Genomic DNA, 72,089 nt, shown 5'->3' with positions numbered 1-72,089 from the left:
AGTTCAGCAGATTCGAAGTTTCTATTTGCAAAACAACTCCCTGCATATTGAAAGTTAGTAACTATATAAATAGGTTCTGGAAAGTCTAATAGAACCAAGAGAATAGTATATAGTTCAGATTTCTGGACTGAAGTATGTGGATTTTGTATTATTTTACTTATGCTTTCTGACATATAACCTGCAATTCCTGGTTCATTGGTATCTGGATTAAATGAGGATCTTTAGGCATTGATGTTTCTCTTACTATATGAGGAAGAATCCAATTAGTTCTTTTGATCAACTGAAGTTGCTTGCCTTTGGGGTATTTGACGTTAATCCCCTCCCCCAAGTCACTTCAAATACTTTGCCAATCATCACTGATTACTCATAATGAGGTAATTATTGAGCACGAGTATATGGCATTGCAATCTCTGCTGGGTCTATTCCTGCTAATTGATGAAGTATTATCCTCCCTTTCACAATCAAATCAGAAAACCTTTCTGGATATTTTTTATTCTGTTTACATGCTAAGACTATCTATTCTAAGGTACTAACTTCTTTCTTCATAATAATTCCTGGGGTAAAGTATGTAGAAGGCAAAATAAATAAGATACAATTCTGCTTTCCAAACAAATGGTTCATATATGCATCTTTTATTCTTTTCTACCAGACACAATTCTTTTTAGCTTCAGCTCATTTATTTCCTGAACTATTTAAGACAAAATCACCTGATAAGATAAAAACAAATATTACAGTAATTAAATTACTTAGGTCTTGAGTAGTCAATCCAAATTCAGATATGGGTCTCAGCCAATTAATATCTCCTAACAATTTTTAAAAAAAAAATCATTAAAGATTTCTAATTTTTTGGAGACCTATCTTATATCCTATATAATTAGTAGAACCTCTGTGTTGTATATTTCAACAGCAATTTGTAATCCCAAACAAGACAAAATTCTCTTTACTTCATTAAACATTTTTTTTCCATTTTTTTTTAGGTATTTAACTCATTTACATTTCCAATGCTATACCAAACGTCCCCCATATCCACCCACCCCCACTCCCCTGCCCACCCACTCCCCCTTTTTGGCCCTGGTGTTCCCCTGTACTGGGGCATATAAAGTTTGCAAGTCCAATGGGCCTCTCTTCCCAGTGATGGCCGACTAGGCCATCTTTTGATATATATGCAGCTAGAGTCAAGAGCTCCGGGGTACTGGTTAGTTCATAATGTTGTTCCACCTATAGGGTTGCAGATCCCTTTAGCTCCTTGGCTACTTTCTCTAGCTCCTCCATTGGGAGCCCTATGATCCATCCATTAGCTGACTGTGAGCATCCACTTCTGTGTTTGCTAGGCCCCGGCATAGTCTCACAAGAGACAGCTACATCTGGGTCCTTTCAATAAAATCTTGCTAGTGTATGCAATGGTGTCAGCGTTTGGATGCTGATTATGGGGTGGATCCCTGGATATGGCAGTCTCTACATGGTCCATCCTTTCATCTCAGCTCCAAACTTTGGCTCTGTAACTCCTTCCATGGGTGTTTTGTTCCCAAATCTAAGGAGGGGCATAGTGTCCACACTTCAGTCTTCATTCTTCTTGAGTTTCATATGTTTAACAAATTATATCTTATATCTTGGGTATCCTAGGTTTGGGGCTAATATCCACTTATCAGTGAATACATATTGTGTGAGTTTCTTTGTGAATGTGTTACCTCACTCAGGATGATGCCCTCCAGGTCCATCCATTTGGCTAGGAACTTCATAAATTCATTCTTTTTAATAGCTGAGTAGTACTCCATTGTGTAGATGTACCACATTTTCTGTATCCATTCCTCTGTTGAGGGGCATCTAGGTTCTTTCCAGCTTCTGGCTATTATAAATAAGGCTGCTATGAACATAGTGGAGCATGTGTCCTTCTTACCTGTTGAGGCATCTTCTGGATATATGCCCAGGAGAGGTATTGCTGGATCCTCCGGCATTAAACATTTTTTGTAAGATACCTTTATCTGAATCTGCCAGCAATACATCCTTCACATAATGGTAAATTATAGATAGAGGAAAACTTTTAAAAATCATTTCCAATGGTCATTGCACATAATATTGACACCAGGTAGAATTGTTTAACATTCCTTGTGGCAAGACTTACCAGTTATCCTGCAGTGGATAAATGGGGGCTGAGGTGCTGAGAAGAAGGTTTGTAGTTTTGTTGCAGGATGAAATGTTCCATAGATATCTGTTAGATCCACTTGGTTCATAACTTCTGTTAGTTTTATTTTTTTCTCTGTTTAGCTTCTGTTTCCATGATCTGTCCATTGATGTGTGTGAGGTGTTGATGTATCTCACTGTTATTATGTGAGGTACAATGTGTGCTTTGAGCTTCAGTAAACTTTTTATGAAGAGGGTGCCCTTGCATTTGGAGCATAGATGTTAAAAATTGAGGGTTTATCTTGGTAGATTTTATGTTTGATGAGGGTGAAGTGTCCTTCCTTATCTTTTTTGATAACTTTTGGTTGAATAACAATTTTATTGGATATTAGAATGGCTATACCAGCTTGTTTCTTGAAACCATTTGCCTGGAGATTCTTTTAATAGCCTTTTACTCTGAGGAAGTATTCTATCTCTAGGATTGTCTCCCTTTGTGATTTCTTTATTATTTCCATTTTTAGGTACTGGATGGTTTTGTTCAGTTTCTTCACGTGTTTGGTTGTGTTTTCCTATATACTTTTTTTGTTTCCTCTTTGAGGGCTTCTAGCTCTTTCTTTAACTGTATTCTCCTGTATTTGTTTAAGGAAGTCATTTATGTCCTACTTAAAGTCCTCTATCTTCATTAAGAGATGTGATTTTAAGCCAGAATCTTGCTTTAACAGTATGTGGGGGTATTCATGGCTTGCTGAGTGGGAGAACTAGGTTCTGATGATGCCAAGTAGCCTTGGTTTCTGTTTCTTAGATACTTGTGATTGCCTCTTGCAATCTGGTTATCTCTCATGGGAGCTGCTCTTGCTGCTTCTGACTGGGGCTTGTTGCTTCTGTTAGCAGGGAACTTGATAATCTTAGGTGTGTTGGCCTTCTGAAAGAACAGCTCTCTCTGGGAAGTCCCTGGCTGCTCCATAGTTCCTGTGCCATGTGGGCTCCTGTCCATATTCTCTATACTTTAATATAGAAAATACTTTCTTTTTAATTTCTCGACTGTGGGAACTAAAAAGTGCCTGGATAAGAGGGGAGGGGGGATAGCCCATGTCCATCCAGAGTTCCACCCATGCACTGGGCAGGCTGAGTTGGGCGGCTGCCAGATAATTTCCACTCAGACGAGGGTTGGCATCCAAGATTCTGACATACTCCCGGAGGGGAGGATTGACAAGGGGCAGCCCCCAACCTGGAGGCCATGGTGCTACAAAATATAGCCCCAACAGTAAAGGAGACAGGGCTGTGGGAAGAGGTTTACACACAGTAAGTACAGCCTTGAATGGAGCACAGGAAGTTCTTCCATCCAGAGATTTAAAAAGGCTCATTAAGAGAAAGCTTATCCCAACCTCCACGTTTTGCAGTCCTTGATGAACAGAGCAGTTGTCTATGGTTTAGGGGCTTTATTATAGAAAGTTAGGGGAAAGGGAAAAGGTAAAAGAGAGAGAGATGGGGCAACCATGGCATAGAGGAATAAGCAGCAAAGGAGAGAGAAAAGAACGGTTAGAGAAAAAGAGGGAGAGAAAGGAAGTGAGGAGACAGCAGAGGAGAAGAGAAAAGTGGAGTAAAAGGGTGAGAGAGAGAAGAGAAGGACAAACAGCCCCCTTTAAATTATGCTGCTATCTTTTCTGTTGCTAGTTACCTGGGGAGTAGTATAGCCTGAAGGTCAGAAGCTTGGGACATATTCTATGTGACTTCTAACCATGCTTCTCTTGTGGGGGCTAATTGGGCATGGTTATTTAGAAAGGAGCCAAAGTTGCAGGAGACATGAGAGAACTCCTTCCATCCCATGTAGGTGTATTATCACCACAGGGTCCCGGGGTTCAGCATATCACCTCAACTGAAGAGTAGGAAATCTGTGTATAGACCAATGCCCCACAACTCCCCCTTCACTTTTTTTTCAATTAAGTCTTGTGGGTAGTGAGACTGAGGAAGATTAAAGCATTATGTATAGTTGTTATAGTTGGTTTTAAAAAAATGCAAGCTTAGAGTCATGAATGAGGGCCTCGGGAACCTGATAATATCAGTTATCAATGTACAGGGTTGAAATTCTATTCACCTGCAAATGTAAGACAGAGATAATCAAGAAACAGACACTTTTGTGGTCATTTGAAACTCAGTGACAATTTGACACTCTTAGGTGTGTTTCCACAGCATGGAGTTCCCTGAAATTGAGGCCTAGGCCCAAGGTGAGTTTGTTACCTTCCTTGGCTGATATAGGAGTTTTAGTTATTGCACACAAAAAGGATGGCTGGACAGAGGCAACCAGGGACTCAAGATTTTAGTCAAAATGCTATTTATAATGCCTGGAGTCCCATGAGTGAAAGACTAAAATTGTTTAGTGACATCTGGTAGTGGCCCACTTCAAAGAATTGTCTCCCACTTTGGGAGAAATAAGGGAGAAGGAGGGCTATTTCAGCAAATCCAGGAATCCTGAACTGTAATGAAATCACCATGCCTACCTCTTGGACTGGAAAGAAGTGACCCTGTGTATCAGCCACTGAGAGCTCTCCTATCTAGACCAAGCTTGTTTCCAAGCTATGAGACTAGTTTGGCAAATCATGGGAGATGTTATATCCCAACATCTAAAACAGTTAGAGCAAGTCCTTTGTGCCTTTCAAACAGGTGGTGGTGTTGACTGCTGCCAATAGAATATCATGTAAATAGTGGAGAAGAGATGAATCTAGGTGTGCCACCTGGAATATTGTTAAGGATTTTTAAAAATATTTTATAAAATGTACAGGGACAATTTTGAACCTTTAGGATAGTCCTGTTCAGGTTTGCTGACTAGACACAATAGACATTTGATCAGTACAGTCAAAGGCATATATAGACTCACTCAGTGGTGCCAGCCAAATGGAAAAGTAATTATACTTAAGGTCTGGGAATTAACTATTTAGATCAAGACAGGGAGCTACAGACATGATGCAGGACTATCAACTCACACATAAAAGTACAGTTTGCCTGGGTCACAAGTAGGTGAATCACTCCTTTATGGTGGTCCTAGATTATCTATATCTCTGTCTAGCCAGAGATCCTATTTGAAAATCATCACCTTTACCCCTCAAGAAAGTAAAATGTCCTTTGTACCTGCCTACCAATTCAGCTGAATCATACCTCTCTCTCTCTCTCTCTCTCTCTCTCTCTCTCTCTCTCTCTCTCTCTCTCTCTCTCTCTCTCTCTCTCTCTCTCTCTCCCTTCCTCCCTCTCTCTCTCTCTCTCCCTCTTCCTCTCCCTAGCTCTCCCCCTCCCCTTCCCCTTCCCTCTCTCTCTCATTAGAATATTTCCTAGTAATTTTAGACTCCAAATTAGAAACAAATTTAGACCTAGGGATCCCACTCGCCAAGATCTGCTTCTCCTCTGTTTTCTTTCAGAAAGGAGCAGGCCACTGAAAGACAACGAAGCACAACAAACAAGACACAACAATACAAGATGAAAGGCCTTATGCAGTGTTTGGACAAGACAGGGGTAAATTATGAAGAAAAGAATACCAAAAACAGGCAAGAGTGTCAGAGACAAACCTGCTGCCAGTGTTAGGAATCCCACAGATACACCAAGCTATCAACCATAACATATATGCTAAGGACCTGGTACAGACCAACACAGGCCCCATAACATTAGACAGAGAACCTGATGCAGACCCACACAGACCTCATGCTTGCTGCTTTTGTCTCTGTGAGCCCATATGTGTGCTGCTTAGTCAAGTCAGTGGTTCGTGTTCTCCTGGTGCACCCAGTTGCTTCTGACTTATAATCTTTCATTTGGTACTTCTGTGTAGTTCCCCGAGATATGAGATGTGGGACACTATGGGGATCTCCAAATTAGACTCTCTCCACTTTTGGCTGTGATGTCTATATACTCTCTCATATGCTGCTGTAAGAGAACTCTCTGATGACTCTGACTGGACAAGGCATCCATCTATGAGTTTAGCAAAATGTCAACAACAAAAGTTTTGTTTGTTTGTTTGTTCATTTCCTATCTTGTTTGGCTCTACCCAAGGTCTCTGATCTATCTAGTGTTCCATTCCTGGCAATCCAGATACTGTAGGGCATGAGAGTTCACTTTTTCCTAGGGACCTCAAGATAAAGCAATCATTGGTTGACCACTACCACAATTTCAATGTCAACCATTGCCTCCCTTGCAGGCAGATGGTAAATTGAAGTTTTTGTGCCTGGCTTGGTGACTGGGTTTTTCTTTTTATAGCCTTTAATGAACTTACCTGCACCAAAGAGCCTAAAATGTACGAGTGAAGGCTCTACATGGGCACCAGCTTGAAATTCCTATGTTCATGAGCTGTGTGGATGTTGTCCTCTGTAATGGGAATCCCACTGTCCATATTTGGAAAGAGATCCTCTATCCTACCATCATCCTTGCTTATATGAGGTTCTCCTTAAGAGATCCTGAACTGAATTCAGTCCTAGCCCATCACTAGAAGCTTACCTGACTACAAAAAATGTAGTTAGTTCAGACTCAATATTCTCCCATAGTAGGTTCACCCATAGAGAGTCCAGAAATTTCAACTGCACTATGTTTCCTAATTCCAGCTGTACCTCAATTCCAGCTTTTTCCACACTCCCAAACTGTCCCTCAATTCAAGCTGTCTCTCCCTGCATTCACTCCTTCTATTCCTCCTCTGCAAACCAATCCTTACTGCTTCTGGCCCCACAGGCTCCCAGTCTACCCAAAATCTATTCAATTTCCTCATCCCAGGAGGAATCCATGCACATACCCCTTGTGTCCTCCTGTTTTCATCTCTGGGTCTGTGCATTGTAGTTTGATTATCATTTACTTAATACCTAATATCCAGTTATAAGTGTATACATACCATTTTTTTTCTTGTGGGTCTGGGTTACCTCACTTGGAAAAATTTTTTTCTAGTTGCTTCCAGATACCTGAAATTTGCATGATGTCATTTTTAAACAGTTAAAAAATATGCAATTGTGTATATGTACCATATTTTTATCTGTTCTTTTGTAGGAGATATCTAGATTGTTTCCAATTTCTGTTATGTATAAAGCCACAATAAACATAGGTGAGAAAGTTTTCTTGTGTTAGGATGGAGCATCCTTCGAGAGTATGCTCAAGTGTGATATAGCTGATTCTTGAGTTAGATAGATTCCTAATATTTTGAGGAAACATTATATTGATTTTGATACTGGCCATGCAAGTTTGCTGTCCTACCAAGAATAAATGTGTGTTCCCCTTCCTTCACAGGGATCCAGAATGAGCAATCAATCACTTCTGTTGCTTACCTTACCCATTCTGACAGATGTAAAATAGAATCTTAAAACAGGGACAGCCAGCTTTCCCCTAGTAAAGACCTTAACAAAATACCTAATAGTTTTACTGTTAGCCTTTCTCCAGTCATTTCACAGAAGTGGCAATGGCCTTTTACCAGAGTAACTGTACACTGGGGGAAGGAAACAATCAGACTTCCTGGGATCTATTGGATACTGGTGTTCAACTGGCACTGATTCCACTCCAAGAAAGATTGTGGCCTTCTGTTAAGTAGGAGCTCAATGGAGTTTAGGAAATTAGTTTAATTATGGTAGAAGTTTGACTCAAAGTATGTCAAGTGGGTCCCTGAACTTATCCCATGATTATTTCCCCTGTTCTGAAATGTATAGTTGGGATGGATATACACAGAATCTTCATATATGTGTTTCAGACAGTTTAAATTTTCATTCCTCCAGTGCCCTTTTTCCTTACAATACGGACATCCATCCTGATCTTAGTGACTGTACTATTGCTGTGAAGAGAAACTATGTCCATGACAACTCCTTTAAGGAAAAGCATAGAATTGGGGCTTGCATAAACTAAGTATATTATCGTTATGTCAGGAAGCATGGCAGCATGCAGGCACACATGGCAATTTAAGTTATTCTTAGACAGAATTTTTGTAGATCATAGACTATTTCATTTTCATAGAATTGAATTTGTATTTTACTAATCAATCAAAAGAGAATACATATGTAAAACAGAACACTTGAATATTTTCCTTCAAGAAAAAAATTTTGTATTTGTTGTGGCACACACCTATAATATTAGTTATCTGGAAGGCTTAAATATGAAGATTTGTTAAACCCCAGCGTTCAAGATTGATATGGAAAACATCATTTAACCTTGTCTCAAAAACAAGAAAAGATAAACCTGTGCAACACATTACAACGCCCAATTCAATATTCAAAATAGCACTTTTTATCTTTTATGGATGATAGAAATATTTTGAAGCAAAAACATACATTTAAATAATCTTTATTGATGATAAAATTACTTGACAGCATTAGAAAAACTATTACAATAATAAAAGAGTTGAAACTTTGTTATAGAGGAATAGCTACAAGTCACACAACTTTTTAGATTTCATTTGAACAGTCTATTAATACAAAATTTTAAAGGCTTGACCCAACAGCAGGTCCAGTTATTCGTGGGTCTCAAAGGAACTGCTCCTAAAACCAAATAGGGGAGGGGGCATGAAAGAGAAACAGAAGCCAAGTACAGAAAAGACAAGGACTCAATATGAATCTTGTCAAGGCCTCGTTCTATTCAGCAAAACTTGTAGTTTTTATACAAAAAGATCAAAGGGGAAATGAACGTTACTCAGAAGGGCAGGTGTGAGCAGTGATAATTTTCCTTAGTGACTACAAGGGGAGGTATGATACCTAAAAGTACATCTTTTGGTTATGGCATCTTCTGTTTGCGTCAGTCAGGTCTGGATTCATCTTGGGGTAATTGATTTTGAGCTTCATCTGGACTTAGTAAACTTGGGGAGAGGTTCGAACTGGAACAGCCCATTAGTGACCTTTGTCTGGACTTAGAGAGCTTGGGGAGGAGGTCGACCTTTATGTCATCTTTTTCACATGGATCATTATAAAGAATTTAATTTTTGACTAAAAAAGGCTTTTGATAATTTTCAATTTCTGACGCTTCTTTTTCAGAAAAATAGTTTGAAAATATGCTCAATTATGAGATAAAAGCAATAATAAGTTCATCAAATTAAAAATTAAAAATCACGGATACATTGCAGTATCATTGGAGACAAGTATGGATCACATGTTGAGCTCACGTCACAAAAATAAAACAAAGCAAAGCAAATGTCAATATAACCGTATACAGTTGTGCTGTGTACCTCTGTTTACTGATAAGGAATTATCTGATTGCAACAGGCAAACAAAAAAATCAAACAAACAAACAAACCATGTGTAGTCATAAAAATGAATCTACATTGTTGCAGAAAAAAAAATCACACTAAAACCAGGAAAGTGAAAATCTTGATATAGCAAAATAGCTGTAGGTTATGAGCCTATTTAGATTATACTTAAACTTACATTTCTACTATGGCTCCAGCTGTATATGTAGCAGAGAATGGCATTGACAGGCATAATGGAAGTGGGGGGGCAGCTTGGTCTTTTGAAGCCTTGATGTCCCTGTGTAGGAGAAAGCCAGGGCAATGAGGCAGGAGAGGGTGGGTAGGTGAGCACCCTCACAGAAACAGGGGGAGGGAGGATGAGGTGGGAGATTGCAGAGGGGAAATCAGGAAGGGGGATAATTGTTGAAATGTAAATAAATAAAATATCCAAAAAAATACGAAAGAAATGCATTTTAGCTAACATTAGATTTATATTTTACAAAAGAAGTAGAAATTCTCTTCAAAGACTCATCTTAATAGAATGGATTGAAGAGAATTTTGAATATTTGCAATCTCTTGCCAATGATGTCTCATCCAAGGAGAAAAGAAACATGAAGAATTTTAGTGTTATGCATATTTCAGTAAATAAATCACTTTAATGCTTCTGCTAAATTGTGTCTTTTCCAGTGTAAAATATAACTTACTGTTTCCATCAATTGTTTAATTTGATACTCAGCAATTTTTTTAATTCATTTAAGGAACAGTACTTATGTGATCATCTGTATCCTCCATGTTCTTCAAATTCTAAAACACAGAAGGCTAGATCAGTTATAATCCAGGTTTCACCTTAGTTTCTAAATTGCAAAATTCACTTTCACGAGTAAAAAATTCATCTGTACTCAAGTAATGCTCATCATGGATTCCAATTTTCAAAAAAATGTAAATAATACAAGAATAATCTGTAATGTAATGAAATATAGCAGACATGAGTAAAATGCTGTTAAAGTGATGAAATTTGGATATTTCTCCAAAAAAAAAAAAAAAAAAAACCAAAAACAGTTAAAAGAAATGTTAATGCCAAAATGGAGCAATAACATTTTGCATAGTTTCAAATGATTTCTAGGTACTCTTGAAACTCAAGAAGGACAAATATCTAAGATAAACCTGAGGAACACAGTGAGATATGCCTGAAAAAAGAGCAATAAAAGCCATTTTCTGCTGCACCAATCCAGGGTGGTAGAATTCAGGATATCAAGATGGCTTACCTTGTATAGGTGCTTAGTGCCAAGCCTAAAGACCTTAGTTTAATCCCTAGTATGCAAATAGTAGGAGAAAATCAATTTCTGCAAGTTGTTCTCTGACATCCACACACATGTACAGTGGCATGAGAATATGCACACACAAACACACTAAATAAACAAATGAATTTGAATGAATAAATACAAAGAATTTGAACTTTAGGCCATTGTATGCTGTATGCATTAAAGATGGCAAAATCAGAGGTGTCAAGAAGGCTGAGTCAGTTAAATATCTTGTTTCCCTGCCTGCCACTTGGATTTCAAGCCCTGAATCCACATGGGAGAAACGGATAATTCCACTGACTTGTTCTTATACACAATAAATAAGCAAATATAAATGATCTGTAATAATAAAGGCCAAATTTTGGATATTGCATTAACTGTGGTAGAATTAGGACTGTCTATATTATAGATGTCAATGAAGTCCAACTTGGTGGACCCATGAGTATTACTGGGATTCCTTACAGGAATATGTGTGAGGGCTTACTTACAGGAGCACAAATGACTCAGAGGCAGCTACATCAGCAAAGGTCACCCAAGGATGGGTGAGAGCTCACAAAGACTGGGACCTGGAGCATACTGCACAGCCTGCAGAAAGCACAACAAGTTGGAGAGAGTCTTTTCCACGTGTCTCAGTGGGTCTAAATCTCTTCCAGGCATGTTAGCTCCAGATCACCTGATTTCTTCCTCTTTTGGACAACTAGTCTCATCTTCACTGAGACTCCTCAATTGTAGGTCAGCTTTCTGCATCTGTTAGGGACTCTCAGCTCTTAGTGACTATTGACAGGTTGGGGGACTCCTTGAAGCTCTTTGGAGACATTTGCCATCTGCTTAAAGAGCTTCCTGAAGCTCTTTTGAGTTGTTTATCTCCCTGCTTAAAGAGATGGTGGAAGGTTTCGATTCTCTGAGGACACTATTATACAAAAGTTTATTAAGAGCTTTTGGAGTTATATTAGAAATAATTTCAAATGTACTTGTATTTTACACTTAATAATAATTTTATATGTCACAATGCAATTTATATTAATAATTATTTCAACTGTGCCTTACCCTGATAACATGGTTTCTCATATACATGGGAGTATGGTAGCCTCAGGACCCATCCTCTGTCCAGGTAGCTGGACCATGATAATGAATTTTATACTCTAAATTTTATTTCTAGTTGTCAATTTGTAGGGCACACCATTTACTTTGAGACTCCCAGTACTTAAGATTTCTAAATGGTTCCCTCTGGTAAGATGGAACAGGAAGAAAACTATACAGCTAGACCCTAACACACACAAACCTGATGAGTTGAGCAGAAGTACAATCTAGGCTGTGTCCCCCATATATCTAGTATAGTACACAGAGGGCATGGTACCTGATATCTGCAGTGACATTATTTCTGGCCATTCAGAGATGAGAGAAACTAGACAAGGGAAAGATGTTTTGTTCAAAGTGGTTTGGGGATCCACACCATTGGATCTCCTAAGTGACTAAATTATAGAATTGTTGGCCCAGGCATGTGGGGCTTCCAGAAGAAGTTTAAATCACACTTCCACTAGGTAGGACAGTTTCCCTCAACAATTGATATATTATTTCGGTTTTGGTTTCAGTTTTGGACAGGGTCTCTTTATGTACCTCAAAGTAACCTGGAACACATTGTGTAGACCAGGCTAGCCTCAAACTCACAGAGGCCTCTGACTCTGGGTTACTAGGTTTAAGGCTTGTGTTATTACCACACCCAGCCCCAATAATTGAAGTTTTAGGGAGTCAAAACTTTGTAGCAAGACTGGGACATCTGGTCTCATACCAAGGATTGCAGGAATCCAGTTCTTTTTTGTTTCTCCAGTCCATTGAACTTCCATATTAGTTTCTTCACATACATGCCCAAAATAGACCCTTAACTTCTGGACTCTAGTGTCTACCAGGACCAAAACCAGATTTCTTGCTATGGCAGCGATGAGAAGTGTGATAATTTTTATTTCCTCATAAAAAGAATGGAAGGCCTGGATGTGGCTTAGTGCATGATAGAAACTCTCTTGAAATATAACACAGTCCCTGTATTCATGCCCTTTCCAATCTGCCAGCCAGTTTTGTATCAGGGGTTTCTTAAGTTAGGGATACTGAAATTAGAAGGTTACCAAGTCCTTCGGTGACAGTATTATGCAGCAGGCTCTTTTTGAAGGAGCAACATTTTTGCACTTTTCCTGCAGGGTGATTTATAAGATGTGCTCCCAGTACGAACAGTAAAAAAAAAAAAAAAAAAAGGTTTTAGGGGTGCATCTGACCAGAGTTGAAGGATGTTCAGACATGCCAGACATGCAGTTATCATTTTGCCTGAATTCCCACTCTGAAACTATATGTCTATGGTTGCACAGACATTTAAAAATATTTACACTGGTTGTCCTAGGTTAGAGATAGTATCTTTTTGATTATTTGTCCTTGATTTAGGGGATGGCTCTGGTCTTCTTGTCATTCCACTGTTGGAGAGCAATGTGTATCAAAACATAGTGTCTCCCATGTTGGTAGATGTAGTAGGTGATTTTGTTACACTTGAAAAGTGGATGTGGTAAATAAAGCAGGGTCCACGTAACTCCTTGGCCCAACTGAGTCATACAAATACAGTAGATAACAGAATAATCAGGCTGGGCCCACAAAGCAGGGCCAGGTCAAACCTAGCAAGTAGTGGCTATGTATCCTATCCATAGAAGGTAAAGAAATGCTGATAGATACTTTCAGAACAGGTCCAGTTAGCTGCCTATTTACTCCTGATAGGGCAACAGTGACAGAGATTGTTCTACCTAAGTAAATTACTTTGTGAAACAGTGAGTTGGTTTTTTGTTTGTTTTTTTTTGTGGGAGGGGTCATTTCTTTACAGGAACAAGGCTGACTATAAATGCAGCTATATCACAGAGAAGGAACCACATCATGAGTGCTAACTCATGTGACCTTGGGCCCCAGGAGCTCTCTTCTCAACCAGCAGGTAGATATATCAAAGAGATAATCTATTCATCACAGCAATTGTTTTAATCTTTCCCAGCCTTTTGTAGGGCCCAGCAAACCTTACAGCTTTCTGAGCTTCCTAAAACTTGCAAGTTTTATTTAGTTCTGAGTTGTAGGATCCTCCATCCTCCTTATTGGTAGGAATGTGTGATTAATTTACTAAAAAAAAAAACACATTAATATTATATGAGTAATATGAGTACGTTTTTGTTTTGTTTTGTTTTGTTTTGTTTTAATCTCATGTGTGGGATAAGAGGCTGCTTCATATTTTCCCCAGATGCAGATACTTTATGTTTAAAATTCTAGGGACTCTTGAGAGGATATGAATGCAAGAGCTCCTGAGAGGACCTGGGGCAGCTGCTGCTCCTGCTGAATCTGCTTTTGTTATGGCTGGATTAAATGAACAATGCTCTAGCTTCTGGAGCAAGGTTGTGGATTTATGTGTGTCAAAGGGCAATGATAGACCTACATTGTTGCAAGGAGAAAAACAAGTCTGTATTTCAGTGCACAAAATAGGGTATGACTTTGATATAAAAACTGTTTAATGTTAATTAAAAAATAGTTGAATAGGGGCTAGGAAGTTGGCTAACTGGGTAAAGTGCTTGCACTCACAGTAAATGCTAAGTTTGCCAGCACTTCTCTGTAACCCAGCCCTGGAGGAGTGAAGAGAGATAGATACCAGGGCTTGCTGAAGTACCAGTGTAGCTGAAAGGCCAGCTCCAGGTTCAATGAGAACAACTTCCTCAAATAAGATGGACATAAATAGAGGAAGTCACTCAACAGCTTATCTTGAATGATTAATTCATTTAAGTAAGTTTAGAAAAAGTATGATTGATTTAAAAGAAAAGTTTAAATACTGAATATTTTGTAAATCAAATATTTCAATAATTTCTGTCTATAAATGAATATTTCAAATAATGAGGAATGAAGATTAACAGCTTAAGAATGAATCTAAATAAATTGAACAGACCACTGACTCAGTGTGTACATATTTGTGAGTTTTAATTATGATAATGAAAATGATTAAATATGTTTAAAATAAAGGAGTTCGATTTTGACTCTAAAGGTATGCCTCCTACTTATCTTTGTAATCATTTCACTGGGGGTTAACTTCCTTCTTAGAATCATCAGAATTACAAGGATTAAAGAGCCTTTCAAACTGTGTTTCATATGAAACAAAAATTTAGTGAACTTTTTATTTGGTTGCAAATGTACCAGCATGTTTAAAATATGCATGCTTCATTAGTCTGAAGATGGGAAAGTAGAAGAGTACTTCAGAGCATGCTTCATGAGGTATTTTTTAAACACTGTCATTTCTTTTCTCAGTTCACCTTCTACATCAAAATGCATATCGTAGTTGTTGGTCTCCAAGTTCATCAAACCCTAAATCAGAGAAGCATTTTTTACTAAAAAAACTCCCAAGGATACAAACGCGAAAGATTCTGTGCAAATGGTGTATAGACTTGCTATGTTTAGTTAGGCAGGATAATTGTAGAGTTAATAAACTATGAGGTACATCTGAGGTCGAATTCCCAATTTATCATTTCAGGTCTTGAATAATTCCTACAAAGTCATAAGGATGTTACAGATAATATCAGTGACTTCAGTCAGAAACAATTGAAAGTAGTAAGTAATTTGTGTCTGTGATGATAAGGAGTCTCGCCAGAGAGGTCACACAAACAGGACACACTCAGATCCTTCTGCAGCATAGCTTTAATGCATCTTGAGAGAAAGATGATTAGCTTCTAGGGGAGGAGGACCAGAACACAGGAAGCTCGGTCCTTAAATAGACCACAAGAGGGGTTGGAGACATATTTCACCCTGACTGGCTGCTCACTATCAGCCCAGATGACGCCACAAGACAGGCAGGGCACAAGGAATGGAAAAACACTACAGCACATGCGCAGACTACTTGTTTACCAATTAGAACACCAGATATCAGCACCATCTTCTAATGGTAATTGCAAGGCTGGCTCCTCACATCTTTTGCTTTTCTTTTATTTAAAAGGCAACAGGCCACCCAGTGCTGAGAGTGGAGATAGAGGTCAAATCCCCAGTGTGCAAAATAGGGGCATTACACAGAACCTTCTCCCAGGCTCGTCACCCGGAGGGGTCTTGGTCTGCTCCCATGTCGTTTTTCCTGGGGGAAGGACACTTGAACACTCACCTTCATACAAGACGACATAACTCCCTAGAATAGGCTCATTTTATGCCGCTTAGCCTTTCTACTGCAGTGCTTAGCTGTGCAACTCTCATGGGCTGCGGAAGCACACTCACTCTATCCCGTGCAATGAGACTAGGCTCATGGGGTGCAAGAGCTGAGCGGCCAGCAACCTATTGCTTAAGTATAGATAACCATATATCTGGAGAGGCACCGTGTTCTAATGCTGCAAGTGCTTGGGCTATCACCATCTTGTCACTTTTTGTTTGGACTTTAAGTTTAAAGGCCATCTAGAGCAAAAGCAATGCTCCACCGCATAGGATCACGGCAAACAAGCCTACCCCCACCCACTCCTTAAAGTAGGAAATTGCAGGGGAAATCTAGGTGGAGAAGCCCTTCGTCAGCGAAGGGTCAAGATGCGAAGAATTCACTTGTAGAATAGCAACTCTCAATTCTCGAAGCGTTTGCTCAAATTCCATGGTCCAATTTTGTATCATATAACGTGACAAAGTTTTTGACAATTTTGCTGCTCTTGTAGAATTTTCAAACTGAACAGAAGTAACACAAAGGCCAGGCATCTTGCAATCACAGCCCAATTGAGCCAACTGCCCAAGAATATCCACTTGCTCTTGGACTAGTTTGATGCATTGATTTATCAACATCAACCCTCCTTGTATCTGTGAGTTGGTTGTGGCCTGTTTATCTAACGTCATTGTTACGGTCATAGAAAGCTCATTAATATTTTGTGTTGTTTGAAAAGTATTATATAGAGCAAGTGCCAAGGCCATGACAGAGGCTGCAACCACCGCTGTGGCCACCAGTCCAACTATGATAGCAGAAATACCAAAATTTCTTTTCTCTCGAAACAAAGTCAAGCTATTAGGGGCGTCTACATGAACAGGAACAAATCTAGGCCTGCGGGTAACCAAAGCAAAAGGATATTTCTTAGCATCCCAGCATAAGGCATTAAAACATTTTTCTTGTGAGCAATCTATCTCTATCTGAATCTGATTTAAGCTTGTGTTAATTACCACCCACAAAATCGGGGGCCATACACATACCGGGGTGGCGGTAAAATTTACCTCTCTCTGTTTCTTATATCTAACGTTGGAGGTGGTCCATTTAAAAGAATTTGAACTCTGCTTATCAGACCAACTGGTCTTCAAGGTACTTTTCCAATCAAAGGTCAATTCTCCTTTCTCACTAGGACCTCCTCCAATCATTGCCATGGGGCGAGAACAGTACAGCTTCCATTAACCCCACAAAGAAACCACTGATCAAAAGGGTTAGTATTAGTTCGGATGGGGGTCCATATTACTAAGATTATATCCAGCGAAAGTATCATTATACTCTCTACTAATATATGGGGAAAAGGAAAAAAATTCCTCTACTGTCCAAGTATATTTTTCAGCTTGGCAACCTGTCCAAGATAACATTAAATCTTCCATGGACACTTCCTTGCAAAAGGGTGCCATTCTTGGTTGTGAAGGCGGCTTATTTCCAGGATTTCGGCTAGGCCAACATCCACTAATAACTATGGTATCAGCCTTTATATCAGATGTTATGCCCAAGAGCTCTTTCTTAACCAGGCTGCTGATTGATAATGCAAGGATATACATTGGCTCTTATCTTGTATCGAGGAAATTATCATAAAGCACAGGCTTCCGTGTAGGAAGAAGGTTCTATTTTCTAGTAAAGCCTGAATCTGTTCATCTAAGGATAAATAAGCATGTCCCTGTTCTTTATCTGTAGTGCAAAAGAATGGAAATATTTGTGCATTATGCATAACTGGCATAGGAAAAGAGAAAGTTGACATAATTCCCCATCTTAACTCTCCAGATATACTAGGAACCAGAATCTCCAGCATGAGAAGTATGATCCACCGATGTCTTGGGATCTTCTTCTTGTGACTCATTGTCCAAAAGCTGGATCCTTCGAGTGAGGCGCTCCAGAATCCAAAAGGGATTATCTTCCTCCTGTGGAAAAACACATATAGCTCCCCTGGATCTTATTAAAATCGGATCCGGGCCATATTATTTATTATCAAGGACATTCTTCCACATGATCATTTCATAGAGTGATTGAGGCCATTGTCTGTGCCTTTCAGCTGGTGATCTACCAGCATTATCCAATTTTAAGAAATTAAGAGAAATTAAGAGTAAATATTATAAGAAATTAAGAGTAAATATTATAAGGGATAGAGCCATCTTTGGCGTCATAGCCTTTATCCCCCCTTTTTGTTTAATTAAATAGGACTTGAGAGTGCGATGGGCACCTTCTACAATGCCTTGTCCTTGAGGATTATAAGGAAGGCCAGTTAGATGAGTCACATTCATCTGATGGCAAAACTGCCATGAATGTTTTTGACTAACAAGAACAGAACATTCGTTTCTAGGATGGCTATTCAGCCCAGTCATATATACTATTTAGATTTACAAAATAAACAGCTAGGACTTATCTGTTTAGTCTTTCTTGTCACTGGCTAACTTCAGCTTAGGAATTTTTCCCTTGAATAGGAGCCAGGTAATGATGCATGTGCTCTAATATGTTGAATATAAAAAGGTTGCTCACGCATCAAAATACAATCTTGTATTTCATCAAAATTTTAGAACTAAACTGAAGGTCAGTTTTAATATAACATGAACAGGGACTAAATATACTTTCAGTTGTTTCTCTTTAAGAGAGATTGTACCTAGAATGCTTGAAAGGTCATTGTAGTCACATGTGTAAAATTTATTTATTTATTAATCAGAAATTAGAGAAAGTCTTTAAATTGTCTCCCCAAATAACTACCTTTTAAAACCCAAATAAATATAAGAACCATAATTAGTATATTTTCAGGAGCTATCTGTAATCTTTATTAGTTAAAGCTTTATGTAAACCTCCATAACAGAAAAGCAAATCCTGGTGGTCTTTTCCAGGCAACTTAGAATAATTTCTTAACTGCCCAAAAACAATTTTCTTAAAGAAACAGTATTTTTCTTATAAGTTGCATAAGTGCCAGGGCACTCCGGTAGAGACAGCTTGTGAGGCAGAAATGCCAAAAAGCTGCTCATGAGAAATGAATTTCTAGGACTTTCCTCCTGGAAGTCTGACGAAAGTCAGCTCTCCAGTTTGGGTCAGTTTGATAGGCGAAGAGCCTGGAAGCTGTTCACGAGGATAAGAGTTCCATGGAAATTCCCCTCCCCGAGTTTTGGCGTTTTCCCCTAACCCATAATAATCAAATATCCACCGAGTTAGTCTAATGTATATATTCACGTGCACTCTATTAAGCATTACCTTATAGTAAATGCCTTTTAAGATTGTATTCTAACATAGCTAAAGCCTTTTCCCAGTGTTCTTAGATTCCAGATAGCAGCAAGGAGTTTAACCTATTAAGTAACTAATTAAGCACTACCATAAAACAATAAAGCACTAGACATTGATTCAGTTGTCTGTACAAAGAGTCTGGAATTCTCACTGAGATATAAATTCATATTACAGACTACATTTCATTCCAAGAGCAAATTAATATACTATACTGATAAATGGGAATTCTCCAGACATAGATAAGAATTAAAAAGACCTAAGAATTCCAAGATTCATGACACTATTTTATTCCTGAAGCAGGCAATAGTTTATACCCACCTAGCCCAATTAACACTAAGGTGTGAAACTCTTGCCTGGTGCAGGGCTGATCCGAAGCAGGTGCTAATCTCTAATGTAAACACAGACCTTTTGAAGTCACTCCTCTTGCATCTGGAGATAAACTAATCCCTAGCGTAAACATTTATCTGGTTCCTGCAAATTCTTTTTCTAGTCACTCCTCTGGCACCTGGAAAACTTCATTGTACCATATCTGATATGTTTTACAATTTATGATATTCGCTGTAATATAATTAGTCTAATCTCAACCAGAAAATTACATTCAGATCCAACACCACTCTTGCATGTTTGTCTATTTGTCACCCCATCCGACTCTTTGCACATCTGCTTAAGAGATCCCGCTCCATGCAGACACAGGGACCCAGAGTGTCTGCGGCAGTTGGTGCCCGAACAGGGACATCCGGGCAGATTAGTCTTTCTTTTTCTCTTTCTTTTTTCTTTCTATTCTTTATTTTCGCAGGCAAAGATAGGACCTTGCCGTGACCATGCCGTAGACTGGCAGACCTCTGCAGCCGTTAAAAAGACCAGTAAGTTTTTATCATGGGGCAGTCAGAATCAAAAGGGAAAAAATTGTTTCTCTCAGTGTTTAAGCACATGTTGTCTGGCAGAAGCCTAAAGGTCTCTGATAAATTTTATAATTTCATGCAAAAAAATCAGTTCCTGGTTTCCAGAGGAGGGAAGCTTAACATTGCAGGATTGGAAGCAAGTAGGTAGGATGCTTCCTCCCTCAGAAGGGACATATATATTAATAAACCAATTGGCTTGGGGATATGTGAATACCATGTGCCAAAACCTGAACAGACCAATCCATAAGACAAGTTCCCTACAAGATTATATTAAAACATGTGTAGATGCCTCACCGGCCATAATGCAGGAGATTGCTTATGCCACAGCAAGGAAAGGGAAGAAATTAAGCGCTATGTGTGGAATTACATGTTTCGGTTTAAAAAAACCAGGGCACCTGAGAAAAGATTGTAAGAATCTCTCAGGAAATAAGAAAAACGTTCCTTTGGGTCCCTGCCCACGATATGGCAAAGGAAGACATTGGAAAAATGAGTGTAAATCAAAGTTTCACAAGGGTGGTACTCCACTCACTAAAAAAGCAGGTAAGGCAAAAAACTAAAGGGGCAGTCTCTTAGCCCCGTTCAAGAACTGTGGAGCTCATTATAGGACACAGCTCCAGTTATAGGAAAAACTTCAAGTTGTGGATTCTGATACTTTAAATAAAATTAAGAGTTATGGTTAAATTATGGTCAAAGTATAAAAAAGAGACTTCATAAAAGTCAAAATATAGGTCACTTCTTACTGTTACCTTATTTACAATTTCCCAATCCTACATTGTGCTAAAAATTCATAAAAAGGCTTTATTAAAAGTTAAGTCATCTCCAAAAACATATATAATTCATTCCATAAATGGTATTTTTGTTGGTTACAGAAAATAGCATTTTTAGAGATGACTATAAAATATCTGACTTATTGTGGACCGATGATGGCTTCAAAAAAGCTTCAGCATGGTAAACTTTTAGGCTATTTGAGACATTCAATGTATAGTGATTGTGTGTTTTCTCAAAAAAATAGCCCTCAGATTGAATAAATTAGAAGTTTGGATGCTTGACAGAAGCTGTTAGAAAATTTTGGATTTTAACCTTGGTTTGACAACCTGTCTCTTACAAGCAGAAAAGGAAAAGAAGGGCTAAAAGAAAATGGATTTTAGAATTCTCCCAGGGACAGAGAGAAATCGGGGGATGCCCTGTTTTATTCTCTCTGGCCCCTACAGGAGGAATTCTCTACCCTCTTTAAATTGTCTAACGTTTGGTGCACCAATCACGTGTCAATTTGTGTATGTCTTTTGTTTCATTGTCTGAATGATTGTGTCGTTGTCTGAATTATTGTGTTGTTGTCTGAATGACTGTTTTATGTTTCATGTTGAAAAAATAAAACAAAAATAAATGGTTAAAATTTTACCTGCTGATTCACTCTCAGTTTGCACAAAGGAGGCTGAGACAGAGCCTTCACTTTAGCCAAAAATCAAGCACAGCAAGAAAAGTACTACTGAAAAACTTGTTTTTAAAGAAAAGGAATCTGCAACCTCTTAGTTCTAAGGCAAATAAGCTAAAAGTGGTTTTTCCTAAAAAATTCTCTGCAAGATTGTGATTATTGTGTTTTGCAAATGACAAATTGTTTTTTTATCATATAGTATAGCTATAAAAAGTAAAATTCTTTGATTAATCTAAATTTATAAGATTCATGTAGCCACTTCATTTGGTTTTTGATTGGTCTTAAAAGTGTAAAAATGATCTGCATATCTTAGTCATAGAAAATTGGTTCATAAGTTATTTGGGTATGATTAAAAAGATGTAACACTGGTTACAAAGTTAACTTAAAAGTAGTAACTCAGAGATAGAGTCATTTTCAAACAAAAGCACCTGGCATAAACCAGCCAAGAAAACTAGTCCTCTAAAGATACTTCTTAATTGAGATAAAATTTTGTTTAATTCTTATCCTAAAAGGTAGACTTATAAAGATAAAATTTTAAAACAATGTCTGTTTAATAAAACATTAAAATTTAAACTGTCATGCATTAATGAATTGACACCCAAATTTTGTAACGTGGTAGTGATGTTTTTAGTATTGATTTTAAGGAGAATAAATTGTTTAAAATTGGGTCTTGCTTTCTAAAAGTTATAGATATATTCTAATATTTCAACAAAAACTTAAAAATTATGGTTAAAATTGCCATTGACTACAGTTTGCAGTTTAATCAAAAGCTTAAGACTTTTAACTCACCCATAATTAAATTATTACAAGAATAATCAACTTATAAGAGTGCTTATGCTGCTCACTTGGGCCATTCAGCCATACAAAGCAAAGCAGAATTAACTAGATATATTCATCTTTGTGCAGAAATTAGATCCTCACACAATCAGTTTGACTATGGCTGCGGCCTTGCAGGACCACAAAAAGTCATAAAAGAAAATGTTTATGGTATAAGTCATCTTAAGAAAGATTGTCCAAAATCAGAGGCATGGTCAGACAGTTAAATTGCTGCTCTAGAATCTGTCCTCATTGCAGGAGGGCAAGATGCTCAGATTAGAAAATATATACATTTGGGTTGATACAAAGCTTAGAGCAGCCTCAGGGAAATTTGTGTAAAGTTTCTTGTGTTTTACAGACTGTGCCTAAGGAAGATCTTCAAACATCACCCCTCCCTGCCTTGAGGAAGATTAGCTAAACAATTTTTTTTTCTTTTCAGATCTACCCAGGTGTTGTTCAAGATAAAGTCTAAATTCAAGATTTATAAAGGTCAATCAGGCTATAAAACTTATAAAGGCATTACAAGATAACTTGTCTACTTCAAGTAAAATTATTATAGATTTGATTGAAGGCCTATTTTTTCCATTTGTAAAGAGTTCACTTCTAGTGAACTGGTGACAATTAAAGATTTTTGTCCCTAGGTATGGCTAACATAGCTTTATATTATGTAAGAAATTTTCATTGTCCAAAAATTTTCATTGTTCATTGTTCTATACAAGAAGCAAAAAGTTTAAATTTTTCAGTATATATTGTTACCTAAGTGGAAAATATTTTATTAGCTAATGTCTCTAAAGAGAAGTTTAAACTTCCGGGGAAATAGTTGTTGCTTCATAAGATTCAGAGGCAATATCTTTCTTAATAATTAAAGTTTTATTTTTACTGGAATATTGGTACAAATTTACTTCAAAATTTTATTTTCAAAAGCTTCCAAGAGATCTTAATTGGCTAAGAACTCACCTTAAATTCATCACAAGAGAACCTAAGCTTTTGTTAGGTGCCATCAAGTGAGATTCAAATTAACTGGAATAGAAACAAAAAGGCTTTAACAGAAAGTAGAGGAAACTTCTGTAATCTATTGGTATCGATTGTAATTGGTGGTAATCAAATATTAGCTACATATTCTAGTTATTGTTATTAAAAATGTCCACAGCTATTTTTGGCAAGAATAAACATTAATTTAAAATCACCTTTCTTCACCTCAAAGTTTTAACATCCTGTTATATATAAGGTTCCTATGGTGCTAATTTAGAATTAAGAATTCCTTGTTCAAAACAGCTATTAGTTATTACAAAATATTGATATTTGACCTATTGCATACCATTATTTTAAATAAAATTGATATTCATCCTAAAAATAAGTTAATTGCTTATTATGCATGCTTTTGTAAATTCATACATGCATGCATTCCATTTACTGTATTTAAAGCAACCCTTCTATGGGAGAAAAGTATATGTGAATTGGATCACATGTTTATTCTTTTGTGTTTCAACCTGCTTCAGTACAGATAATTAAATTATGTGCTATAGATGGTGTTTTAAAATGTTGAAGATTGCCTAGAAAAGACCTCTTAAGGCAATGCCACAAGATTTATAGCCCAGGTAGATTATGGATCTTATAAAAAATAACTGGCCATATAATCTCATTCTTTACATCATCAAAATAGCAATGGCTTAAGATTATGATTTGGTATTTTAAATAAATAAATAAATGTCCATGTCATATTGTAAAGATTTACTCTCAGTGTCCTCATTTCTACCTTTCCCACACATTGGTGTTAATTCTCGAGGATTTATACTTAATCAATTATTGCAAATGGATACTCCTTTTTTATTTTAGAAAAATAAAATTATGCACATGTGACTATTGATACCTTTCTAGTTTTTCTAATTACAACTGCTTTAACAAGAAAAGCAACTAAAAGTATAGTTAGTCATTACCTTTGTTGATTTTTTCTTAAACTTGGTGTTCCAAATCAAATTAAAACTGTCTATTACAGCCAAGCATTTGAGATGTTTTGTCAACAATTTAATGTTATCCATATTACTGAGATTTTTATAATTCTCAAGGAGACAGTACTGTGGAACTTTAAATCTATATCTTTTTAATTTATATGCCAAAAAACTCTCTGAGTGTCTATGGTACCCTATAATCAGACATACTCATGAGATGAAGGGATTCACTTATTGGCACATGGCATGATCCTGTTCAGATACTTAATATGGGGGAAAGGGGGAATGTTTCTGCTTTTTCACAGACTGCTGTAAGAGCATGCTAGCTTCCAATGTGACAGGCTAACCTGTAACCTGTGAGTGCCCTGACAGTGGTGATGAGAAAGCTGTGTTGAGCGTACAGAGAAGGAGAAATCAGAGAGCAGCCACTTACAAACAAATGAAGAAACTCTTCCTATCTCCGCCATGTGCTACAGCAAGGAGTGCCGACCTAGTGTCAACTTGGGGACAACTAAAAAAGCTGACTCATGAGGCAGAAAGACTGCTACAGAATATTGGACAAAATTTCATCAGAGACATTGTTTTTGGCCGTTCCGGCCAACTCCCCTATAACTGTGAAAGCTGTGTACCTTAACTGTATTCTTATTGTTAAATAATTTTAGAAGTCGAGATCACCAATCTTGGCAAGTCTTTCCATATTCATTGTAATTCTTGGTCAATCAACTAATTATGTAGATCCTAATTTAAATAAGGAATCTACTGTTATGATTTTGTTAAAAAGATCTGCTTATGCTTTGCTGCCTGTAGATTTGAAAAATGATCCTTGGTTTAAAAATTCTAAATTACAAACTTTAAAAAGACTAAACGAACTTATTGGACCTAAGAAATTTGTAGTAGCACTGATCTTAAGAATTACAGCCTTAATTACAATCTTAAATTCCTTTACAATATCAACCACAGCCTTAGTACAGCAACAGCATACCACTCATTTTGTTAATGACATGCATAAGAATATCTCTGTAGCCTTGTCAGAGTTGAATCTCATAGATAAAAAATTGGAAGCAAAGGTTAACGCCCTGGAAGAAGTAGTACTGGGAATAAGGCAAGATATTGCTAATATCAAGACCAGGTTAGCTACTAAATGTCATGCTTTTTTCCAGTACATTTGTGTCACTCCCTTACCTTATAGTACAACTACTGAGTGGCTTAAGACAAAAACACATTTACAGGGGATTTGGAAAGATACTGATATTTCTTATGACTTAGAAGTGTTAAAAATAAAAATTTCAGATATTAGTAAAAGCCATTTGGAAACTTGGAACATTGATGAATTGGCCAGAGACTTGAAAAACAACTTAAGTGCACTGAACCCCCTGGATTGGGTTCAATATATAATCCTACATGTTATTATTTTTTAGCATTACTTTATTAGTAATCATTGTGTTTCCACTCATCTTTAGAGTGCTCCTGAGATCTGTAGCTATGACGAAGTGGTACATCCTGGAACATTGGCTGAGAAATAAAGATAAAATATTAAAAATTAAAAAGGGTGAGATGCCAGGGCACTCTGGTGGAGTCAGCTTCTGAGGCAGAAATGCCAAAAAGCTGCTCATGAGAAATGAATTTCTAGGACTCTCCTCCTGGAAGTCTGACGAAAGTCAGCTCTCCAGTTTGGGTCAATTTGACAGGCGAAGAACCTGGAAGCTGTACATGAGGATAAGAGTTCCATGGAAATTCCCCTCCTGGAGTATTAGCGTTTTCCCCTAACCCATAATAATCAAAATTTCCACCGAGTTAGTCTAATGTATAGATTCACGTGCACTCTATTAAGCATTACCTTATAGTAAATGCCTTTTAAGATTGTATTCTAACATAGCTAAAGCCTTTTCCCAGTGTTCTTAGATTCCAGATAGCAGCAAGGAGTTTAACCTATTAAGTAACTAATTAAGCACTACCATAAAACAATAAAGCACTAGCCATTAATTCAGTTGTCTGCACAAAGAGTCTGGAATTCTCACTGAGATAGAAATTCATATTACAGACTACATTTCATGCCAAGAGCAAATTAATATACTATACTGATAAATGGGAATTCTCCAGACATAGATAAGAATTAACAAGGCCTAAGAATTCCAAGGTTCATGACACTATTTTATTCTTGAAGCCAGGCAAGAGTTTATACCCCCTAGCCCAATTAAGCTAAGGTGTGAAACTCTTGCCTGGTGCAGGGCTGATCCTAAGCAGGTGCTAATCTCTAATGTAAACATAGTCCTTTTGAAGTCACTCCTCTTGCATCTGGAGGAATACTAATGCCTAGCGTAAACATTTATCTGGTTCCTGCAAATTCTTTTTCTAGTCACTCCCCTTGCACCTGGAAAACTTCAATGTACCGTATCTGTTATGTTTTACAATTTATGATATTCGCTGTAATATAATTAGTCTAAGCTCGACCAGAAAATTACATTCGAATTCAGCACCACTGTTGCGTGTTCATCTGTTTGACACCCCATCCGAATCTTTGCCCATCTGCTTAAGAGATCCCGTTCCATGCAGACACAGGGACCCAGAGGGTCTGCGGCACATAAGCAATTGTAAGTTCTAAGATATATTATCTATTAATATACTACTTAAGGTTTGATTGTTCAACATTTTTAAACACCATCTTCAGCACACAATTTAATTATCTGTGCTGAAACAGGAGGAAACTCAAAAGAATAATCATGTGATCTAATTTATATATAATTTCTCCCATAGATGGGTTGTTTTTTAATACAGTAAATGGGATGTAAGCATGCATGAGGATACAAAAGCATGCATGAGCACTTTTTACCTTATCTTAGGATGAGTATCAATTTTATTTAAAATGATGGTACGTAATAGGTCAAATATCAATATTCTGAAATAACCAATTGTTGTTTGGAACTAGGAATTTTTATTTCTTAATTAGCACCACAGCAGCCTTATATATAATAGAATGTTAAAACTTTGAGGTGAAGAAGGATGATTTTACATTAATGTTTATCTTTGCCAAAAAATAGCTGTAGACACATTTAATAAAAATAACTAGAATATGTAACTAATATTTGATTACCACTAATTACAATTAATACTAATAGATTACAGAAGTTTCTTCTACTTTCTGTTAAAGCCTTTTTGGTTCTCACCAGTTAATTGGAATCTCACTTGAAAGCACCTTACAAAGGCTTAGGTTCTCTTGTGGCGAATTTAAGGTGAGGTCTTATCCAATTACCATATCCTGTAAGCTTTTGGAAATAAAATTTTGAAGTAAATTTGTACCTATTTTCCAGTACAGCTGAAACCCTAATTATTAAAAAAAGATATTGCCTCTGAATCTTATGAAGCAACAACTATTCCCCAGAACTTTAAACTTCCCTTTAGAGACATTAGCTAATAAATTACTTTTCACGTACGAAACAATATATATTGAAAGATTTAAACCTTTTGCTTCTTGTATTGAAGCTGATAATAAATTTTTTTACATATTGTTAGGCTATGTTACCCATACCTAGGGGCAAAAACCTTTAGTGGTCACCAGTTCACTAGAAGTAAACTCTTTACAAATGGGAAAAAAATTAAACTTTTAAATCTATAATAGTTTTATATGAAGTAAGCAAGTTATTTTGAAATGCCTTTATAAGTTTTATAGCCTGATTGACCTTTTATAAACTTTTGAATTTAAATTTTATTTAGAACAACATCTGGCTAGGTCTGTAATAAGGCTCTAAGAAGTGCCACACAAGTCGAGCTGAGGCTGTTCCCCTCCAAGCTCAGCCTTAACCTGTGGAGAGCCGTGAGCAATTGCCATCACGAGCTTCCACTGTGCCTAACTGGTAAACAAGTAATGTGCGCATATGCAAGAGTAAATTCGTGCCAAGTCACTGCCCATCCCAGGGTGTAGTAGTGGGATGATGAGTGAGCAGCTAATCAGGAGCTGACACGTCACATGGAGGGGTATATAAGCAGCATCATTTTCCTTGTTAGTCGTTGTTCTTCTTTCGCCTATGCAATCAAGGCTCTCCCAATAAACCTGTGCAGAAGGATCCTGATGCAGTGTCGTTCTATCTGGCCAGTCCTGTTCGTGCGAGATTAACCCAAATGCAAACTTTTTTTTTTTCAATCTAATCACTCTGCCAGAGTCTTGACTCAAAGATTATCACTATGTTGAAGTATCCTTAAAGACCTGTTTTCTTGTGTTTGTTCATGTTGTTTAGAAAGATTCTAACCTTGAGTTCCCAATTTTAAGCTAACTTTCTGTTACAAGTGAAAGGCTGCCTGCCCCCTTTAAGAGCTCCGTTAGTAATCGGCTCTCAGCAAGGCCTATTCAGCTGTACTTGGATCCCAGCCACAGGGCAGCTAACTTATCAGCTTGTACTGTGTAAATTAAAACTGCTTTTTAAAATAAGTTTTAACCATTTATATTTTTCAACATGAAACACAGAACAATAACTATTCAAACCACAAAAAAAAAAAAACTAACATGAATTGACAGACATATGGACAATTTGTTTTGGTGCACCAAGCACATACAATAGACAGACAGGGACTAGAACTTGGTGTCTCAAAGGGACAAAGATATTTTAGCCAGAGCTAAGAAAATCTCCATAAGAGCTAGAGAGAAAACAGGACGTCTCCCATTTTTCTTCTGTTCCCCAGGAGCTTTATGAAATAGCTTATTTTCATTTTCTCTCTCTCTCTCTCTCTCTCTCTCTCTCTCTCTCTCTCTCTTTTTTTTTTTTTTTTTTTGGTAAAAGATCCCAAACAGGGAATAACTGCTTTTCTAAAACGAATTTTCTCTCTCTCATGTTCAGACTCTACTTCCTTATTCTTCCTTATCTCCTTCTTCTGGGAATACTGCCATAGAAGAGATAGGAGGTACAGTGACCCTGAGAGCTATCTTTAAGCCTTTAATGAAGGCTGCCTCTTTAGTCAAAGTCTTCGAGAGGAGGGTAAATTGACTTAATTTATATTATCCTTTGTATCTTTATAATTTATATTATCTTTTGTATCTTTATATTTAATATTATCTTTTGTTTTGCTCTTTTTTCCTTTTTCACTTCCCCTTTTTCTTTTAACTTCTAGGGAGGTCCTTTTTCCTTAGACATGTCTTTTTTCCTCATGAGCTCCTAATCTCTCGCTCCGTTCGGTTTCTGACATACTATCTCACAGTTAGCTATGACTCTCCGAACTTACCTTCCAATGCAGTTCTGGATCTGACCCGTTTCTGAGGGACCTCCTCAATGCCAGTGATGTTGTGGCGTTCCCGGGATCTCAGCACCATATGTGTCTGTTATGATGAGGAGTCTCGCCAGCGAGGACACACACAGGACACACTCAGATCCTTCTGCAGCATAGCTTAAATGTATCTTTAGAGAAAGATGATTAGCTTCTGGGGGAGGAGGCCCAGAACACAGGAAACTCAGTCCTTAAATAGACCACAAGAGGGGTTGGAGACTTATTTCACCCTGACTGGCTCTTCACTATCAGCCCAGATGACGCCACGGGACAGGCAGGGCACAAATAATGGAAAAATACCCCAGTACATGCGCAGACTACTTGTTTACCAGTTAGAACACCGGATATCAGTGCCATCTTGTAATGGCTGTTGCAAGGGCGGCTCCTCACAGTAGTTAAACTTTATGGTTCCTAAAACATATTTAGTTTCTTAGGACATTTTATGGACCATGAGCAACATACCTCCATGTACTTCTCATGCATATCTTTTTCAATTGCTTCCAGGGTCTGGCTCTGACTACATCTGGACTGTTTTAATGCTTGTTGTTCTTTTTGATAATTGTTCTACAAATGTAAAAGGAAAACATTTCTGTAGAAATTCTGTTCATTTTGTTGTTACTGCCATGCAGCATGAATGCTAGGCTAACAGTTAACCCCTTAATGTATCTCCAATACTAAAATGTTTACGTGAGCAAAAATAATTCCATATGAAACTTAAAGGGAAATTTTTTCTACCTGATTTAACATTTTAACAACTATTATGAATGATTATATTTTTACAGTAACATGAAATATAATTATACTACCAATTGTGGGGTAGCAATTTTTTTATGAGAAAGTGTTTGCCATGCTACACAGACTGGACATAGGCTCCCAAGTGCTTATGTTTATAGGCATGCACCATGTAAACATGAACTTGGTAAAATCCTAGCCCTGGAAGCTTAACTGTAGGCAGTTTAATGCTTTTACCATATGACGGCCTCCTTTTAATAGTATAGGCAATCTGAGGAGGTGGTTCACTACCTCATGTCTGTATTTACCCCCAACTAAGGTGTATGTGCCACATCTTCTATTTTCTTTTCCTTTCTTTTTTTTTTTGGATTTTTTTGTTTTAGGTATTTTCCTCATTTATATTTCCACTGCTATCCCTAAAATCCCCCATATCCTCCCACCCACCCACCCCACTTTTTGGCCCTGGCATTCCCCTGTACTGGGGCATATAAAGTTTGCAAGTACAATGGGCCTCTCTTTCCAGTGATGGCTGACTAGGCCATCTTTTGATACATATGCAGCTAGAGTCAAGAGCTCCGGGGTACTGGTTAGTTCATAGTGTTGTTCCACCTATAGAGTTGCAGTTCCCTTTAGCTCCTTGGGTACTTTTCTAGCTCCTCCAATGGGGGTCCTGTGATCCATCTAATAGCTGACTGTGACCATCCACTTCTGTGTTTGCTAGCCCCCTGCATAATCTCACAAGTGACAGCTATATCTGGGTCCTTTCACCAAAATCTTGCTAGTGTATGAAATGGTGTCAGCATTTGGAAGCTGATTATGGGATGGATCCCTGGATATGACAGTCTCTAGATGGTCCATCCTTTCGAGACAGCTCCAAACTTTGTCTCTGTAACTCCTTCCATGGGTGTTTTGTTCCCAATTCTAGAAGGGGCATAGTGCCCACACTTTGTTCTTCATTCTTCTTGAGTTTCACGCATTTAGCAAATTGTATCTTATATCTTGGGTATCCTAATTTTTGGGCTAATATTCACTTATCAGTGAGTACATATTGTGTGAGTTCCTTTTTGATTGTGTTATCTCACTAAGCATGATGACCTCCAGGTCCATCCATTTGCCTAGGAATTTCATAAATTCATTCTTTTTAATAGCTGAGTAGTACTCCAATGTATAAATGTACCATGTTTTCTGTCCATTCCTATGCTGAGGAGCAACTGGGTTCTTTCCAGCTTCTGGATATTATAAATAAGGCTGCTATGAACATAGTAGAGCATGTGTCCTTCTTACCGGTTGGGACATCTTCTGCATATATGCCCAGGAGAGGTATTGCTGGATCTTCCGGTAGTACTATGTCAAAGTTTTTGAAGAACCGCCAGACTGATTGCTAGAGTGGTTGTACAAGCTTGCAATCTCAACAACAATGGATACAGGATAGCAAAAACACTTCTCAAGGATAAAAGAACCCCTGGAGGAATCACCATGCCTGATCTAAAGCTGTACTACAGAGCACTTGTGATAAAAAGTGCATGGTACTTGTATGGCAACAGACAAGTAGACCAATGGAACAGAATTGAAGACCCTGAGATGAATCCATACACCTATGGTCACTTGATCTTTGACAAGGGATCTAAAACAATCCAGTGGGGGAAAAAAAACCAGCATTTTCAACAAATGGTGCTGGCACACCTGGTGGTTATCATGTAGAAGAATGCAAATTGATCCATTCCTATCTGCTTGTACTAAGGTCAAATCTAAGTGGATTAAGGAACTCCACACAAAACCAGAGACACTGAAACTTATAGAGGAGAAAGTAGGGAAAAAGCCTCGAAGATATGGGTACGGGGGAAAAAACTCCTGAATAGAACAGCAAAAGCGTGTGCTTTAAAATAGAGAACTGACAAATGGGACATCATAAAGTTGCAAAGCTTCTGCAAGGTAAAATACACCGCAAATAAGACAAAAAGACCACCAACAGATTGGGAAAGGATCTTTACATATCCTAAATCAGATAGGGGACTAATATCCAATATATATAAAGAACACAAGAAGATGGACTCCAGAAAATCAAATAACCCCATTAAATAATGGGGCTCAGAACTGAACAAAGTATTCTCACATGAAGAATACCAAATGGTAGAGAAGCACCTGAAAAAATATTCAACATCTTTAATCTTCAGGGAAATGCAAATCAAAATAACCCTGAGATTCCATCTCACACCAGTCAGAATGGCTAAGATTAAAATTTCAGGTGACAGCAGATGCAGTTGAGGATGTGTAGAAAGAGGAAGACTCCTCCATTGTTGGTGGGATTCTCTTCCTTTCTTAAGAATGCCTTTACTTTTTCTTTACTAAATCCAATGTCTTCACTTGTCTCAAATATTGTCAAGAATATCAACAATGGTAACTGTTATTTTAAAAATATGACTCTAGCTGTCTGTCAGTGTAATGCCTATAAAACTAACTTTTATAAAGTTTGAGTTAGAATGATCACAAAATCATGAGTAGTCTTGATCACTTAAAGACAGCCTGCCTCAAAATAAAGTGTTAAAAGATGTCTGTGGACTATTTTAGTGGTAGATTGTTTTTCTCTAAGTTCCAATCTCAGTAATACATGGAAGTAGTAATATAAATTTCTCTTTGTACTCTTTATGTTAGCACACAACCATGGTAATTTGCATTTTTAAAAAATTAAGACAAGCCCTTTACACCTTGTCTCCCTGGGCTACTACATTCCTTTTTTTTTCCTTTATTCACTGTGATCAGTTTTGTACCTCAAATTCCTCTCAAATCATCCTGATTAAGTACAATGACCTACACTTTGTGAAGTTTATCTTAAAAAACATGCACATGTAGACATATGGAGACAGAGGATTAATATTGGGTGTCTTCTTTGGTTGAACCCCACTGTTGGGAGAAAGTGTCTCATTGAACCTAGAGCTCATCCATTAGGCTACACCTGGTGACTATGAAGCTCTGGGAATCTTTTTATCTCTGAACTAAACCTGAGTTGGTGGTTCTGAAATGCTCAACACCACATGAACTTTTATTTTTGTGGTGGTTTGTTTTTAGTTTTGCTAATTTGTTGTTGTTGCTGGTAGTGGTGATGGTTTGTGTGTTTATGCCTATGCAGGGAATATCAGCTTGGGTCTCCATGCCTACAGTGAAAAAGATTACCAACTAAACCATCTTCCAGCCCTGCAAATTTATCTTATTTCGCCTATTAGTAGCATATGACACAGTTAGTGATCTTTTCTTCCTTAAAAGTTTTCCTTCACTCATGGTAGTTTTCTTTCTACCAATTATTCTCTTTCTTTATTATTTCCCTCTCACACCCCCCCCATGCAGAATTACAAATATTGAAGTACTCTGGTGGTCTGTCTTTAGACTCCTCATTCACACAGATGACCACTCCCCCTTAAATTTTATCCAGAGTTCAAGGTTTAAAAATTGCCTTCAATTAGAATATTTATTTTTTTATCTTTAGTCCCTATCTCTTTCCTGAACTGACTCATAATGGTGACTTTCTCAATGCCATCCCAGGCATGAATGTATCTCCTGTTCATTTCAAGTTGAATAATTCCCAAACTATTAACCAATCAAATAAATATTAGTTAATATGGTCATCATCTCAGATCTTACTTGGAAACCATGTGATGACTACAGAAATTGGTGCTTTAATTGACACATGATTTAAAATACTTTGGTGATATTCTTCCACAGGAATATTCTGCCAGAGCTGTTGAGAAAGGTTGTTTCCATCCACTGTTGTTACTAAATTTTTACTAAGTTTAGGATTGTAAAGATGGATTAACCAATTTGATTTGGTTTTCTAATATTAACAATAGAGTCCAGATGACACCAGTAAGTAAGCTTTCTCTCTCCTTTCAACTATACCTGAGGCTGACATATTTGGCTTCCTTTTGTAGAAACTGTTAATCCTCTCTTCATCTTTCAGCAAATGTCAGCCTTTTGAAAATGTAAGATCTGGTCTACCATAAAGTGCCTAGTGGTTTTCATTGATATAGTATGTGACCATAACTCTCTGGTTTACAACTCAGCAGGAATAGAACAGAGCCAAGTATAGATAATGAAACTTGATTTAGTTTCGTGTGCCCAACACAAGGCTAGTTTCTCCATTTCTACTTGATACTTAGTTATACAAGTTAATTATAAAGGTAGTTATGATACCAACCACTGATTTTTCGTGTTCTTCATTGAATTTCAGGACATCCATATCAAATTTCTGAAATGTAGTTTACACTGCTCACACGATTGGCTGTTGATCATCTCCCTGTAATGCAAAGTAATGAAAGCAGTCATATTTCAAAACAATATGAAAAAAAAACATTTAAAACAAATTAAATTGACCATTTCACAGTATAAAAAGAAAAACAGCAGTATAAAATTATCTAATGGGAAATCATTATAGATTTTTCCCTAAAAGATTATCAGAGATGTCTCCTTTTATGTTTTAGCTTATCAAAATTTAATAAGTTCTAATGCATATATATCTTATTGTAGAAAATTGACTGTATTTCAAAGTGTTTTTCATTATTTTCTACCAAATATAAGGTCTAATTTATTTTCCTATATTGATTCAGTTAAGACTTCATTCAAATCATATGTCAATTAAATATTAATATTGTCTGCATATGTAATTGATTGCTTTCCATAATGTTAAACATAATTGATCCTTTTCCATATTGTTAAACATAATAAACCAGAAATTACATTTCTAAGATTTTGTGCAAGATTTCTGTGTTTCCACAATGAATGTAAATCAAATTTTAAAATCTCATTAACAGCTACTTAAAGTAGAAAATAATAATTTTCACAGATTTCTAAGAATTAGATTTAGTTTCCTTGAAGGCATAAAGTTATGAGGTTAACTGCTTAGACAAAATCAAAGTCACACATTTTTACTAAAGGCTCAGACGTGACATTTTTTTTAAACTTCAGCCACATATAATTTTTAAAACGATACAAGTGTGCCCCTACAAAACTAACAACTCTACCTCTCCCTTTTGTTCATTTGCCAAAGTCGTTCTAATTTCTGGTTGCTTCCTTTGAAAGAATCTTTGATATAAGTTTCCAAGTGTTTTCTCTTTATGTGATTCCAGGTCCAAAGTATCTGAAATAATCATCTGATATCTATGGGAAACACACACACATATGGTGCACATATATACCTGCAAGCAAAACACTAATACACATAAATAGGTCTAAAAAATAGGTATTAACATTGTTTCCTAAGTCATGGAAGACGTTTTGGGTCTATCTTCCTAGTTTAGAAACCTTAAGTAGGATATTTCCAGTGTATAGACAATGTAGGTTATGTAGCAAAATTCAGGCCAGCCTGAAGTACATGGTGACACCATATCTCAAAGACAAATTATTGTCTTCTAAGAAAGTTCATGCAGCATCCAATAACATATAATTTGAAATAGGTTCTTTGGGATCTGGGTATCATGCTCTCACTGGTTAGTAAAGTTGTCTTTCACGTTCAGTTATGTAATTCATTTAAAAAATCAATGAAGGAATTGGAGAGATGATTCATCAGTTAAGAGCACTGGTTCCCTTCTAGAGATCTGAGATTGGATTCCCAGCATCCACAAGCTCCTTGGATGCTTTCTCTAGCTCCTCCATTGGGGGCCCTATGTTCCATGCAATAGCTGACTATGAGCATACACTACTGTATTTGCCAGGCACTGGCATATCCTCACATGAGATAGCTATATCAGGGTCCTTTCAGCAAAATCTTGCTGGCATGTGCAATAGTGTCTGCATTTGGTGGCTAATTATGGGATGGATACCTGGGTTGGGTAATCTCTGGATGGTCCATCCTTTCATCTTATTTCCCAATTTTATCTCTGTAACTCTTTCCATGGTATTTTGTTCCCTATTCTAAGGAGGTATGAAGTATCCATATATTGATTTGCCTTCTTGATTTTCCTTCGTGATTTTCTTGTGTTTTGCAAATTGTATCTTGGGTATTGTAAGTTTCTGGGTTAATATCCACTTATCAGTGAGTGCATTTCAAGTGACTTCTCTGGGATTGGGTTATCTCAGTCAGGATGATATGTTCCAGATACATCTATCTGCCTAAGAACTTCATAAATCCATTGTTTTAATAGCTGAGTAGTACTCCATTGTTCAAATGTACCACATTTTCTATATCCGGTCCTCTGTTGAGGGGCATCTGGGTTCTTTCCATGTTCTGGTCATTATAAATAAGGCTGCCATGAACATACTAGTACATGGTAAAGGATGCTGAACATTTTTTTCAAGTTCTTTTCAGCCCTTTGGTATTCTTCTGTTGAGAATTCTTTTTTAGTTCTGTACCACAATATCATGGGTTATTTGAATTTATGGAGTACAGCTTTTTGAGATCTTTGTATATATTGGATATTAGTCCCCTCTCTGATTTAGGATTGGTAAAAATCCTTTCTCAATATGTTGGTGGCCTTTTTTCCCTATTGAAAGTATCTTTGCTGTACTGAAGCTTTGCAATTTTATCTGGTCCCATTTGTTTATTATTGATCTTATAGCACAAACCATTGCTGTTCTGTTCAGGAAGTTCCCATATGTTTAAGGCTTTTCAACACTTTCTCCTCTATAAATTTCTGTGTCTCTGGTTTTATGTGGAGGTCATTGATCCATTTAGACTTGAGCTTTGTACAAGTAGATAAGAATGGATCAGTTCACATTCTTGTACATGATAACCGCCAATTGTGCAAGCAACATATGTTGAAAATGCTGTCTTCTTTCCACTGCAAGATTTTAGTTCCCTTGTCAAAGATCAAGTGACCATAGGCATGTGGGTTCATTTCTGTGTCTTCAATTCTATGCAATTGTTCTACTTGTCTGTTGCTGTACCAGTACCATGCAGTTTTTAATCACAATTGCTTCTGTAGTATAGCTTGAGGTCAGGCATGGTGATTCCACCAGAAGTTCTTTTATTGTTGAGAATTGTTTTCGGTATCCTAGTATTTTTTTGATATTCCAGATGAATTTGCAAATTGCCCTTTCTAACTCATTGAAGTATTGAGTTGCAATTTTTGACCAGGATTACATTGCATCTATAGATTTCTTTTGTCAAACAGACATTTTTACTACATTAATCGTACCAATCCATGAACAAGGGAGATTTTTCCAACTTCTGAGTTCTTTAATTTCTTTCTTCAGAGACTTGAAGTTCTTGCCATACAGATTTTTCACTTCCTTAGTTAGACTCACAGCAAGGTATTTTATATTTTTTACTATTGTGAAGGGTGTTGTTTCCCTAATTTCTTTCCTATCCTTTTATCCTTTGTGTAGAGAAAGGCCACTGATATATTTGAGTTAATTTTGTATTCAGCTCCTTCACTGAAGCTGTTTATCAGGTTTAGGAGTTCTTTGGTAGAGTTTTTAGGATCATATGTATATATAATCTGCAAATAGTGACATTTTGACTTCTTTCTTTTCAATTTGTATTCATTTGTTCTCCTTTTGTTTTCTAAATACTTTGGCTAGGACTTCAAGTACTATATGGAATAGGTAGGGAGAAAGTGGGCAGCCTTGTCTACTCCCTGGTTTTAGTGGAAATTGCTTCAAGTTTCTCATCATTTAGTTTGATGCTGGCTCTTTTTTTGCTGTCTCTTGCCTTTATTATGTTTAGGTATGGGCCTTGAATTCCTGATATTTTCTCAACTTCTATTATGAATGGGTGTAGTATTTTGTCTAATGCTTTATCAGCATCTAACACGATGATCACGTGGTTTTTGTCTTTAGTTTGTTTCTATAGTAAAGTTGATGGATTTCCGTGTATTAAACCATCCCTGCACCAAAAGGATGAAGCCTACTTGATCATGATGGATGATCTTTTTGATGTATTCTTGGATTCAGTTTGAAAGAATTTTATTGAGTATTTTTGCATCAATTGTCATAAGGGAAATTGGTCTGAATTTTCCTTTCTACATTGGGTCTTTGTATGGTTTGAGTTTAATTGTAATTCTGGCTTCACAGAACATATTGAATAGTGTTCCTTGTCTTTTGCTTTTGCATAATATTTTGAAGAGTATTGTTATTAGGTCTTCCTTGAAGATTATAACCTCACCCAGCCTGAAACAGGCTGAGCCAGACCTTGTCCTTGCTGCCACTAAGGAGATTAACTAGGGTGGAGATTTCCTCCCTACACCACTCTATTGTTCAGCCACTGCAGCTGTTCCCCTTCAAGATAATGCTACCTGCTATGAGACCACTGATGTATTCTAGAGACTACACCCTGCTGCAAGTCATCACATGCAGCTGGTTCCAGGCTCCAAGGATGAATTGGCAGGAATGGGCCTTCCCTCTCCCACTTTATAAGCACATTTTCCATTAAACATTTAAGCTTTGATCAGGAAAATTGACTGAGCTCCATTTTTTCTTTCAACCACCTAGTTTCCCCTCTCTTTTCAGGCCCAGTTTGCCTCCCAGGTGTACCTTATTTCTTGTGAACTGCAGGCTGGCTTCCATCAGAAGATCACATAGAATTCTGTACTAAACCCATCAGATTCTGGACTGTTTTTGTTTGGAAGACTATTAATGACTGCTTCTATCTCTTTAGGGGTATGGGAGTACTTACAGGGTTTATCTAATCCGAATTTTAATTTGGTACCTGATAGGTGTCTAGATAATTACCCAATTCATCCAGCTTTCCTGTTTTGTTGAGTATAGGCTTTTATAGTAGGATCTGATGATTTTTTTTTTTTTTTTGGATTTCCTAAGTTTCTGTTGGTATGTCTCCCTTTTCATTTTTGGTTTTGTTAATTTGGATACTGTCCAGGTGCTCAGTAGTTAGTCTGGCTAAGAGTTAATCTATCCTGTTGATTTTCTGAAATGAACCAGCTCCTGGTTTGGTTGATTCTTTGTAAACTTCTTTTTGTTTTCACTTGGTTGACTTCAGCCATGAGTTTGAATATTTCCTACCTTCTACTCCTCCTGGGTGAATTTGCTTCCTTTTGTTCTGGAGCTTTTAGTTGTGCTGTCAAGCTGCTCCTGTATCCTCTCTCCAGTTTCGTTTTAGAGGCATTCAGAGCTATGAGTTTTCCTCTTAGGTTTGCTTTAATTGTGTCCCATAATTTTGGGTACGTTGTGGCTTCATTTTCATTAAATGCTAAAAAGTCTTGAATTTCTTTCTTTATTTCTTCCTTGACCTAGTTATCACTGAGTAGGTTGTTTATCTTCCACATGTATGTGGGCTTTCTATTATATATAATGTTATTGAAGATCAGCCTTAGTCTGTGGTGATCTGATAGTATGCATGGGATTTTTTCAATATTTTTATATCTGTTGAGGCATGTTTTGTGACGGATTATATGGTCAATTTTGGAAAAGGCCTCATGAGGTGCTGAGAAGTAGGGATATCCTTTTGGTGTAGGATAAAATATTCTATAGATATCAGCTAAATCCATTTGTTTCTTAACTTCTGTTAGTTTCACTGTGTCTCTGTTTAGTTTTTGTTTCCAGAATCTGCCCATTGTTGAGAGAGGGGTATTGAAGTCTTCCACTATTATTGTGTGGAGTGCCATGTGTGTTTTGAGCTTTACTACAGTTTCTTTTATGAATGTGGATACCCTTTCATTTGGAGCATAGCTATTCAGAGTTGAGAGTTCCTCTTGGAAGATTTTACCTTTGATGGGTGTGAAGTGCCACTCCTTGTCTTTTTTAATAACTTTTGGTTGGAAGTTAGGTTTTTCAATATTAGAATGGCTACTCTAGCCTTTTTCATCAGATCATTTGCTTGGAAAAGTGTATTTCAGTCTTTCATTCTGAGGTAGTGTCTGTCTTTGTCCCTGAGCTGGGTTTCCTGCAAGCAGGAAAATTTTGGGTCCTGTTTGTATATCCAGTCTATTAGTCCATGTCTTTTTATGGGGAAAGTGAATCCATTGATGTTAAGAGAAATTACAGAATTATTTTTTTATGTTTTTATTTCTATCACTCAGGAAATAAATACGGTTTGACAATGGAATAGAGTCTTCCAAAATATCCAAACTCCATGAGGTTTATCTTTGTAACATTCTTTGTTGCTTTAATCCACCAAAATATTATTTTTCTTAGAACTTTGAAATGATATTTTGAATGGTTTTATTTTCTTTTCATTGATGCTGTATTTAATTTTATCTTATTGCATTAATATTTTAATAATTTCATCATTTTAATTATTTGCATACCTGCTACATATATAGAGAGGGACTAGGTCCAGTTGTGTACATATTTGTTCTTTTGTTGTTGGTTCAGGTTCTGAGAGTCCCAAGGGTCCAGGTAAGTTGACTATTTTGGTCTACCTGTGGAGTCCCTATTCCCTTGGGGCCTACAATCCTTTCTCCAACTCTTCTAGAAGACTTCTCAAGCTCCTTCCAATATTTGGTTGTTGATCTGTACATCTGTTTCTATTGGCTGCTGGGAGCAGCCTCTCAGGAGACAGTATTAGTAGGCGACTGTCTAGAAGCATAACAGAGCATTAGTAATCCGGTCAAGGATTGGATCTTGCTCAGGGGATGGGTCTCAATTTGGGGCATTTATAGGTATGGTGTTCCCTCCAATCTTGCTCTAACTTTGTCCCTGACCATATTGTAAGCAGGGTATATTTTATGTTGAAAGTTTTGTGGATTGATCTGTGTTCTTATTCCTCCACTGGGAGTGATACCTAGCTACATGAAATTATCATTTCCGGATCCCTATCAACACTGCTAGAAGTTTCAGCTAAAGTTGCCCTATAGCAGTAGAGCCTTCCCCATCCCAGGTTTCTGAAATAGCCTAGATTTCCCCCTGCTATGCTCTCCGATCGTGTCAACTGGACAAGCCGAAAGGCTTAATAGTCACTCATGAGGCAAAAGAGTTTCAAGGAAGCTCTCCTCCTGGAGGCTAGTGTTCTCTACCCATACATTAATTTTTCATTCCCGAGTTCCAGTACCATGCTAGTCTAGAGTATGGATCCACGTGCTCTCTTTCAGTATTTTCCTGACATGCTCTGACATGACTAAAGCCTTCCACCAGTGTTCCAACAGTCCAAGGGCATCATTGACCAAGATCAAGGGCTTAGAATTCAGCATGATGGTAAAAGCTAAGTCACTTTCTTACACAGGAATTTACCATCACTTAAAAATAAGTAAGTTTCAGACCAAAGGAGAAACCAGAATAGATACTATAACAGTTACACAAATACACACGTATTTACAGTGGCCTAAGGGGAAGGTGGACTATACAAGAGACTAAATAGGAACTATGGCAAGGACTCGAAGCCCTTGACCCTGGCTTCTAATATTAGTGAATTTTAGGTGGAGTCCTTGTTGATCCCAGCTGTTGTCAATGTATTCTATCCTGGGTGGTTCCTGTTAGACCTTTTGTGTTTGCATACCTCTGTTTTATGTAAGATTCCAGTTACCTCAGTTGTACCTTGCGAATATGTCACCCAACTTCCTTATTGTCCTCTGCATAAAAAGTCTGATGCTCAGTTGTAAAATTACATTCAGATTTCACACAATCTCTCCTTCGTGTGTGTCTGTCTGTCATTCATCCATGCTTTGCCCACCCGTGTCGAGAGACCCCATTCCACGCAGACACAGGGACCAAAAAGTCTGCGACAGCTGGCGCCTGAACAGGGACACCAGAGCGGGTTAGTCTTTAGTTCTTCTTCTTTCTTTTTTCTTTTTCTTCTTTATTTTCTCAGGCAAAGACAGGATATCATCGGACTGCGCTGCAGGCAGGCTGATTCGTAGATCAGTTAAAGGACGAGTAAGTTTTTATCATGGGGCAGTCAGAATCTAATGGGAAGAGGTTGTTTCTATCGGTCTTCAAGCACATGTTGTTTGGAAGAGGCCTAAAAGTCTCAGATAAATCTTTACAAGAATTTTATGATTTCGTACAAAAAATCAGTCCCTGGTTTCCAGAGGAGGGAAGCTTAACATTAGAAGATTGGAAGCGTGTAGGTAAGGATATGAGAAAGTTCTATAAGAAATTGAACCGTACAGGCAAGAAAGGGAGAAGGCTAGAGGAAAGTGAATCAGAGACTACTGACAGCGAAGGTGATGTTGGATGGGATATTACTGAGGGAATGAGAAAGTGTGAATTTAAGGGGAGAAGAGATCGTTTTCGCAGCTACCAAGACAGCAGTGAGGAGGAGTCTTTACTAGGAGATCTCACACTCACTTACCCGGTAATTTGCGAAGAAGGGAGTGAGCCGCGATGGAAACCTTTGCCATTAAAAACTCTTAAGGAATTACAGTCAGCAGTAAAAACGCTGGGCCCTACTGCACCTTATACTTTACAGATTCTAGATGCAGTAGCAAGCCAGTGGCTGACCCCTTGCGATTGGCAACAAACAGCAAAGGCTACTCTCACTCCCAGAGATTTCATTCTCTGAAGAACAGAGTATGAAGAAAGGGTCAGAATGTTAGCTCAGGAAAAATCTACATCGAAATATGGAGCTAAACCCACGGTGCCTATGCTTCTTGGGCAAAAAGACTATGCTAAACCAGCAGCACAGCTGAAAACCCCAAAGGCAGTGTTGGAGAAAATCAATCAGATAGCCGTATCCAGCTGGCAGAGTTTACCTCCACCTAGGGCTAAGTTCACAGTCCTTTCAGGAATTAGGCAAAAGCATGATAAGTCTTATGAAGGTTTTGAGGCTACATTAGAAGAGACAGTTTCTAGGATGCTTCCCTCCTCGGAAGAAACTGATATATTAATAAAACAATTGGCTTGGGAATATGTGAACACCTTGTGCCAAGACCTGAACAGACCAATCTGTAAGACAAGTTCCCTACAAGATTATATCAAAGCATGTGTAGATGCCTCACTGGCTGTAATTCAGGGGATAGTTTACACTGCAGCAAAGAAAGGGAAGACATTCGGCGCTACTGATGGAATTACATGTTTCGGTTGTAAAAAACCGGGGCACCTGAGAGATTGTAAAAATCTCTCAGGAGACAAGAAGATCATTCCTTTGGGTCCTTTCCAGCGTTGTGACAAACACTGGAGAAGTGAATGTAAACCAAAGTCCCATAAGGATGGGACTCTGCTCACAAAAGAAGCGGGTAAGACAGAAAACTATGGAACTGCATGTTTCGGTTGTAAAGAGCCGGGGCACCTGAGTAAAGATTGTAAGAATCCCTCGGGAAACAAGTAGGGCCTTTCTCCAGGTCTCTGTCCAGGCTGTGGTGGAGACAACCTTGGAGGAATGATTACAGGTCAAAGTCCCATAAAGATGGGACCCAGCTCACAAAAGAGGCAGGTAAGGCAAAAAACTAAAGGGGCAATCTCTTAGCCCCATTCATGAACTGTAGAGCTCATTATAGGACACAACTCCAGTTATAAGAAAAACTGCAAGTGGTGGATTCTGATACTTTAGGTAAAATTAAAAGTTATGGTTAAATTATGGTTAAAGTATAAAAAGAGACTTCATAAAGATCAAAATATAGTTCACTTCTTACTGTTACCTTATTTACAATTTCCCAATCCTACATTGTGTCAAAAAGTTCGTAAAAAAGACTTATTTGAAAGTTAAGTCATCTCCTCAAACATATATAATTCATTCTATATATAGTATTTTTGTTGGTTGCAGAAAGTATAGAGCATTTTGCAGATGGCTATAAAATATTTTACTAAGTGTGGACTGATTGCTTCAAAAAAGATTCAGCATGGTAAACTTCTAGGCTATTTGAGACATTTTATGTATAGAGATTGTGTGTTTTTTTCAAAAATTTGCCCTCAGATTAAATAAATTAGAAGTTTTAGATGCTTGCCAAAAGCTGTTAGAAAATTCTAGATTTTAATCTTGGTTTGACAAGCTACACCTTACAAGCAGAGAAAGAAAGGAAAGGATAGAGGAAAATGGATTTTAATATTCTTCCAGGGACAGAGAGAAATCGGGGGACGCCCTGTTTTATTCTCTCTGGCCCCTACAGGAGGAATTCTCTACCCTCTTTATGTATTGTCTAATGTTTGGTGCACCAATCATGTCAATTAATGTATGTTTTTTGTTTCGTTGTCTGAGTGATTGTTGAATGACTGACTGTTTAATGTTTCATGTTGAAAAGAAAAAAAAAATGGTTAAAACTTTACCTACTGATTCACTCTCAGTTTGCACAACGGAGGCTGAGAGAGACCTCCCTCACTTTAGCCAAAAATCAAGCACAGCAGGAGAGGTCCTGCTAAAAAACTTGTCTTTAAAGAAAAGGAGTCTGCACCCTCTTAGTTTAAGACAAATAACCTGATAGTAGTTTTTCCTAAAAAATTCTCTGCAAGTTTGTGATTATTGTGTTTAGCAAATTACAAAGTGTTTTTTATCTTATATTATAGCTAAAAAAAATAAAATTCTTTGATCTAAATTTATAAATTTCGTGTAGCCACTTCATTTGGTTTTTGACTGGTCTTAAAGGTATAAATATGATCTGCATATCTTGGTCATAGAGAATTTGGGTATGATTAAAAAATGTATCACTGGTTATAAAGTTAACTTAAAAGTAGTAACTCAGGGCCTGAGTCATTTTGAAACAAAAGCACCTGGCATAAGCCAGCCCAGAGAACTAGTCCTCTAAAGATACTTCTAAATTGAGATAACATTTTATGTAATTCTTATCCTAAATGATAGACTTACAAAGATAAAATTTTAAAACGATGTTTCTTTAATGGAACATTAAAATCTAAACTGTCATACAGTAATGAATTGACAGCCAAATTTTGTAACATGATAGTGATGTTTTTAGTATTGATTTTTAAGGAAAAGAAATTGTTTAAAATTGGGTCTTGCTTTCCAAAAGTTATAGATATATTCTAATATTGCAATGGAAACTTAAAAATTATGGTTAAAATTGCCAGTGTCCCATTGACTGCAGTTTGCAGTTTGATCGAAAGCTTAAGATTTTTAACTCACCCAAAATTAAGATTGTTACAAGAGTAATCATCTTATGAGAGAGCTAATGGCGCTCGCTTTGGCCATTCATCCTTACAAAGCAATTCAGAGTTAACTAGATATATTCGTCTTTGTGCAGAAATTAGACCCTCACACAATCAGGTTGGCTATGGTTGTGGCCTTACAGGACCATAAAAGGTTATAAAAGAAATTGTTTAAGGTATAAGTCATCTTAAAAAAGATTGTCCAAAATTAGAGACATGGATAGAGAGTTAAATTGTTCCTCAAAAATCGGTCCTCATTACAGGAGGGCCAAGATGCTTAGTTTGGAAACATATACATTTGGGTTGATACAAAGCTTAAAGCAGCCTCAGAAAAGTTTGTGCAAAGTTTCTTGCGTTTTGCAGACTGCGCCTAGTGAAAATCTTAAAACTTCACCGTCCCTGCCTTCAGGGAGATTTCTTTTAGCTAAACAACATTTTTTCTTTTCAGATCTACCCAGGTGTTGTTCATAATAAAGTCTAAATTAAAGATTTATAAAAGGTCAATCAGGCTTTATAACTTAAAGGCATTACAAGATAGCTTACCTACTTCATACAAAATTATTATAGATTTGAAAGTGTATTATTTTCTTTACATCCTGTTAACCGTAAAGAGTTTACTTCTAGTGAACTGGTGACCATTAAAGATTTTTGTCCCTAGGTATGGCTAACATAGCTTTATAATATGTAAGAAAATTTTATTGTTAGCTTCATTACAAAAAGCAAAAAGTTTAAATCTTTCAGTGTATATTGTTTCCTAAACAAAAAGTATTTTATTAGCTAATGCCTCTAAAGAAAAGTTTACTTCAAATCTTTGTTTTTCACACAGTGAGCCTAAAAGTTCTGGGGAGTAATTGTTGCTTCATAATATTCAGAGACAATATCTTTTTTTAATATTTAGGGTTCTTAGTTATACTGAAAAATTGTACAAATTTGCTTCAAAATTTTATTTTCAAAAGCTTCCAAGAGATGTTAATTGGAAAAGACCTCACCTTAAACTCACCACAAGAGAACCTAAGCCTTTATTAGGTGCTATCAAGTGAGATTCAAATTATCTGCTGATAACCAAAAAGGCTTTAACAGAAAGTAGAGGAAACTTCTGTAATCTATTGGTATGGATTATAATTGGTAGTAATCAAATATTAGCTACATATTCTAGTTATTTTTGTTAAAAATGTCCACAGCTATTCTTTGACAAGAAAAAACATTAATGTAAAATCATCCTTCTTCACCTTAAAGTTTTAACATCCTATTATAAGGCTGTTGTGGTGCTAATTAAGAATTAAGAATTCCTTGTTCCAAACAGCAATTGGTTATTGTAGAATATTGATATTTGACCTATTACATACCATCATTTTAAATAAAATTGATACTCTTCCTAAAAATAAGTTAAAAATTGCTTATATGCATGCTTTTGTTTGTTTCTTCTATAAATTCATGCATGCATCACATTTACTGTATTTAATAACAACCCATCTATGGGAAAAAGGTATATGTGAATTAGATCACATGTTTATTCTTTTGAGTTTCCACCTACTTCAGCACAGATAATTTATGTGCTGTAGATGGTGTTTTAAAATGTTAAAGATTGCCTAAAAAAGAACTCTTAAGACAATGCCATGCTAGATTTATATCCCTGGTAGATTATAAATCTTATACAATAATAATTGGCCATATAATCTCATCCTTTACATCATCAAAATAGTAATGGCTTGAGATAGTAATTTGGTATTTTAAATAAATAAGTAAATAAATAAATAAATGTGCATGTCTTTGTAAAGATTTGCTCTCAGTGTCCTCAGTTTCTACCTGTTCCACACATTGGTGTTAATTCTCAAGGACATATAGTTAATCAATTATTACAAATGGATACTCATTTTTGATTAAAAAAATAAAATATGCTCATGTGACTATTGATACCTTTTTAGTCTTTCTAAAAAGTATAATTAGTCATTGCCTGTGTTGATGCTTTTTGCTTGGTGTTCCAAATCAACTTAAAACTGGCTATTACAGCCAAAAATTTGAGATATTTTGTCAACAATTTAATGTTACCCATCTTACTAAGATTTTTATAATTCTCAAAAAAACAGTACTGTGGAACTTTAAATCTTCAAAAAACTTTATATCTTCAAAAAAATTAAATTTAGATGCCAAAAATCTCGCTGAGTGTCTATGGCACCCTACAATCAGGCATACTCATGAGATGAAGTGATCCACTTATTGTCACATGGCATGATCCCGTTCAGATACTTAATATTGGGGAAGGGGGAAGTGTTTCTGTTTTTTCCACAGAATGCTGCAAGAGCATGCTAGCTTCCAATGTGACAGGCTGACCTGTGAGTAGGAACTGACAGTGCCCTGACAGTGGTGACAAGAAAGTTGTATTGAGCGCACAGAGAAGGAGAAATCAGAGAGCACACACAAGCAAAATAAAGAAACTCTTCCTATCTCCACCATGGGCTATAACAAGGAGAGCCAACCTGGCGTCAACTTGGAGACAACTAGAAAAGCTGACTCATGAGGTGGAGGGACTGCTACAAGATTTCATCAGAGACACTGTTTTTGACCATTCAGGCCAGCTCCTTATTTATAGCTATGAAAGTTTGTACCTTACCTGTATGCTATATTGTTAGATAATTTTAAGAGTTAAGATCGCCAATCTTGGCAAGTCTTTTCATATTCATTGTAATTCTTGTCATTTAACTAATTGTGTAGATCCTAAATTAGATAAGGAATCTACTGTTATGATTTTGTTAAAAAGACCTGCTTATGTTTTGCTGTAAAGTTAGGAAATGTTCCTTGGTTCAAAAATTCAAGATTACAAACTTTAAAAAGACTAAACGAACTTAGTAGACCTAAGATTTGTAGCAGCACTGATTTTAGGAATTACTGCCTTAATTGCAATTTTAACTTCTTTTGTATTGTCCACCACAGCCTTAGTCCAGAAACTGCATACTGCTCATTTTGTAAATGATATGCATAAGAACATCTCTGTAGCCTTTTCAGCTGTATATTATAGATAAAAAATTGGAAGCAAAGGTTAACGCCCTAGAAAAAGTAGTGCTAGCAATGGGACAAGATGTTGCTAATATTAAGACCAGGTTAGTTACTAAATGTCATGCTTCTTTCCAATACATTTGTGTTACCCCCTTACCTTATAATCTCATTTACAGGGAGTAAAAAAAGATACTAATATTTCTCATGACATAAAACAGTTAAAGACGGTAATTTCAGATATTAGTAAAAGTCACTTGGACACTTGGAACATTGAATTGGCTAGAGATTTAAAAAACAACCTTAGTGCATTGAACCCCCTGTATTGGGTTCAATACATTATCCTACTTGTTATTATTTTTGGCATTGTTTTACTAGTAATTGTGGTGTTTCCACTCATCTTTAGAGTGCTCCTGAACTCTGTAGCTACAATGAGGCGAAACATCCTGGAACTTCGGCTGAAAAATAAAAAAAGAAAGGGAGAAATGCTACACTCTCCGGTCGAGTCAACTGGACAAGCTGAAAGGCTTAAAAGTCACTCATGAGGCAAAAGAGTTTCAAGGAAGCTCTCCTCCTGGAGGCTAGTGTTCTCTATCCATACATTAATTTTTCATTCCCAAGTTCCAGTACCACACTAGTCTAGAGTATGGATCCACGTGCTCTCTTTCAGTATTTTCCTGACATGCTCTGACATGGATAAAGCCTTCCGCCAGTGTTCCAACAGTCCAAGGGCATCATTGACCAAGATCAAGGGTTTAGAATTCAGCAAGATTGTAAAAGCTAAGTCACTCCCTTACACAGGAATTTACCATCACTTAAAAATAAGGAAGTTTCAGACCAAAGGAGAAACCAGAATAGATACTATAACAGTTACACCCATACACACGTATTTACAGTGGCCTAAGGGGAAGGTGGACTATACAAGAGACTAAATAGGAACTATGGCAAGGACTCGAAGCCCTGGACCCTGGCTTCTAAGATTAGTGAATTTTAGGTGGAGCCCTTGTTGATCCCAGCTGTTGTCAATGTATTCTATCCTGGGTGGTTCCTGTTAGACCTTTTGTGTTTGCATTCCTCTGTTTTATGTAAGATTTCAGTTACCTCAATTGTACCTTGCGAATATGTCACCCAACTTCCTTTTTGTCCTCTGCATAAAAAGTCTGATGCTCAGTTGTAAAATTACATTCAGATTCCACACAAACTCTCCTGCGTGTGTGTCTGTCTGTCATTCATCCACGCTTTGCCCACCCGTGTCAAGAGACCCCGTTCCACGCAGACACAGGGACCCAAAAGGTCTGCGGCATCCCCCCACTACTGTCCACTGTGAATTTACCTTCTCTATTGCTATCCCTACATTTAACTTCCCTCCCCATCCCCTCTCCTAAGCAGTTTATGCCCTCTACCCACCTTTGATATCTATTTTATGTCCCCTTCTGAGGAGGATTCAACCAGACTCCCTTGGGCCTTCCTCATTATTTGGCTTCTTTGGGTCTGTGAATTGTAGTGTGTTTATCTTGTAACTTATCCTCTTATCAGTGAGTACATACCATGCTTATTCTTTTGAGTCTGAGTTACCTCAGTCAGGATGATATTTTGATGTTGATATTTACTATGGTGTTTGAAAGTTTTTCTGGCTACAGAGCTCTTGGCTCACATTCTGTGATCTCTTAGAGATGTAAGACATCTGCCCAGGCCCTTCTGGGTTTTCCAGTCTCAGTGGTAAGTCTAGTGTATATCAATTACTCTGCAACTGCTACTTAAATTTTATCTCTTGCAGTTTTTAATATTCTTTCTTTGATCTATACATTTAGTCTTTTGATTATAATGTGGCAGAAAGATTTTTTTGGTTCATTCTCTTTGGTGGTCTCTAAGCTCCATGTGTGTTATAGTTTACAGTTATTTGTCTCTTTAGGTTGGGGAAAATTTTTTGTTTGTTTTTTGAACATTTTTTCATGGCTTTTGAGTTGGAAGTCTTTTTTTTTTTTTCTTTTTCTCTCTTACTTTCTTTTTTTTCTTCTTCTTCTTGTTTTTGGAGACAGGATTTTCTGTATAGCCCTGGCTGTTCTGTAACTCGCTTTTGTATACCAGGCTGGCCTCAAACTTAGAAATCCACTTGCCACTGCCTCCCAAGTGCTGGGATTAAAGGCGTGTGCCCCCACTGCCCAGCATCTTCTTCTTTTTACTATTCTGATTATTCTTACATTTGGTCTTCCAATGTTCCAATTTTCCTGGATTTTTTATCTTAGAAACTATTTATTTTCTTTCACTAATATATCAATTCATTCTATGGTATCTTTTATGTCTCAGATTCCCTCTTCCATTTCTTATATTCTATTACTGATGGCTATGTGTGTAATTCCTGTTCTCTTTCTTATGTTCTCCATCTCCAGGATTGGCTCAGAATATTTTCTTCATTGTTTCTTTTTTCTATTTTCAGGCCTTGAGCATCTTTATTCATGTCTTTCACCTGTTTGGTTATATTTCCTTTATTTCTTTACTTTTATTCATTTCCTCTTTAAGGTGCTTAACATATTTGTTTGCATTTTCTTGTATTTCTTTAAGGGATATATTCATATCATATTTAAAGGCCTCTATAATCTTCATAAGATTAGAATTAAGGTCATTTTCTTATATTAGGTGTGTTAGGATATTCAGCTATTGCTGTAGTAGGAGAGTTGTGTTGTGGTAGTGCCATATTGCCCTAACTTTTGTTGGTTATGTTCATATGTTGGCTTTAGTCATTTGGTTGTTCCTAGTATTGACAGGCATGATAGTCCTTGGCAGAATTAGACCACTGGAGCTACAGGAAGAGCTCTTAGTTCTTTATGTCAGCAGGCCTCGAATATTGCAGGTAGAACTGCGTGTCCCTGATTGTAGCATGTTTCCAGGAATTCTGGCAGAAGTAGTAGGCCTTGATGGCTTCAGGGTTCTGATTGTCCCATTTGAGGTAGTCTTTCAGGAACACCGGTAAACTGGTGATTCCTGAGGGTTGGAGTGCTCTATTTGTCCTAGGTAGCAGCAGGTATCCGTGGATGTATATGAAGTTGTGGCCCCAGATATGGAGTGCAGAAGAAGCAAGGCAGAGCTCACCATTGCTGTATTTGTCCAGAGGAGCTGTCAGGCAGGGAATTGGGGGTAGGGGTCTCACCTGGTGTTCACTGGTGGCTGCAGATATCTGAGGTTGTGGTTTTAGAGGCATGTAACTGGAAGATGGAGCTCAAAGGGGTCAGAGCAGATATCAAGGCTGCTGAACTTGCCTCAGTCCCCACATACTGGCTTTTGGGGCTTGAGTAACTCACCTGATTGGCCCTGGCAGCAACAGACTTCTAGGAATGCAGTCAGAGCTGTGCTCAAGGAAATTGAGTGTAGAAGGGGCAGAGCTTGCTGCTGCTGTGATTGACATGCAGGGCATGGACACACGGCTTTCTTCAATAATTTAAGTATATATTATGGAATGAACATAAATATATTGTTATCCAATTTTTTTATATTAGAGCTCAATATAGTTTTCTATTTAGATGATAAGGCTAGCAATAAGCAACGGAGGTAAAACACTGAAACTTGTGAGCACTGGGAATCCAAAATTGTAGATTACAGAAAAGAGAAAATTCACCAACTACAAAGATTGAAGAAATGGTAAAGGGATTTTCAACACCATCAGTAAAAATTAGATGCAAATCGAGTGGAGTTTTCAAAATTATAAAGGAAAGTATTTTTCATTGTTATATATCTGTGCTTATCTATGTATGTATATACTACATTTAGGTATGTATAAATTTATAAATAAAACATACTGAGTTCATTTATGGTTGATCCTATGTGTTTCAGACTGATCACTTTAGATTACTGAGTTACCTATTGAGGGTTCCTCCCTGTATATTCTGTTTTTCTCAGTAACCACTCATTACCAGCAGCTCTTTTTCTAAGTGTGGAATTTTGAGAGAATTCCAATATTCTCATTAGTATCCCGATTAGTATTGTCTTTTTTTTTTTTTTTTTTTGGTTGTTCAGTTGCATTTTTTAATTAGTATTTTCTTCATTTACATTTCAAATGCAGTTCCAAAAGTGCTCTATAGTCAACAGTCAACACACTCTGAGGCTGAGACTTGCATTTTTGTTTTAGTTCAGCCAAACTTACAATGAGGTTTTCAGTTTGATTTTCTGCAACTTGAGCTCTATGGCTGCAGGAGAGAAGATTCTCTTCAAGAACACACTTAGCAACATTTAAATCGTTTACTTGTGTCTGGAGACTTTCAATTTTATCACACAACTTCTTCCTTTAATTCGTCATTTCCCCCCCAGATGCTAAGAACAGCTAGACAGTAAAACCTTATTTTGATTATTTCCTCATCTTGTAGAAACCTTTGTACAACGAATCACCTAATTCATCAAGAAAATCAAGGGCATTAGCTTCTTTAAGTTTGAAATATAGATTCAACCATGGGTCTTCAAAATTCTCTGAGCTCCCAGGATGGAGAGAATCTGGAGAGGATTCAGTATTTGAAAGTGCTGGTGGATCAACAAGTCCATTCCAGTATGATTCATCCTTATACTTCTGCTCCTATAGAACCACTCCCAGTACCAACTTCTGTATTAGAGTTCTCTAGAGTCACAGAACTTATGGATAGTCTCTATATAGTAAAGGAATTTATTGATGACTTACAGTCTACAGTCCAGTTCCCAACAATGGTTCAGTAAAGGAATTTATTGATAAAGTCCAATTCCCAACAATGGTTCAGTAGTACCTGTGAATGAAAGTCCAAGGATCTAACAGTTACTCAGTCCCATACAGCAAGTAGGCAAGGGAGCAAGAGCAAAACTTCCTTCTTCTAATGTTCTTATATTGTCTCCAAAAGAAGTTGTAGCCCAGATTAAAGGTGTGTTTCACCACACCTTTAATCCCAGATGACCTTGAACTGGAAGTTTTAATCTTAAACTTATATCTCCAAGTTTCCAGACAAGGGTCACTGGTGAGCCTTCCAATCTGGATTGTACTTCATTCCCAATGGAGTCAAGTGACAAACAGGAATATCCACTACAGAAATAATTATTTAATTTCCTCCATTCCTCTTCCTCTCTCCAATTACTGTTATATTCCTTCCCCTGGTGTCTTGGGAAATTGTGAACAACTTTTATTTGTTATTGTTACGAATATAAACATATACTGATATGAATACTTCTCTATTTAACAGTAAATAGTTATCTTACTGAACTCAGGTATTAAGCATGTGTTATATTATATACTTTCCTGATAATTAGTGATGTTGAGTATAATTTCATGTGTTTGCTAAGCATTTAGACCAAGCCAGCTCAGTCATTCAACAGGTTCTCCAGTGTAGGAGTTTGAATTAAAAAGAAAGTACAACAACTAGACAAAAATATTACATGCCCTTAGCCAGTTCTAAGTGGGTTTATCCTTTCCCAATCAGCCTTTATACCATTTTAATTACATTGAAATAATAAGGTCATTTCTAAATTAAGTAATGAGCAAGACAATAAACACAAATAGTCAAGGAACAAGAGAGGCAATAAACAAAGTTCTGTGATCACTGTTTCTACGGGCTTATCAGGATGACCAAGATATAAAAGCCTACCTCTCTGTCCTAGACCACAGTCATATCCATGCCTGAAGCCTACTTCTTTGTTCTAGCCTAAAATTAGATTCCTGCCTGAGCTTGCTTCCTTGACATGGCCTAATGTAAGATTCCTGCCTGAAGCCCATTTCCTTGTCATTGCCTAATGTGAGATTCCCGACAAATGGCTCACAAAGCTCTGCATACCCCCCCCCCTTTTTATTTCATAAACTAGACTTTGCCTGTCTTAAGGGCTCTGACAAGAGTGCCTTCCTTACCCATCATGGAATATGCATTATAGAAAGCAATGCTAAACTGTCTTATGTTGGTAAGGCTCTGTGCAGAACTTACCTGCCATTGACTGTCAGCCTGTTAATAACTCTGTTTGAATGTTTATTTTTAGTTTCAAGCTATGTATTTGGAATGCCAACATGTTGATGGAGGCAAGATTTCTCACATGGGCAGAAATAAAAGTATTTCCAAAACAAGCAGTGCTTGCTCAATCAAGCTATATATATATATATATATATATATATATATATATATATATATATATATATACCGTTCTTGAAGTTTAACAAAGATGGAAATACTGACCTCAGGCCATGGATAATTTTATCAGGAGGGTCTGCAGTATCAAAGCTGAGAAGAGCAGCATTCTTTCAATTCATAATCTCACTACGTAAAGTGAAAACATCCAGAGGTGTTCATATTAGGGCAAATACCCGGCAAGTGTCTTTGAACTTTTTCCAAATTATAGTGACTGCCACTGTAAATTTTAGAAGTAACACAAATTCATTGGTATTTGGCATGGCACTACAGATGGCTCCTTTTTAGACACGGAGCCTCCTCTCAAATAATTTGAATAGTTTTGGGGCTGGCCTGCGGTTCTCATGTCCAGGTTCAAGCCTGAGTGGCAACATGGAGCTGAAAAAGAAGAGGGAACCTAGGCTGGTTGAGGAATAATGGAACCAAGACATGCTAGCCTGTTCAAAGTTTGCCAGTTTACTAAGAGGGTGTGTTTATAAGGGAGAAAGCCCATCCCCTGCCAGTCCATTCTTGGTGTCTGGAGCCAGCCTGTAGGCAATGTGCAGGATAGGATGTTCCTCCTGAATACCTCAGGAGCTTCCCAGCAAGTAGCAGTGTCTTGGAGAGAGCAGTGGCAGGTGACAGAACAAAAGAGCCATCTAGATTGGAAAGCTCCACCCTAGGTAATCTCCTTCTTGATGGCAGCAAGATCATAGTCTGGATCAGCCTGCTTCGGGGCTGAGGGAGGCTACAATTCCTCCCTGATTATATAATAAAAATAGCTGTACCAAGGCTTAAAATGTATTTATGCTCCATAGTCCTGCCTGGGAGTTATGGTGGCTGGCAGCCATGCCTGTCTTAGGATCTCAGATTTTCCCAAACCATCCAATTCTGTCTTGGAGGCTACATGCAGCTAGTTTGTGTTATATTTCACACAAACATGGCTCTCTGCTGTGTTATCAATACCCATGGCCCTTTGGCATGTACCTCTGTCTTAGACTGATATGGCTCTGAAATCTGGTTGCCCGTCATTGACTAACCAGCCTTTATAGCACACCTTAATCCCATTTCAGACAAAGGCCACAATATGCACTTAGAATGCTTCTTGATGAAGATTAATAACTGTCACCTGCGCTGTTGGAGGTGAGCCTGTACACCTGCTCCAGTCAGGCTAAATAGCATGGCTGACATGCTTGAGAAACAAAGGTGGGACAGTGAAAAGCAACAGTATAAAAGCTTCTTTGTGGAAGCACAACTACTGTATTCAGTTGCAAATGAACAACAATCAAGCTTAGGCCCTGTCCTTCTGTTGTGGGGGAGCTGGTTTTGAGAATTAGCAGAAAAGCCAGAGATTCTCTGGAAGTGGAGGCTGTACTCCATATTAACTTTATTAGGAAAATAAGAATATTTAGCTATCTTCAATATGAATCTCTAACACTGGAATTATTACTAGACCAGTCTAAGATTGAGTTAGAAAAACTGGTCATATGAGGGAAATAGAAGAATCACTATAACTCTTATTATATGTCTAGTCTTTCTAAGTCAGATTACACAGTCTCTGATGTTCTTATTACCATAAGGTTTAAAAGCTTGAAGTGAGGCAACTTCACTTGTACAAACTGGAAAAATAGCAAGCAAAGGTGGGTTGAAAACATGTAGCCAATTCAACTTTCTTGTTACTACAGTCATGGCACTGAGTGAACATACCTGTAAGCTTGTCACACGAATTAGCCACCATGCTTCTGCAGGCGTTCTTTGGAGAGAACCTATGCTTTTCCCTTTCCTAATAAGGTAACTGTTCAGGATCAAACTGTAAAGGGCTGCAATATATGTGCCGCCACTAGATGGTGCTAAACCTCCTTGTGCGCAGCTGCGAGAGCACAGCCAGCCAAAGTCACCAGTCCATCTCCAGGCTTTTGCCCAACCCCTGGGGGCTTTAACCTATCCCCAGGGTGCATGAGGATCATGGGTGTTGCTACCAGTCCTAGTTTAGACACGTCACCAAAAGTATTTAAGCCACACATTTTCTGAGCCTTCTTTGTCTACCTCAATATGATATAGAAGTAAAAGTTAACCGTGGAAGAATCTGGTGTGTCCTGTGTTTATTTCCCGCGGGATGGGGATAAGCTCGGGATATCAAACCATATGCCTATAAGTAGATCCTTTTAAGATACTATAAGGCATTTATTAAGTCCTTTGACAACCAAATATCAAAATTATAAAATAAAAGTATGATTTAAATAATGAGCACGTGAATATAATTTGTCTTTTAAGAAGAAGAGTTTTAAAGTTTCATAATACCTTGTCCTTTCTAATTAATAATTCCTTGACAAAACATCTCAAATACCTGACTTGTTATAGTCAGTATTAATGTAACATGGACAGTGACTAATTCCACTTTCAATTGTTTCTCTTAAAGAGCGGTTGTAACTTGAAGACTTGAAAAGTTAATAATAGTCACATGTGTATAATTTATTCAGAAATGGGAGCATTTATTTGCAACAATTTATTAAGTATGGGTCCTCAAGAATTGACACCATTATGTGGAAAGAGATAAAATCTGAGGACACCAAGAGCATTTTTTTTTTTTTTTTACAATTTGACATGCACATTTTCCAGGAATATCAAAATATTAACTTAAACTATAATTGTTTTGAATGTAAAATGAATGAGATTTTATATCCAATATAATCTTATATGTAGGACCGATAGGCTGCCTGAGATATAAATACAGGATGGAAATGCCTTAAGTTGTATTGCCTGTTGTGTACAGATAGGCCATTGAATTTTATGATATAATTTTATATCCAGCTACTCATTGAAGCTGTTTATCAGGCTTAGGAGTTCTCTGGTGGAATTTTTAGGGTCACTTATATATACTATCTTATCATCTGCATAAAAGTGGTATTTTGACTTCTTCCTTTACAATTTGTATCCCTTGATCTCCTTTTGTTGTCAAATTGCTCTGGCTAGTACTTCAAGTACAATGTTGAATAAGTAGGGAGAAAGTGGGCAGCCATGTCTAGTTCCTGATTTTAGAGAGATTGCTTCCAGCTTCTCACCATTTATTTGATGTTGGCTACTTGTTTGGGGTAGATTGCTTTTATAATGTTCAGGTATGGGCCTTGAATTCCTGATCTTTCCAATAGATTTATCATGAATAAGTGTTGGATTTTGTCAAATGCTTTCTAAGCATTTAAGGACATGATCATGTGGTTTTTATCTTTTAGTTTGTTCATATAATGGATTATGTTGATCCATCCCTGCATCCCTGGGTCAAAACCTACTTGGTCAGAATGGATGATTGTTTTGATGTGTTCTTTGGATTCAGTTAGCGAGAATTTTATTGAGGATTTTTGTATCGATATTCATAAGGGAAAGTGGACTAAAGTTCTTTATCATTTTGCGTCTTTTTGTGGTATAGGTATCAGAGTAATTGTGGCTTCATAGAATGAGTAGGGTAGAGTACCTTCTGTTGTTATTTTGTGGAATAGTTTGTGAAGAACTGGGATTATATCTTCTTTGGAGGTCCGATAGAAATCTATACTAAACCCATTTGGTCCAGGGCTCTTTTTGGTTGGGAGACTATTAATAATTGCTTCTATTTCTTTAGGGGATATAGGACTGTTGAGATCATTAACCTGATCTTGATTTAACTTTGGTCCTGGGATCTATCTAGAAACTTGTCCAGTTTGCAAATAATATAAAATACCTTGGCACGAATCCAACTAAGGAAGTGAAAGATCTGTATGATAAGAGCTTCAAGTCTTTGAATAAATAAATTAAAGAAGAACTTAGAAGATGGAAAGATCTCCCATGCTCATGGATTGGCAGGATCAATACAGTAAAAATGGCTATCTTGCCAAAAGCAATCTACAGATTCAATGCAATCCCCATCAAAATTCCAACTCAATTCTTCAACATATTAGAAAGGGCAATCCGCAAATTCATCTGGAATAACAAAAAACTGGGATAGCAAAAAAATTCTCAAGGATAAAAAAACCTCTGGTGGAATCACCATGCCTGACCCAAAGCTGTACTACAGAGCAATTGTGAAAACTGCATGGTACTGGTATAGCGACAGACAAGCAGACCAATGGAATAGGATTGAAGACACATAAATGAACCCACACACCTATGGTCACTTGACCTTTGACAAGAGAGTTAAACAATCCAGTGGAAAAAAGACAGCATTTTCAACAAATGGTGCTGGCACAACTGGCGATTATCATGTAGAAGAATGTGAATTGATCCATTCCTATCTCCTTGTACTAAGGTCAAATCTAAGTTGATTAAGGAACTCCCCATAAAATCTGAGACACTCAAACTTATAGAGGTGAAAGTAGGGAAAAGCCTCGAAGATATGGGTACAGGGAAAAAATTACTGAATAGAAGAGCAATGGCTTGTGTTGTATGAACAAGAAACTACAAATGGGACCTAATGAAACTGCAATGCTTCTGCAAGGCAAAAGACACCGTCAATAAGACAAAATGGCCACCAACAGATTGGGAAAGGATCTTTACCTATCCTAAATCAGATAGGGGACTAATATCCAATAAATATAAAGAACTCAAGAAGGTGGACTCCAGAAAATCAAATAACCCCATTAAAAAACAGGGCTCAGAACTAAACAAAGAGATCTCTCCTGAGGAATACAGAATGTCTGAGAAGCACCCGAAAAAATGTTCAACATCCTTAATCATCAGGGAAATTCAAATCAAAACAACCCTGAGATTCCACCTCACAAAAGTCAAATGGCTAAGATCAAAATTCAGGTGACAGCAGATGCTGGCAAGGATGTGGAGAAAGAGGAACACTCCTCCATTGTTGGTGGGGTTGCAAGCTTGTGCAACTACTCTGGAAATCTGTCTGGCGGTTCCTCAGAAATTTGGATATAGTATTACCAGAGGATCCTGTAATACCTCTCCTGGGCATATATCCAGAAGATGTTCCAACAGGTAAAAGGGCACATGCTACACTATGTTCATGGCAGCTTTATTTATAATAGCCAGAAGCTTGAAAAGAATCCAAATGTCCCTCAACAGGGGAATGGATACAGAAAATGTGGTACATTTACACAATGGAGTACTACTCAGCTATTAAAAAGAATGAATTTATGAAATTCCTAGACAAATGGATGGACCTGGAGGGTATCATCCTGAGTTAGGTGACCCAATCACAAAATTACTCCCACAATATGTGCTCACTGAGAAGTAAATATTAGCCTAGAAACTTAGAATACCCAAGATATAAGATGCCATTTGCTAAACACATGAAACTTAAGAAGAATGAAGACCAAAGTGTGGACACTTTGCCCCTTCTTAGAATTGGGAACAAAACACCAATGGAAGGAATTACAGAGACACAGTTTGTGGCTGAGTAGAAAGGATGGACCATCTAGAGACTGCCATATCCAGGGATCGATTCCATAATCAGCCTCCAAACGCTGACACCATTGCATAAACTAGCATGATTTTGATCAAAGGGCCCAGATAATTCTGTCTCTTGTGAGAATATGCTGGGGACTAGCAAACATAGAAGTGTATTTTCAGTCAGCTATTGAATGGATCACAGGTCCTCCAGTGGAGGAGCTAGAGAAAGTAACCAAGGAGCTAAAGGGATCTGCAACCCTATAGGTAGAACAACAATATGAACTACCCAGTATCCCCCAGAGCTCATGTCTCTAGCTGCATATGTATCAGAAGATGGCCTAGTCGGCTATCAGTGGACAGAAAGGCCCATTGGTCATGCAAACTTTATCTGCCTCAGTTCAGGGGAACTCCAGGGCCAAAAAGTGGGAGTGGGTGTGTGGGGGAGTGGGTGTGGGAGCGGTTGGGTATTTATGGGATAGAATTGGAAATGTAAATGAAATAAATACTTAATTAAATGAAAACAAAATGAAAAAAGAAAAAAATGTATTGTCCAGGCAATCCAGAACAATTTATTAAATGTCCAAAAACAGCCTTCTTTAAAGGACAGCATTTTTTCTCATGAGTTGTATTTGCATTAGTAATTACAAATTGGATAATTAATAGCATTCGAGTGATGAAATATCTTAAGCAATTGTGAACTCTGAGATATAATATGAGTATTAATAAACAAATTAAGGTTCCATTGTTCAGCATTTTAAAACATCATCCACAGCACACTACTTAATTATCTGTGTTGAAGCAGGGGAAGCTCAAAGTATAATCATGTGATCTAATACACATCTACTTATTTCCCATAGATGGTTGGTTTTTAAACACAGTAACTTTGATACATGCGTGCATGGATTTATAGAAGATACAAAAGCATTCATAAAAACAATATTTAACTTATCTATTATTATTTAAAATAATGGTGTGCAACATGTCAATTATTAATAGTCTGTAATAACCAATTTAATTGCTGTTTTGAACATGGAACAGACGCTTAGTCAGGTTTTTAAGACATAATTTTTGTTATAGGGTTTCCAAAATACACAAATATACCTTACAATTGTTTATTAGAACAACAGTTGTTTTAATAGGATGCTAAAACTGTGCTTTGAGGTGAGCGCCACCTCAGCCTCGCCCACCACCGACCTTTCTCTTAGGTGGACTAGGCTGAAGGTGGCCCAATCTGTTGTAGGCCAGAAAGCCCAAGCGAGGGCAGCAGAGCACCCTGAGTCTTAGGGGGAAAAGTATGGCTACCCCCAGTGGGGACAGGCAGAGGCTCATGGGGGCAATAGTGAACATGGCCCTCCTCTGATATCACTATAAAAGCCTCCCACACCACCACACTCAGGGAAAGATCTGTGCCCCATGGCCCTGCCCTGCAGCAGTCAGCAGCCTGCTGGCTCCACGTGGGCCAAAAGTTGGCTGGTATGAAAAGAAAAATGACATTACAATAATGGTTTCTTTTACCAAAGAATTGCTGTGGGCACAGCTAATATTTAATTACCATTGATTATAATTAATAACAATTATAGAAGCTTTCTTTATTTTCTGCAAAGCCTTCTGTAGTAAACTTAATCCCAAAGTATTAAAAAGATATTGACTCTGAATCATTTCTGGAGCAACAGCTACTCCACAGAACTTAAAAGCTCCTTGTGTGAGTGCAAGGATTTAAAGTAAACTTCCCTTGAGAGGCACTAGCTCATAAAATACTTTCCACTTAGAAAACAATATACACTGAAAGATTCAAAATCTTAGCTACTTTTATAGAAGCAGAAAGAATGGAAATTCTTCTTACATAATGTAGAGCTATATTAGCCATACCTAGAGTCAAAATTTCCCAGTGATTACTAGAAGCAAACCCTTTACAATTATTAAGAGGCAAAGGAATAAAACAAACCTTTAAATCTATAATAACTTTACATGAAGTAGGCAAGCCAGATTGTAATGCCTTTATAAATTCTACAGTCTGATTGACCTTTTATAAACTTTGAATTAGAACTTAAGTTAGAACAACATCTGGATAGATCTGCAACAGTGTTCTTTCAGCTAAAAGAAAATTCTCCTGGAGGCAAGGAGAGGCAAGTTTCAAGAACCTCTCCAGATACACCCTCTGCAAGACAAATGAAAGTCACACAAAGCTTAGAGGCTCCTCTGAGCTTTGTTCCTCTTGTTGTGAGGACAGATTTTAGAAAGTTTAAGTTTCTTTTGCAATACTAGACCATAACTACAAATTTGGGAAAGCAAAACCCAATTTCAAAACAATTTATCACCTTAGAATAAATGTTAGAGGCATTACTATCATGTTACGAAGTTTGGCTACCAATTTATACCTATGAATGTATTACAGTGCAAATTTTAATGCTTCATTAAAGAGACATTGCTTTAAATTTTATCTTTAAGACTACCTTTTAGGATCAGAATCACATTAAATATTATCTCAAATAGAAGTATCCCTAAGAGGCCTAGTTTTATGGCCTCCTTATGTCACGTGTTTGAAAAGACTCCTGAGTTGTCAATTTAAATCTAACCTTCTGTTACCAATGTAAGAATTATTTAATACTAACCAATAAACTATAAGCTGATACTCATGTGAAGACTCGCAAAGAACATTGCCAGTAAAAAAACAAAAAATCAAAAAAACAAAAAAACAAACGAAGGGGCTACACTTAGACCAATCAGAGACTTTTAAATTTTCTAGCTATAATTATAAAACAAAAAGCACTTTGTCATTAGCTAAATAAAATAATCACGATTTCAGATAATTTTTTAGGGAAAAAAAAAATCTATCAGATTTTTCCCACAAAATCAAGAGGCTGCAGACTCCCTTTCTTAAAAAAAACACTTTTTCCAGCAGGGTCTAAAAGATTAACAAGACTAGCTGTCTTAACTTCTTGTGCCAAAGCCATTGCAGAATTAATAGTGCTAGCTATTAATGTAATTAAAGCTGCTATACCAGCAATAATCAAGGCCACTACACTCTTGCTTCTTTTTAAAGCCTGACTGATTTCTTCCAGTACATGCAATTTTTTTTTTCAGAAAACCAAGATACAGTAATACACACAGGCAGTAGAACAAAGGCTGGTTGATAGACCACCATTGTTCCTATGTGATCTGGAGTCTCGCCAACAAAGACACACACACAGGACACACACAGGTTCTTCTGCAGCATAGCTTTAATGCATTTCGAGAGAAAGATCATCAGCTTCTGGGGGAGGAGGCCCAGAACACAGGAAACTCGGTCCATAAATAGGCCATAATAAGGAATGGATAAGTATTTCACCCTGACTGGCTGCTCACTATCAGCCCAGATGACACCATGGGACAGGCAGGGCACAAGGAATGGAAAAATTACCCCAGCACAAGCACAGACTAATTGTTTACCAGTTACAACACCAGATATCAGCGCCATCTTGTAATGGCGATTGCAAAGGCGACTCCTCACATCTCCCCTATTTCTTTTATTTAAAAGGCAACAGGCCACCAAGTACTGAGAGTGGAGATAGAGGTCAAATCCCCAGTGTGCAAAATAGGGGCATTACACAGAACCTTCTCCCAGGCTCATCACCCGGAGGGTCTTGGTCATCTCCCATGTCATTTTTCCTGGGTGAAGGACGCTTGGACACTCAACATTCAAACAAGATGACATGTCTCCCTAGAATAGGCTCATTTTATGCTGCAGAGCCTTTCTACTGCAGTGCTTAGCCATGCAACTATCTCTGGCTGCTGAAGCACACTCACTCTATCCCGTGCAATGAGACTAGCCTCGTGGGGTGCAAGAGCTGAGCGGCCAGCGAAATATTGCTTCAGTATAGATAACCGCATATCAGGGGAGGCACCGAGTCCTAATGCTGCAAGTGCTTGGGCTATCACCATCTTGTACTTTTTTGTTTGGGCTTTAAGTTTACAGACCATCCAAAGCAAAAGCAACGCTCCAATGCATAGGATCATGGCAAACAAGCCTACCCTCTCCCACTCCTTAAAGTAGGAAAATGCAGAGGAAATCCAGGTGGAGAAGCCCTTCGTCAGCGAAAGGTCGAGACATGTAGAATTCACGTGTAGAATAACAACTATCAATTCTCGAAGTGTTTGCTCAAATTCCATGGTACAATTCTATAACATATTACAAGACAAAGTTTTTGACAAATTTGCTGCTCTTGTAGAATTTTCAAACTGAACAGAAGTAACACAAAGGCCAGGCATCTTGTATTCACAGTCCAATTGAGCCAACTGCCAAAGAATATCCACTTGCTCTTGGACTAGTTCGATGCATTGATTTATCAACATCAACCCTCCTTGTATCTGTGAGTTGGCTGTGGACTGTTTATCTAAGGCCATTGTGACTGTCATAGAAAGCTCTTTAATACTTTGTATTGTTTGAACAGTAGTACATAGAGTAAGTGCCGAGGCCATGACAGAGGCTGCAACCGCCTCTGTGGCCACCAGTCCAACTATGATAGCAGAAATACCAAAATCTCTTTTCCCTCGAAACAAAGTCAAGCTATTAGGGGCATCTACAGGAACAGGAACAAATCTAGGCATGTGGGTAACCAAAGCAAAAGGATATTTCTTAGCATCCCAGCATAAGGCATAAAAAACATTTTTCTTGTGAACCATCTATCTCTACCTGATTCTGATTTAAGCTTGTTTTACTTACCACCCATAAAAACGGGGGCCATACACATACCGGGGTGGCGGTAAAATTTACCTCTTTTTGTTTTTTATATTTAACATCGGATGTAGTCCATTTAAAATTTGAGCCCTGTTTTTCATTCTGGCACGGTGTACTTCTGCAATCAAAGATCATTTCTCCCTTCCCACTAGAAACTCCTCCAATCATAGCCATGGGGACGAGATCAGTACAGCTTCCATTAACCCCACAAAGCAACCACTGATCAAAAGGGTTACTATTAGGTCAGAGGGGGTCCACAGCACTAAAATCATACCCAGCAAAAGTATCATTAAACTCTCTACTAATATATGGTGAAAAGGAAAAGTATTTCTCTACTGCCCAAGTATATTTTTTAGCTTGGCAGCCTGTCCAACGTAGCTTAACATCTTCCATGGACCCTTCCTTGCAAAAGGGTGCCATTCTAGGTTGTGAAGGCGGCTTATTTCCAGAACTTCCACCTTTTCGGCGGGGCCACCATCCTCTTTAACTATGGCATTAGCCTTCATGTCAAAAGCCGCTCTGCCAAAAGAGGCCCTTTTTAACCAGGCTGCTGATTGATAATGCAAGGATATACATTGGCTCTTATCTTGTAATGAAGAAATTAACATAAAGCACAGGCTTCCCTGTAAGAAGAAGGTTCTATTTTCTAATAAAGTCTGAATCTGTTCATCTAATGGTAAATAATCAAGTCCCAGTTCTTTATCTGTAGTGAAAAAGCGTAGAAATATTTGTGCATTATGCATAACTGGCATAGGAAGAAGGAAAGTTGACATAATTCCCCATCTTAACTCTCCAGATATACTAGGAACCAGAATGTCCAGCATGAGGATTATGATCCATCGATGTCTTGGGATCTTCTTCCTGTGACTCATTATCCAAGAGCTGGATCCTTCGAGTGAGGCGCTCCAGAATCCAAAAGGGATTATCTTCCTCCTGTGGAAAAACACATATAGCTCCCCTGGATATTATTAAAATAGGATCCGGGCCATATCATTTATTATCAATGACATTCTTCCACTTGTCCATTTAATTGAGCGATTAAAGCCATTGTCTGTGCCTTTCAGCTGGTGATCTCCCAGCATTATCCAATTTTAAGAAATTAAGAGTAAATATTATAAGAAATTCAAAGTAAATATTATAAGGGATAGAGACATCTTTGCCGTCATAGCTTTTATCCCCCTCTTTTTGTTTAATTAAATAGGACTTGAGAGTGTGATGGGCATGTTCTACAATGCCTTGTCCTTGAGGATTATAAGGAAGACCAGTCAGATGAGTCACATTCATCTGATGGCAAAACTGTCATGAATGTTTTTGACTAAAAAGAAGAGGACATTTGTTTCTAAGGTGGTTATTCAGCCCAGTCATACATACTATTTAGATTTACAAAATAAACAGCTAGGAAATATCTGTTTGGTCTTTCTTGTTAGTGGCTAACTTCAGCTTAGGAATTTTTTTTTTGAATAGGAGCCAGGTAATGATGTATGTGCTCTAATATGTTGAATATAAAAAGGGTGCTCACGCATCAAAATACAATCTTGTATTTTCATCAAAATTTTAGATACTGAACTGTTAGTCAGTTTTAATATAACATGAACAGTGACTAATTACACTTTCAATTGTTTCTCTTGAAGAGAGATTGTAACTAGAATGCTTGAAAAGTCATTATAGTCACTTGTGTATAATTTATTTATTAATCAGAAATTAGAGAAAATCTTTACGTTGTCTCTGTAAATAACTATCTTCTAAAACCCAAATAAATATAAGAATCCTGCGTTTGTATCTTTTCAGGAGCTCTCCATAATCTTTATTAGTTAAAGCTTTATGTAATCCTCTATAACGCAAAAGCAAATCTTTGGGTCTTTTCCAGGCAACTTAGGACAATTTCTTAACTGCCCAAAAACAATTTTCTTAAAGAAACAGTGTTTTTTCTTATAAGTTGCATAACAAATTGCAAGCTCTGAGATATAATATTGACTATTAATATACAACTTAAAGTTTGATTGTTCAACATTTTTAAACACCATCTTCAGCACACAATTTAATTATCTGTGCTGAAACAGGAGGAAAATCAAAAGAATAATCGTGTGATTTAATACAGATATACTTTTCTCTCATATAAGGGTTGTTTTTAAATACAGTAAATGGAATGTAAGCATGCATGAAGATACAAAAGCATGCATGAGCAATTTTTAACTTATCTTAGGATGAGTATCAATTTTATTTAAAATGATGGTATGTAATAGGTCAAATATCACTATTCTGCAATAACCAATTGCTGTTTGGAACAAGCAATTCTTAATTCTTAATTAGCACCACAGAAGCCTTATAATAGGATGTTAAAACTTTGAGGTGAAGAAGGATGATTTTACATTAATGGTTTTTTTTTTTTTGCCAAAAATAGCTGTGGACACATTTAATAAAAATAACTAGAATATGTAACTAATATTTAATTACCACTAATTACAATTGATACTAATAGACTACAGAAGATTCTTCTACTTTCTGTTAAAGCCTTTTTGGTTCTCACCAGTTAATTGGAATCTCACTTGATAGCACCTAACAAACGCTTAGGTTCTCCTGTGGCAAGTTCAAGGTAAGATCTTAGCCAATTAACATATCCTGTAAGCTTTTGGAAATAAAATTTTGAAGTAAATTTGTACCAATTTTCCAGTATAGCTGAAATCCTAATTATTAAAAAAGATATTGCCTCTGAATCTTATGAAGCAACAACTATTCCCCAGAACTTTACACTTCCCTTTAGAGACATTAGCTAATAAAATACTTTTCACTTAGGAAACAATATATACTGAAAGATTTAAACATTTTGCTTCTTGTATTGAAGCTGATAATATTTTTTTTTTTCATATTGTTAAACTACGTTAGCCATACCTAGGGACAAAAACCTTTAATGGTCACCAGTTCACTAGAAGTAAATTCTTTACAAATTGAAAAAAATTAAACTTTAAAATCTATAATAATTTTATATGAAGTAGGCAAGTTATTTTGAAATGCCTTTATAAGTTTTATAGCCTGGTTGAACTTTTATAAACTTTTGAATTTTAATTTTATTTAGAACAACATCTGGCTAGGTCTGTAATAAGGCTCTAAGAAGTGCCACACAAGCTGTGCTGAAGCTGCTCCCCTCTGAGCTCTGCCTCAACCCAGATGTAAACTTTTCTCAATCTGAACACTCTGCCAGAGTCTTGGCTCAAAGATTATCTCTATGTTGAAGTATCCTTAAAGACCTGTTTTCTTGTGTTTGTTCATGTTGTTTAGAAAGATTCTAACCTTGAGTTCACAATTTTAAGCTAACTTTTTGTTACTAGCAAAAGGCTTCCTGCCCCCTTTAAGAGCTCTGTTTGTAATCGGCCCTCAGCAAGGCTTATCCAGCTGTACTTGGCTCCCAGCCACAGTGCAGCTAATTTATCAGCTTGTACTTGTACAAATTGAAACTATTTTTAAAACAAGATCATACCATTTATATTTTTCAACATGAAACACAGAACAATAGCCATTCAAACCACAAAACAAAAACAAAGAGGACTTGACAGACATATGGACAATTTGTTTTGGTGCACCAAAAAGATACAATAGACAGACAGCGAATAGAACTTGGTGTCTCATAGGGACACAGATATTTTAACCAGAGCTAAGAAAATCTCCATAGGAGCCAGAGTGAAAGCAGAACACCTCCCATCTTTCTTCTGTTCTCCAGGAGCGCTCTGAAATAGCTTATTTTCATTTCCTTTCTTTTTGGCTAAAAGATCCCAAACAGGGGACAACTGCTCTTTTAAGACTCATCCTCTCTCACTCATGTTCAGACTCTACTTTCTTATCTCCTTCTTCTGGGAATATTGCCAGTGAATGAGAGAAGGCGCAGTGACACTGAGAGCTATCTTTAAGACTTTAATGAAAGCTGCCTCTTTAGTCAAAGTCTTTGAGAGGAGGGTAAATTGACTTAACTTTATATTATCCTTTGTATCTTTATAATTTATAATACCTTTTGTATCTTTATATTTAATATTATCTTTTGTTTTTCCTCTTTTCTCCTTTTCTAAACTCTCCCCTTTTCTAACTTCTAGGGGAGGTGCTTTTTCCCTTAGACATGTCTTTTTTTTTTCTTTTTATGAGCTCCTTATCTCTCGCACCATTCAGTTTCTGGCACACTGTCTTGAACCTATTCTAACATTTCTTGTCCCTCAACCACTGCAGGTTGGCAGGTCTCATCTTCCAAGCAATTCTTTATTAATTTCCAAATTGCCTTAGTGCCTAGGCATAAGTCTACTTTCTCAAATTTTCTATCTAGGTCTCTTCCTAACTTATTCCACGAGGCTGTGGTCACGGAACCTGAGCAAGCATACCATTGAGCATCATGGTCAACCTCCTTGACAAAATTTTGTAGAGTGTGTGTGGCTATCTTGTCAATCTCCTTGACAAAATTTTGTAGAGTGTGTGTGGCAATTTGCAGTGCGTTTACAATTGACTGTGAGGACCCCATTGCGCTTGCAGTTTATCTACATCTGACTTAAGGCACACTGAAGCAGAAGTGAAAGTAACTGCCGGGCTCCACTTCAAAAGCAAAGGTCCGTCCCTGAAGCAAAAGTCTGTTCTCAAAACAGAAGCCTGCTCCCAAAACAGAAGCCTGCTCCCCGAGCAGAAGTGAAAGTAAGCTGCCACGTTCTGCTCTCTTATCTATGAGAGACTGACTGAGCTTGTCGGTGCTGCCTTTTATTTACCTAGGACTGAACGCACCTCAAGGTCACACTAACCACTATAAACACAATAAAATACCAGAAGAAAGAAAATAAACGCCAGGGTTACAAAAACCAAAGCTTCTACCAACCCGTCCTACAGTGCTTCTAGATTGAGACCAAAGTTAAAGGGAACAACAGGCTCAAGGTTAAGCATGTCTCTCTGAACTTACGTTTTCCACTGCAGTTATGGCCCCGCCCCATTTCCAGGGGACTTCCTCCATCCTGGCGATGTTGTAGAATTCCCGGGAATTTTGGCACCAGATGTTCCTATGTGATATGGAGTCTCGCCAGCAAGGACACACACACAGGGCACACACGGGTTCTTCTGCAGCATAGTTTTAATGCATCTCGAGAGAAAGATCATCAGCTTTTGGGGGAGGAGGCCCAGAACAGGAACCTCGGTCCTTAAATAGGCCACAAGAGGGGTTGGAGACATATTTCACCCTGACTGGCTGCTCACTATTAGCCCAGATGACACCACGGGACAGGCAGGGCACAAGAAATGGAAAAATTACCCCAGCACAAGCGCAGACTAATTGTTTGACAGTTAGAACACCAGATATCAGCGCCATCTTATAATGGTGGTTGCAAGGGCGGCTCCTCACACACCATAACAGACATGCCAATTTTCAATACAATGAAACAATTAGGAAGTATACAATCGATTTAATTTACATTAAATAATGTAGAAGAAATAAAAGTTATTTTAAAATGACCAATTAATAATAGATTAGGAACCTTAACACATGCACTAACATTTGTTCAAAGTCATATCCTGCCCCAATTCTATTAATAGACAGTGTAAACTCATAGATAACTGCAGCTAACCTCCAAATATGCCTGTGAAAATGTCCAGAACAAGCCATCCAAATAAAGACTGTTATTTACAATATTTGATTGCTTTCCAGACCAGTACCGATAGAATCAGATAGGTCACATTAAGTGAAACAGAAGAGTCATTTTAATTTCTTTGATTAATTTTTTGAAGGCAGTATTCAAATATTCCATGTTTTCTGTCATATGAAGTCTAAAAGTTTGAGGCAAGGCAGCTTGTCCACTCTGAGATATAGGCAAATAAAGGTGGTTCAGGAACATATGTCTAATACAGCTTCATAGTCACCATTGTCAGGGCTCTCAGCAAGCCCACAAGTCAGCATCATTCTTTGTCCCAGCATCAGTATGTCACACCAATCACCCTGGCAGCTAGAATGCTTCTTCAGCATCTTGTAGAAAAAACACAAACATGTCCTCTTCCCTATATTTAACACCTGATCAAGATCATAAGATATGCCAGCATGGTGGTCTTTCCATTTCACCTAGACACAATTATGCCTAGTTGTAGGGTGCCATAGACACTCATAGAGGTCCTTGGCATTTAAATTCAAATTTTAAAATAAACAGATCATGATTTAAATAAATTTGAGATGTATGGGGATATTGCTCCCCCATTTTTATTTTATGAAGTTATTTGTTTTAAAGTTCTACAATACTTGTTTCTCAATACTTTGTCCTTGAAGATTATGAGGAAGCAAGCAATATGTGTAATATTAAATCATCAAAAAAAAAAAAACCAAAAAAAAAACCAAAAAAAAAAACTCAGATGCTTGACTCCAATAGCAATTCCATTATCTATTTTAATCTGATTTAAAACAAACCACCTAGAAAAAAATAGGAAATGATTAATTACATTTTTACATGTTTTTCCTGTTAAGGCAGTTGCAACTAATAAGCCTGAAAAAGTGTCAATAATCACATGTGCATATTTCAATTTTCCCAAATCAGAAATATGAGTAAGACCTATTTCCCATAATTCATTAGGTATAAGTTCATGGATTAAAACCATTATGTGCTATAGGAAGAAATTGAAGACATTGTGGACAAGTCTTTGAAAATTGACATGTACATTCTCTAGAAACACTAAGTTGTTGTCTCAAGCTATTGCTATTTTGATGATGTAAAGCATGAGATTGTTTTGACTAATTGTTCCAGTGTAAGGCCTATAAAATTCCCGGTATAGAAATCTCTTGTGGCATTGCCCTCACTAAGGAGTCCAGGCAATCCAGTATGAGCTCTTAAATGTCCTACAAATAAGGAAGTGTATGTTCTCTTAAACTGAGATGTATTTACAGAAATAATTGCAAAATTTGAGAATAAGCAGTATTTAAAATGGGAAGAATTTCAAGCAATTGCAAACAATAAGCTATATAATGGTTATCAGTATGCAAATTTAAAGCTGGATTTTTCAGCATTTTATAAACAGTGGCTACAGAACGTAATTCAATAATTTGTGCTGAAGCAGGGAGAAACTCAAGAGAATAAACTTGTTATACAATTACATATTCTGCATTCCCTTTAGATGAACCATGTGTAATACAATAAGCACATTTTATATAGGCTGCATGCACATACTTACAAGAAATACAAAAACATGCATAGAGGCAAATTGTAAAAATTAGTCTTTTGGATAATGATTATCAATTTTCACTGAAAAGTTTGCATATGCATAGGCCAAATATCATTAATTTGCAATAACCAATTTAATTACTCTTTAGAATAAGAGATATATATTTCATCTGGTTCTTTCCCAAAAGACTTTTGTGGTTCCATTTTACAATTTGATATTAACACTGCAACAGCTTCGTAATAGAATCTTAAAAAAATCTTCTTTGGTGATTGGGTTACCACACTCAGGATAATGTTTTCTAGTTCCATCCATTTGTCAAAGAACTTCATGAATTCATTGTTTTTAAGTACTAAGTAGCACTCCATTGTGTAAATATACCATATTTTCTGTGTCAATTTCTTTGTTGAATTGGAACAGAACATCTATGTTCTTTCAGGTTTCTACCATTAAAAATAAGGCTGCTAAGAACATAGTGGAGCATATGTCCTTATTACATTTTGGAGAATCTTCTGGGTAAGTGCCCAGGAATGGCATTGCTGGGTCTTTAGGCAGATTTTCCGAGAAACCATCAGACTGATTCCCAGAGTAGTTGTATTTGCTTGCAATCCCACCAGCAAGAGTGGAATTTTCCTGTTTCTTCACATCCTCACCAACGTCAGCTGTCACCTGAGTTTTTTACCTTAGCTATTCTTTGTTGGATCTTTGTGTGC

General features: G+C 37.3%; 1 pseudogene; it reads right to left on the bottom strand.

Annotated features, from left to right (window-relative positions):
* Gm16431 (predicted gene 16431) lies at positions 14,585-35,234 on the bottom strand (annotated as a pseudogene).

Source organism: Mus musculus, chromosome X, assembly GCF_000001635.26.
Source record: "Mus musculus strain C57BL/6J chromosome X, GRCm38.p6 C57BL/6J".
NCBI classification, from domain to species: domain Eukaryota; kingdom Metazoa; phylum Chordata; class Mammalia; order Rodentia; family Muridae; genus Mus; species Mus musculus.
Note: the sequence above shows the minus strand (reverse complement) of the source record. Positions and strands in the feature narration are given on the sequence as shown.